We start from the raw sequence: 72,089 nt of genomic DNA on the forward strand, positions 1-72,089 counted from the left end.
ATTCGACTTAGCTTTAAGAAAAGCATTTGTGTTTCGGAGCACCCCGATGTCCTACAGGGATTTTCTTGAGATCTGGTGCCGGTTGGCTCTCCAGGGCCTGGTGTCTCGTAAATGGAACTGGAGATCTTTTGACTCCCTCAATGAAAGAAAAGCAGAGGGGTAGGTGTCTATGACATTCTAAGTAGTTCCCCAGACTTGGATATCTTAGGGTCACATAGGGGACATCAGACTTGCTAGGGTCACATAGGAGACATCTGACTTACTTTGTGATGTCTTCCAATGTGCTCGACTCTCTGTGTGTCAGGCTGATTTGTCCATTGAGTGACCAAATGTAGACTGTGAGGTAACGATGTTATCAGTGGAAACAGCAGTGACGACAGAAGTGGCCCTTATCAGAGTCCCCAACATGTCTTATCTATTGCATTACTTAATCTTCACTGTAAAACTGTGAATGTAAGTACTACTTGTTCCATCCCATGAACACTTAGATGACTTACACATCTTCATCTCTTCATCCAAATGAGACATCTTCACAATGCCCAAGAGATAATCAAGACAAGTTTGGGTCCTGTACATACCTTGTTCAGACAGTTTTGTTTTTAATTGTGTTAATAAGTATTTTCTGGGTGTCTCAGTGGGTATCTCTTATTTTTACTATCTCTAATTGGTAGTTTTCTGTACATAATGCAAGTACAATGTAGACTTTCAAGTCAGAACTTGCTTTGTGCTATATTCCCTACCAGCTAATTCAAAGTCATATATAATGTTTATTCTGTTCAACTATAAGCATGATCAGTATGCTATTAAACCAGAAGAGGAATTTGTGGCTAGTTAGACTGGAAGTCCAATGTGTGAGTCCCAACAGGTTACATAGAAATAGTAACAGAAAGGCCGTTTTTCTGTCTCACAAATGTAAAACAGACAGACCTGTAAGTTCAACATTCCAAAAGGTTGAAGTCATTTTTTTACTGATTTAAATAATGAGGGAAAAAATTTTATACTACTAATAAAAATATTATTTATGACTGCCCATTCATAAAGGCTGCATTGTTGATCACTGGGTCCTGGTAAACATTTTGTGTCCCTTTGGTATTTACAGATGGTCTATTTTAGTAATGGGTTCACAGTATGAGGCTTGTGTTAGGACAGACCGTTTTTGTTCAGGTTTGTACTCACCCCTCTACCTCGAGTAGCCCATTTTTCATACCAGATCCCTCCCAGGGTTTTGAGAGTTTGTGGGTGTCACTAGACAACTGCACAGAAGCTCGACTTCTTGTCTCTTGACAACTATAACTTTGAGTTAGGACTTGTTTTCTGGATGATGAACTCTTTGCACAAGTTTATCGGTCACTTCATTATGCTCATTGTTGGGGAGTCATGTCTTCCTTGATCTCGTCACTAGAAAGATGACAGGAAACTTGAGTTTGGGTAGAACCAGAGGCAGATCTATGGTCTGCCATTTACTAACCTGTCATCCCAGTCAAAATGTTTATACCTCCTCAAATTCCTTAGCTCCACAATAGGGATGACAGTTACCTTCTAGAGAGGCGTGGTAGCACACACCCATAACCCCAGCACTATAGAGGCTGAGGCAGGAGGCTTGCTATAAGTCTGAAGCCAAACTGGGCTACAAAATGAGTTCAAAGCCAGCCTCAGATGCATTGTGAAACTCTGTGTCAGAAAACACAGCAAAGCAAAACAAAACAATGATCTTTCAGTAAAATGATAAGAATTAAAATGAAACAGGCCATTAATTTAACTAACATTAGGTAAGCAAAGTTTCACTCTGCTATGGTAAATATGATAAAATAAAAAGATCACTTGTAATTATTTTTTTCTGACTAAAAAAAAATCCATCTTGTGTCATGGAGATCTCTGTCATGAATCAACTCAAGAAATATTACTCCATGCATGATTCATGTATAGTAAATAATGTAAGTCCCCGTTTTTGTAATTTTTAGCTCATTTTTATTCATTTCCTTATGAAAGACACATGGTTGAGTTTAGGAAGTAGTTTGAGTTGATATCTTTCTTGATACTATAATACTGAAGGACTTTTGCCTTTTCTTTATTAATTAGTTATAAAAATAAGCACAAATGTTAAATGTCTTAGAGACACAGGCAGATATTCGGGTAGGTTCCTTGGGTTGAGAAAAGACGCATTAGTTCACAGCCTCACTTTCAAAAGTGAGACTTGCTACTGTGGTCCGTCGGCGGTGTCCTTGGGCCTCCTACACAGTGCAGAGAGCTGGATCTTGAGAAATGGTTGCACCAGAGTCAGAACAGAGCTGTTCTCCTTTTCACCGAAACAGCCGCCAAAGGTAATCTGCAGAATAGTTCTTCCCGTCATCCCCAAGATGTCGGTAGACTAAATGCAGCCCTTTGGTGTATTCAACATCACCATCTTAATGAATACTCTTGCATGCTGGGGGGCTGTTTGGAAAGTAACTCTAGTAAAACTGATTCCTGTCTGTTTTAGGATGGTCACTCTTTATGTGCATCACTTAGAATGACTCCAGGGGCTAGAAGGAGCCAGAAGAAATGTATTTGCTATCCAGGGCTGTCTTATCAAATCAACCATGGCCATCGTGGTTCCTTGCCAGAGCAGAGCAGAGAATACCTTTATTTAAGCCCCTTCTCTTTCCCTTTCCCTCCCTCCCTGTCTCTCACTCTTTCTCTTCCTCTCTCCTTACCTTCTTCACTTTCTCCCCACCCCTCATTGAGACAGCTGTTTTTAAGAAAAAAGTAAGTTCTCCCATAACTAAGAACACTTTTCAGAGCACAGGGTCTGTTTTGGCTGAGATGTGAGACAGAAGAGCGATGACCTTTGTGGGAAGCAGGTTCTTCTGTCCTGTTTGCCTTTTAAAGTCAAACAGGCTCATCGATTTGGGCTGTCTCACCAGTGACTCAGCTAGCTTTCCTTATTTTGTTTGCCCTGCTATTCATCTCTAGAGTGTTCATGTTTGCATAATTTGAAAACTTCCTTCTGAAGGCTTTGAGACGTGTTTCTGTGCATTGTACATACTCTCTCTCTCTCTCTCTCTCTCTCTCTCTCTCTCTCTCTCACACACACACACACACACACACACACACACACACACTCACACACACACACTTGCACGAGGAAGAGAGACAGACACACAGACACAAGAGGGAGAGAAGAAAAAGGGGGAAGGAGAGGGAGAGGGAGAGAGAGATTAAGCAGGGGAAACCCATAGGTAGATCATTCTGTATTCTGAAGACAGATACAGCTCTTACTAGTCATGACAAGAAGAATCTGAAAAAGATCCACAACTTTTCTCAGTTCCTGCACTTTGGGAGTCTCGGACTCCCAGAGTGGTAGAAACTGGCTGGAAATGAGGATGGAGGATCAGTGAAAATTGCTAGTCCAGGTGGAAGCAGCCCAGCCTCTGCTGGATTAGAGCCATGGGAAGAACGGAAGGAGTGCAGAGGTTCAGGGCCCCCAGGGCCTTGGTTTGGCTCTGCCATTGATTGCTGGAAAGAACTAGAACATCTACTGTCCAGGTCTCAGCATTTTCATTTGTGTAACTAGAGTTGATATAGATCAGCAGTCAGCCAGCTATGGTTTGCGGGTCCAAGAACCACCCACCGCCTGGAAGTTAAGTGACCCGGCATTGGGCAGGTCTGTTCAGGCACTGGCTATGGCTAGTTTTGTAAACAAGAAGATAGAATTTGATGTAGAAACACCATGCCCCACATGGCTTAAAGTCTGGTCTTTTACAGAAAACTGTGTTCAATCCTGGTCCAAGGGGCTTCCTGTCTTCAGGAAGATCTGATGTCTACAATTCCAACGCTATGAACTGATCATCACTCACTCTGGGGAGGCACTTCCTGGCATCTGAGAAACATGATGGTTTCTTACCTGCACCCCTTAAGGCTACAGAAGCCTGCCTAACAATGAGAGGGACTCAGGAAAGAGCTTCTTCAAGGAAAGAACACTAAGAGGGAAGAAAGGGGGACAATGACAGGGAGAAGTGTGAAGTGACAGCCAGGTTTCTCAGCCTGCAGAAGTCTTCAGTGGCAGGACCTGCATCCCAGACGTAATGAAGTCGGTTGTGTAACAGGGAAGCTACCACTCAGCAGTGTTCATGGAATGAGGGTGGACCGGCTTGGTGGCAGAGGGGTATTCCTCTCCGGGAGATGATGCCGTGTGTATGACTCACAAGATGTGCTCTCTGCCGAGGAGTTCTGCAAGAGGTGGAGACTCGGAAAGCAGGGAGAAGAGGGATGTGAGGATGAGAACTAATACTGAGGCTCAGCAAGCATTTGCCATGATCATTGCTGTGCACCAGTGGACAGCATGGGTACAGAAGGGAATAGGGTCTTAGCCCCCTTCAGAAGCTTAGGCTAGATTTCTAGGGCACAGGTTCTACAGAATAAGAAAAAGTACACACATAAGGACACGTCCAGAGACAGAATAGTTTTCAGCAAAATTGTCTGAAAAGTACTCAGGTTTATCATGTCTCCCACCTACTTCTGAATTTTAACACTAGCCCAAAGTGCTGATGGTTAACATTGCCGCTGAAGACAGCCTCTCATCTCTACCTTCTCAGCCTGGGACATGAGCTCCTTTGTGATGTATCACATCACTTTCCTCTCTTTCTGGTCCTTCTCGGTTGTGCAGAACTGATACCACTTCTTTAAATATGGCTGCTACACTTATCCTTACCTCTGACCTTAGCAGGGAAGGTCAACTAGAGCTTCCGCCAGGCTGAGTTTGCCCCACATAGCATGGCCCCATTCCTTTGAGAGCCCAACATACATGTCCAGCTTGTAGGGGAAGAGTCACAACCCACTTCTCCATGGGTGGAGAGTGAAGGTTACAACATAGGAGAAAATGGGATAGAGATGCAGCCAACAGCTTTCTCAAGAAAGTACTGTTTGTCATTTGATGACCTTTAACTCTCTCTCTCTCTCTCTCTCTCTCTCTCTCTCTCTCTCTCTCTCTCTCTCCTCCCTCCCTACCTCCCTCTTGCTTTTAAGATAGAGTCTTATTATGTAGCTGAGGGTGGTTTCCACCCTGCACCAGTTCTGCACGTGAACCTCCCGCAGGAGTACCTCACCACACCTACCTTAGACAGAGTATTTAAAAACTTCCCTTCACCATAATGACACATGGCATCTTTGGATGCCTCTGAGTATCCCCAGGGCTCCTAAGCGCTCAGGGACTTTGCTGGAATGCTAGCGGCAATCTCATCTCTGCCAGAGTATTCAGTGTACCTACCGCACCGCCTCCATTCTGAACCGACTTGCGTTATGTATCGGCTTACTTCCCTCCTGTGGCATATGTCACAGCCTCAATCACAGCGCAGGAAATGTCAGCAGCAGTAGAGACTGCAAGAAAAACAACTGACAAGTCTAAGGTAAGTTTAGAACTCCAGCAGCCAAAAATAGGATGAGCCAAACAACAACAAATTAACCACGAAGAAACTTCTACAGTATTATAGAAGATAAATATTGGTGTTGCTAATTCACTGAGAGTTGTGCAATTGGATTAGAAAAAATGAAGAATCTGATGGGCAAGCCATGGACACCCCAAAGAAGAAATACAAACTACTAAAATAAATAAAAAAAATATTTTTTGTTAAATTACGGTGAAAGTAGCAATGTACAATTTCACATTACACGTCAAAGACAATGAACACCTTTTTAACATTTGCACATTCAGTTGATGAACCCTAAAATTATAAGGCTGGGGATGTAGTTTGGTGGTAGAGAGAATGCCTAGCATGTACACAGCTGTGGGTTTTGACACCCAATGCAGAAAGAAAAGAAGAGAGCATTATGGTGCCCGCATTGTTCAGTGCATAGGCACGTGGTCCCTTACTTAAAGGAAGAAGTGACAGCATCTTCCAGCAGGGCAGCCTGGTAACCTCTAGAGAGAGAAGCTCTTGCAGTCTAGCCAGAAAACACTTAGGGCAAAGGCGGGAGAGATGGCTCAGGAGTTACAAGGGCTCACTGCTATCCCAGAGGAACTAAGTTCAGTTCTTAGCACCTACAGCAAGAGGTTCATAACTGCTTATAACTCAGCTTGTAACCTCTTCTGGTCTACAAGGGTACCTTCATACATATAACAGAAACTCAATACACTCAAACACACATGCGTGCACGCGCACACACACACACACATACACACTTAGAAAAAAACAATATATATACACACATACATATTTATATACAGGAATATTATTATTATTAGATAAATTTGACAAGAGTAGTAGTGGCTGACAATAAAATGTTATGCTTGGCTATCTTCAAATCAAACTTACTGACACCCACATACCATTACAAATTGAATGATGTTCATAATCTTTTATTTCAAAATATATATTTATCTTATTTTATGTGTGCGAGTGTTTTGTCTGAATGTACATATGTGTACCCTGTGCATGCCTGGTGCCTGAGGAAGTTAGAAGAGGATGTAAGATCCCCTGGATTGCTATAAACCATCATGTGGGTGTAGGGATCCGAATTCAGGTCATCTGCAAGAGCAACAAGTACTTAGTTGTTGCTGAGTCATCTCTACATCCCCCATAAGTGTCTTAAATGAAAACAACTATGAGTCAGTTTAAAAATCAGCAAATTTGCATTAATTCTGTGCTTGTATCTAAAAGCATGTCTACATTTATAAGAATATGCATAAATGTATATAAAGGAAACAAAGATGAAATAACATATATCTAAATATAATCAGAGATTACCTCTAAAGGGTGTAAGTATCAGTCTTTGATAATATTTTTTAAATCAATGCATCCTTAGGTTTCTTTGAAATAAATGTCTATACAACTACAAAAATGTATGAGCAAAAATATGACAGTCAGTTAAAATGCATGTAAAATTGTGTAGCAGTATATGTAAACCACTCACAGAATTCATGTGTAATCCTGGCACTTGGGAGAGTTGAATCAGAAGGATCTTGATTTCTAGGTCAGCCTAGCTGTAGCCTCCCTTCCCCCACTGCAAAATGGCATATCTCTTACTTGTGCAAGTTTAACCAATAGAATAAAAAAAAATAATAGATATTAATATAATGTAGATTGTTAGGTTTTTATATAGCCCAGACAATATAAATATAGAATAAAAAGCAAAATCCCTTTACAATAAATGATTTTCGGAAGGAAAAAGAAATCCAGCCACCTTCCTCCTTTCATAAACGCAATCCAATGTGGCTGAATTCCCTTGAATGCACTTAGCATCTGACTTGATCAACAGTCTCCCGAAGTGATTCTCAGCCTTCCTAATGTGCTCCGACACTTTAGTACAGTTCCTCATGTTGTGGTGACCCCCCCAACCATAAAATTATTTTCATTGCTATTTCATAACCATAATTTTGCTATTGTTATGAATTGTAAAGCAAACAGGTGACATTCAGAATATCCGACATGTGACCCCTGTGTTGAGTTGAGAACTACAGGTTGAGAACTGCTGGTCTGTGGTCTTTAAGAATAAGTACTAATCAGAAAACCACAGTCATAGAAGAGACAGTGTTATGGTGTGAACTACCCCAGTGCAGAAGCACCAAGAAGCCCAACTGGTCAGACTCAGAAGCAAATAATTCCTCCCACCCCAACTCATAGCCCTTTACCGAGTGAAGGATGGAGATGTAAACCTGGGATGCTGGAACACCGGGCCCAGCTTGATGTATAGAGGCTGACTGAGGGTCTGAAGGTCAGACCAAGGGTCACTGACAAAGTGGACACTGTAGGAGGGAAAATCCATTCTTCTAGGACAATGGCCATGAGACTCAATAAAATGGCACTTAGATTCCACCTGAGCAGGTTTTTTTTCTTTTTTCTCTTCTTTCACAAAGCCCACAAAACAAAGCAAACAAACAAACAAACAAACAAACAAAAACAACAGAGCTTTCTCCATCAGCAAGTTGTGAAAAACATCTGAAGCAGGCTGAGAAATGTCTGACCACACAGGCAATACCTTGTGTGGAAACCCGACTGTTCTGCCTGCTGATCCCCAAGAGGGGAACTTGTGTCTCATGGAAGAGACGTGAACATCCTGCCCTTGTTGCTGTCCTTTGGTCCCTGAGTGCATGCCCAGGACAGTTTCTCTAGGCTTCAGTCTCCTTGAATGTGAAAGAAGAATAGAAGACCATTCTTGTGTAGCATGAGAGAGGGGAAAAAACCATTCCAGATGTTTCCAGTTCATTATACACAGCCAGATTTCAAAGAACAAGAACATAGAGGAGTTCGCAAGAGTTTTGAATAACACTTTATGTCTGGGGAGGAAAACAAAACCACAGATGATTTCATTGTGTTCTGCTAAAGCAAGAGGACAGGAGGTTTTCACTCATAGCATTGCGACCCTAGAGTTCTTGCTTTTAGCTGACGTCCCCAGTCCTAGCTGTCAAGGCTTGAGTTACTTATAGGAATCAACCAGCTGCATTTTAAGGTAGAGGCATGTAAATTAAATATGACCGTGTGAGAACACTGCCAGACCTGTCCCTGGCTCAGTGTCTGCATAGATCTGACATGCTTAACTCACGTTGCTTCTCTCCCTGGCCTGACCATTACCCACTAATTCTGTGTGTGATGAGGAGAAACATCTTTGAAGTAGGAGCTTCTACAAGTCCTCTGCCTTCTATGTCTATTTTTTTTTCTATCTACAGTATGGGATGAGGTTTTAACACTTATCTCAGAACTGTGGGAGGATGAATAAAATCAAGCATACGATGTTCTCATACTTTGCCAGGCAACAAGGAAATGGATTTTAAGTGTCTAGTTGTGGAATCTGTTTCCCATACTAGAAGACTCCGGGCATCCATCCCTCAGTGGTTTGCAATGCTGCGGCCACTTTGCTTCTTGACATCTTTCTGTCTCTCTGTGAAATATTCCTTTGGTTGAGGCTCATCAGTACCCCCAACACACACACACACACACACACACACACACACACACAAACACACACACACATACACACACATGCACATAGGCATGCATACATGCACACATACACACGTACATGACAATACAATAGGAAAAAGCTAAAGGTGAAGGGTGTGTGTGTGTGTGTGTGTGTGTGTGTGTGTGTACAGGTGTGTCTGTGAATCTGGAAGCCAGAGGTTAACCTCAGGTGTTCTTCACTAGGACATTGACTGACTTGGTTTTTGAAACAGCATCTCTTGCAGAGACTTGAGGTTTGCTGAGTCTGGCTAGCCAGCGAACTGTCCCAGCACTATCACCTGAGTTATCATATGGGTTTTACATTGGTCCTGGGGATCAGTTTGGCTCCTCATGCTTGTACGGCAATTCCTTTAGTAACTGAGCCGTTTCCCCAGTCCTGTGTGTGTGCTATTTTGTGTGCAAGAAATATTGCACCAGACTCCATGTAGGACACGACAGGTAGAATAAATTTTATTTAAGCATCAGAGAGCAGAAATGTTGGTGGGATTAGACCTGAAGTCCACAAAGGGAGAATCTTCCTTCTTAAGTAGTCAGAGTTTCCTTCTGTTGTGTTTGGAAGGCACATTAAGATCCTGTTTCTCCTTAGCGACCCTCTTTGAGCTCAATCCTCTTTGTCTTCACTTCTGCCTACTGAGATTATTCTTGATTATGTTCTGGATCCCAGCAAGACACTGCTGACTTGTCATTTAGCACCCATAAGCTATTTCCAGGCAAAAGGCTAGACACGAGCTTTGTATGTTCTATGCCCCAGTTCTTCACCTTACTAGACTACAGGAGTCTATGCCGGTCCTTGGAAATATTTACCTTGCTTTAGAGCTTGACACTGAGTTAGTGACACATGATGTTTGCCAGTCTCTTGAATTAAAAAAAATAAAAAATAAAAAGACCCAGGGCAGCGCCCTATACTGCCAGCTTGGGCTTAAACTTTCCATCCTGTGTGAAGAACCTGGGTCTCATTGCTTGCTCCGAATTAAAATAGCCTAGTGCTTAAATATTCATGCTTTGCTTATTTCGGGATATTTAATTTATTATGTATCACTTTTCTGGGGATTTATATAAACTTGCCTGAGGACTTCCCCCCACCCCAAGTTTGAATGCTGCCAGAATGTTCCCTTTTCTTTGGCAGAGTGTTGATGAGTTAAAGAAAGTCTGCTTAGCTGGGAAGACGGTTTTCTTTTTGCAGATTGTCCTTGCACCTAAATAAGAATGATAGTGGAGTTATTACCACCAGAATGAATTAGTCTTTAATGACCATTAGTGTGGTGTCCAATGTGAGGTTCCATTAAGACAACTGCTTAGTTCATTCCCAAGGCTGGGAGCTAATCCAGGCTGCAGGGTCTATTGATGATGGCAAGAGTGAGGTAGAGTCAGATTTCTTCCTTTCTGTCCATTTCCCACTGAGAAAGAAACTCTTGCCTCTCCCCTTGTTCATATCTGTTCATATCCCCGCTCACCAGCTCTGCCCTGTGAACTTATGGTGGGGTAGCCCAGAGAGACGACTGTCCCATAGAGCAGGAGATATAAACAACATTTTCTTCTACAGCTTCCTTTTGCCTGACTTAAGCATGTGTGAATTCTGGCTGGGTCTGGGTCTGGTCTGGGATAGGGGGCTGGGGCTGGGGCAGGGCTGGAGCTGAAACAGGGCTGGTGAAGGCTCAAAACTCCAGGGTGGCACAGAGCATTTCTTCCCACACTGAAGATAAAGGAACCATTGATTGGAAGTCAAGAGACTCTTTCTCTGCAAGAGAGAATCTAACGGTGACTCTTGGGCACACATTTTCCTTTTTGGTACAAATCACAAGCCCGTATATAAACACAGATCACTTGATTATCAAGTGTTAATTAAAAATGACATGTGTTGTCCACCCACCCCCCATTCCCATCCCCACACATCATAAACCCACACTCCTCCTTGGCACCACCCACACAGCATCTGCTGGAGCTCACATATGAGTTCCAGTATTAGCCTAGGAAAATCACAAAACAAAGTTAGAAATTTAAATTCGCTGCCATGGAAGGAATCGTGTGTCATTCCTCTACTCAGAAGCATTATATAAGAAGCAGAGAAGAGAAAAAGAAGGGAAAACGGAAAGAGGAATTAAATGGGGGAGGGGAGCAGAAGACAGAGGAAGGAGGAAGAAAGGAAGGAAGGAAGGAAGGAAGGAAGGAAGGAAGGAAGGAAGGAAGCGAAGAGTGGGGAGGGACAAGGGAAGAAGGGAGATGAAGTAGGAGGAAGAAACAGTGCAGCTAAGTGAAAAGGTGGAAGTATGCAAAAAAAGAAAGTTACAAATTACTGTTGGACATACAGTGAAGACTTGAGTAATAGATATCTGCTTTAAAAAATGGGATCAGGTCATAATTTTATGAGACAGTTTCTTTTTTTGCAAATTTATTTTCAAACTTAATATACTTATTCCCAAATCAAAACTTTTAGAGGGTTGGAGAGATGGCTCAGTGGTTAAGAGCACTGTCTGCTCTTCCAGAGGTCCTGAGTTCAAATCCCAGCAACCACATGGTGGCTCACAACCATCTGTAATGAGATCTGATGCTCTCTTCTCGTGTGTCTGAAGACAGCTACAGTGTACTCATATATAATAAATAAATAAATCTTAAAAAATATTTAGAGAATTAAAACAAGTTATTCTAGCTTTTCCATTTTCCAGAGGACTAACTAGTTTCATACATTTTTATATCTATAATGGGATAATCAGTGTTGCTAGATATGAAATGGAAGAGACATGACGTCACAATTCACATAATGCTATTAAGAAGAGACTGGCCGAGACAGAAAAGCCTGAATGTCAGAGGGTAGGAATGACATTCTAGACCGGTGAGGAAAGTGTGTGTTGGCTTGTACATGTGTTGTCTGAGGAACACCCCTTGGTGGGCTGTGATATCTGAGTTGTGTGGCTGCTATAACAAATTACTCTCAATGTGGTGGCTTAATGAAACAGATTTACTGTCACAGAGATCAGGGGCCAGGCTTCAGTGGCCTATTTTCACTCAGTCAGAGTTGGCTGGGCAGAGGTCCCTGCTGAGGATATAGGTAAGATTCGCTTCCTTTCCTCCCTCCCTATTTGTAATGGCCGCCAGTCTCCCTGGGCTTGTGGGAGGTGTCACTCCAGTCACTCAGATCTTGACTCTGTCTTTACATGGCTGTCTCCTCTGTGTGGCAAGAACAGTACCGCTGGTGCTTGTGGCACTCAGTTCACCCAGGATAATCTCCCCATGTCAAGATCTTTAACTTAGTCATAGCTGTCAAGATCTTTCTATGCATACGGTAACATATACAGGTTCCAGGGATTAAGACCTGACATCTTTGAACTAACATCATTTGCCTTACTGCAGTCAGTGTTCAATTAGATGCTTATCTCAGTCATACATCCAATAAAGCCACAGCACCTTAACTATGTAAATAGAAGATGTGAGAGCAAATCGCTCTGTGATCTCAGACTGTCTTTTGAAGAATAAAGGAGAAGATTGATAGTTTTCCTGGGTAGAAATTAAAAGCCTACTTTACATCTTAAATTACTATAAACAAAATTACAAAGAGTCGCCACATTGCAAAAAGAATTTGTAAGAGACAAAAAAACGTTTATATCTTTAATGTTTGAAAAATCTCCACAAATAAGAAAGGGAGAAAAAAAAAACCAAAACTCTAATGAAACAATAGCCCCAGGGCCAGGGACCAGGTTTTTAATAATGTAGAAAATGTAAAAGTTGATGGACATTTAAAAATGTATTTTTGTAGTAGTTAAATGCAAATGTGACATTAATGGTATATTAGCTTTAAACCAACAAACTGACAGAAATTTTAAAAAATTGCAATAGTCAATAATGACAATGATATGAGAAACTGATGATTGCTCTATTTGCATGTTAATGGTATAGGCTTCCTCAGTATACACACACACGCACACACACACACACACACACACACACACACACACATCTATCAATCTATCTACCTATCTATCTTTGGAAGATCTTTATATTCTCTTGGACTCAGAAGTCACAGTTTTAAAAACTACATCAATAAGTGAATGACCTACACACACTGAATGGGACATCATATCTTTTCTAGCTTTGTTAAGACATGCAAAAATTACAAACTGCCTAATACCCACAAGAGAGGTTGGTTAAGAAATTTTAACATGACTATAGACAGGGATACTCTGCAAGCTCTAAGTTCTGCTTAACGAGATGGAAACCATTTATAATATGTAGTTACATGTAAAAAGCTAGGAAACAGACTACACATTTGGCGGGTGAGTTACACATGCGTGTTTGGTTGTGTGTTTGAAATGATGAGAGAAAATTTCAGTGACGGTTATCACTGGACCACAGGATCATGGGGAATCCTCCCCCCTTTAAACATGGGTAATCCCCCATAGAACTGTGGTGTGTGATCCTACTGCCCTAATCTCGAGCATGCTAGACAGAATCTGTCTGAATTTCAGAGAGACATGTGCACTACCACATCTGCTGCAGCTGTATTCACAGCAGGGGGTATATGGAACTGCTTAGATGCCCCCCCAAACAATAAAAGGATAAAGTCAGTGTATATGCACACAGTTCGTGGTTACTCGGCCATACAGAACCCATGTCTTTGTAGGAACATAGGATGACTTAGAGATCATCATGCACAGAGAAATAAGCTAGACCCAAAAGGACAAAAGCCTCATGCCACTCTCGGTAATGCAGAGCCTAGATTTTAAAAGGAAAGCTAGTAGAAAGAAGACTCTGGCGGGCAGGAGGACCACCAGGAAGGAGACAATGGACAAAAAAAGAGGGACACTGGAAGAAATCAATGTCTATCATGCATACATATGAGCAAATTATTTTATTTAAGGGCTGGGGAGATGGCTTAGTCAAAAAAGACCTCACGCAAACATGAGGAGCTGAGTTGGATCCTTAGCCTCTGCCTCCCCCCCCCCCCCGCCCCACTCCCCCCACCCCTTTCCCCCCACCCATTGAAAAAGTCCTGAGCACTGAGTCTCTCACCTGCAACCACAGCTCTCAGGAAACAAAGACGGGAAGAATCCTGGGACGTACTGACTAGTTGGTATAGCCAAGTTGAAGAGCTTGAGGTTTACTGAGTGTGTGGCTAGGAGGAAAATGGTTGTCATAGACACAGAGAGGGGCATTATTGGAGGTGTGGCCTTGATGGAGTGGGTGTGGCCTTGATAGAGTAGGTGTGGCCTTCTTGGAGTAGGTGTGGACTTCTCAGAGGAAGTGTGTCACTGGGGGTAAGCTTTGAGGATTCAGAAGCCCAAGCCAGGCCCAGAGTCTCTCTCTTTCTGCTACCTGCACATCTGGATGTAGAACTCTCAGCTACCTCTCCAGCATCAAGTTGGCCTGCGTGCTGCCACGCTTCCTGCCATGACAGTAATGAACTAAATTTTCTTAACTGGAAGCCAACCCCAATTAAATGTTTTCCTTTACAAGAGTTGCAAAGGGCATGGTGCATCCTCAGAGCAACAGGAACTCCAAGACAGACTACGAGAGACGCTGCTATAAAAATTAAGTGGAGTGCCGGCATGGGTCTACAAAGTGAGCTCCTAGACAGCCAGAACTACACCATAAGACCCTGTCACAAAATCAAAATCACACGCATGCATACATGTGCACACATAAAAACAGAACAACAACAACAAAAGAACAAAAGCAAAAAAGTACCAAACCCACAGTTAGATGGGAGGGAGTGACTGAGGAAGGTAGCTCATATTAACCTCTGCCTTCCACAAGCAAGTACACACACATGTGCCAGCATGCATATTCCAAATCATACGTTTTTAAAAAAAATTTTTATACACATGCATTTCTCTCATAATTTCGGATGAAGAAAAACAAATGCTTTCACCTTAAAATTATCTCCAGAGTGATGTGAAACCTTCTCATTGTGGCACACATAGGCCCTTTGTAGGCTGACTGTTAATACCTTCCCATTTCTGCCTTCCCTGATTGCCTGTCACCTGCCCAAGGTTGCCATAGCAACACTGAATTTCTTGGCCTTCAGTGAACTGGTTTCTGGGCTCTGTAAGTCTATGCATATATTCATGCTGTTCCTTCTGGCCCAAATCCCAGGAGAGCCCCACCAGTCAATCAAACTCAGGCTTCTAGATCAGGCAGAGAGCTTGTAGGGCTCTCTCCCCACCTGAACCCAGCAAGTTTAGCAGAATGAGTCACTCTGTTGACAAGCTTAGTACATTCACTTCACCAAAACATGGCTACATTCCCATTCTGCTGCTACCCTAGGCCTTTGTTTCCTCCCCTGAACCATGGGCTCTTGTAAGCGGGTCAGAATCCCACAGATAAACCAGCACCTAACCTACATATGAAGTGGGAAGGAGTCTGGCCCATATAAAGCCTAAAGAGAAAGAGGCTACCTGGGCCCCCTTCCAGGAAGGGCAACAATGAATGAGAGTCCCAAGATAAGGATCAAACCTGACCTGCTCTGATGAGCTAATTTATAATTGCATGTGATTATGTATTGGTTTGTGTTGATGGAAGTGAAATCGACTCACTTTGAGTTTGGTCTGAGTTGCCTGCTTAAGGACTTTCCCAGCATGAGGAGAGCTGTTTTGGCGATTTGGGGTGTCAGACAGATAATTGGTGTGTTAAGTGGTTCACTCATGTTTCCGGACCTGCTGGTTGTGTTTCAAAACAGTCTCACCTTTTTACAAAATTCCATCCTGGAGTTGCCTGGAATCATTTGTTGTAAGTCTTTGAAGATAATTAGCAACAGTTGGAGAAGCAGGTGCTGTTTCTACACATAGCTTCCCCTAAAAGGCAGAAGAATCAACTAGAGAACCATGTGTGTCTTGGGGAACATGTCTCAGGTGTCCAAACTCTCTGTGATTGGCTTTGTTTTTTAATAAGAGTGGAAGAAAGAACCTTCTGTGAGTTTGAGTGACAGCAGTTCCTGTGTGCCTGATCTTAGACAGGGGAGTGAGATGTCGTCTAGGGGCTGGTGGTGCTGATGGCAAAGCAGAGGACTTAACTGATGAGCAAAGTCACCATGTCATCCATATCTAGACGTGGCTAGAGCAGATCTAAGAAGGGAACTGCCCAAAAGAGTCACAGTTGAGTCTGGTCTGGTCTGGAAGTGACTACCTGTAACACCGGAACTTGGAGGCAGAGATAGGATGATCAGGAGTTCAAAGGTCCTCCTTGGTAACAGGGAGAATTCAAGAGATAAACAGTCCAAAACAAGCATCCTGCTGTGGTCATAGAACAGGGTGCTGATCGGGAGGGGCCTTCTGGCTCTTAGGAGGCATTGTTTCACTTGGCATGGTGAAGTTACTTAGAATCTAGGAGCTGGGGTTTTAGAAACCCCTCCCCATATTTCTAAAGAAAGCCTAAGTAGGGGCTGGAGAGAAGGCTTAAGAGTTAAGTACTCTTGTTCTTATAGAGGAGCTGGTCCTTGGTACCAGAACTCTCATGGTAGTTCAAAGCCATATGTCACTCCCATCTCAGGGGTCCACTGAGTACCTTCTTTGGGACTTCACAGGCACCGCACACCCATGTACTGCACTTATACACATGCAGACTAAACAGTAACATAAAAATAAACAATTTTACAAACAAAATAAAAGGAAGAAAGCTGAATTCACCTGCTCCCACAGATGGAGTACCTAGTTTTCCATGGGAAGCAGAATGTTGAAGAGAGACAAGTAGGTGGACAAGCTGGCCTTGGGCTAAGCAATAGACCTTGAGTAATTCATAAGCTCTAGGTCCAGAATACTGCTTGATAAGATACAGGACTTGGACAAAATCATTGTTTATTATGCACAGGAATCTTTTTTTTTTCCCCGAAAAAAAAAAAATCTTATACTGACTCTTGCCTTGTCCATGCAAGGAGATGCTAAAAGTAACTCTTCCTTCTTGATACAAAGTAGGAAGAATTAGGTTCTTTCTGCTGGCCTTCCCTCATGGTCTTTCCTCCCAACACTCTCACACACTGGTATCAGTGTCCTTGGTCCTCCTTCCACTGGCGTAGGCTCCATCTTCTTCTTTCCTCCTCTATCACTCTGACCCTGCCTTGTTTGCACCCCTCCACTGTACCCCGTAGAGACCTTCCGGCTTCTCATGCTGTCCAGCTTTGTTCCATTTTTGTACCCCAACACCATTAGCTCTGTCATAGTCCCAGGGAGAACAGAGTCATGGGGTTTTGTTTGTTTTGTTGTTTTCTTTTTCATATGTCTGCATATTGATTGAGAGAGGGTGTTGCTATGTAATCAGGCTGGCCTCACACTCACAATCCTCTGGCCTTGGTTTTTCAAGTGCTGAGATTACAGTGCACCATTATGCCCTGCCTAGTGTCTTCTGTTTAGAGTATATGGGAAGGAGAGTTTAAAAGACACTTAGGGGAATGCCCTCATGCCTTCACTCCTCACTAGGGGACCCCATTCCTAAAACCCATTCCCTCACTTTAACTAAAACCATTAAAGACAGGTGGTGCATAATGAAACCAACTAACACCCTTGATTTCTCTGTTGATTTCTTCTTCACTGGCAACCACTGAAGGAAGGGACTCCCTCTCCCTGTCTCTCTCTCTCTCTCTCTCTCTCTCTCTCTCTCTCTCTCTCTCTGCCTTTTGTATATGTACCTGCACATATGCCCTATGTGTGCACATGTGCCTTTTGAGTGTGTGTGTACATGTGTGATAAGCCCATGTTGACATAATTTACTGTTGCCTACAGAACCAGCAGGAACTGTGATCCAGTTCTGCCTCATCCTAGGACAGTGGGATAGTGCACCTGGTGGTAACTGTGGTGTGTGTGTGTGTGTGTGTGTGTGTGTGTGTGTGTATAGGGGTCTTTTCCTTTTTCTAAATCAGGTCATTGGAACCACTTCATGTTCTAACTGTAGATGGTCATGTATAGAAAGTTGGCCAGGTCTTCTTGTGGCTAATAGGACTACTTAATGGGACCTTTCCACATGAGTTGCCCAGTAGGATTCCTTAGTCTTTCTTTGGGTATGGGGCTTCCATGAGTTGGGAGATGGCCCTGAAGCAAGCAGGTCCTAACTGGGGTCTTGAGAACATTATCTGAGTATAGACAGGGCCCAGACGTGAAGTGGTAGACTTTCCAACTGGTCTCCACCCGTATCTATGTCCCTAGGGACTAAAGCTGGCTCTCAAGCATGGCCAGAACAGGGTGAAGTTCTCTTTTGGTTCTACATGAAAGAGCGACATGATCCCTTTTGGGTTTCAGAATGACTGTGTTTTCCTAATCAGCATGCTCAGATTTCTTTTCTTTGATATGTGTAGATTCATTTCCTCATGTGCTGTTGACTCCTCTAGTGTCATAGCCCCTGCTGCCAACACCCATGCCCTACACACACACACACACACACACACACACACACACATAGCACACAACACACACATACAGCACATACACATACACAGAGCACACACACAGCACACACACAGCACACACACAGCACACATACACAGAGCACACACACAGCACACAAACTTACACACACAGCACACATACACAGCACACACACACAGCATACACACACACATACAGCACACACATACACACAGCACACACACAGCACAAGCACACACATAAACACAAAGCACACATACACAGCACACACACACAGCATACACACACACATACAGCACACACACATACACACAGCACATATACAGCACACACGTACAGCACATACACATACACAGAGCACACACACAGCACACATACACAGCACACACACACAGCACACACAGCACACACATGCACCTACACAAGCACACACACAGCACAAGCACACACACAACACACACACAGCACACATACACAGCACACACACAGCATACACACACATACAGCACACACACATACACACAGCACACACACAGCACAAGCACACACATACACACACAGCACACATACACAGCAAACACACACATATGCACACACAGCACACATACACAGCACACACAGCACACACATGCACATACACAAGCACACACACAGAACAAGCACACACACAGCACACACATAGCACACATACACAGCATACACACATACAGCACACACACACACAGAAAACACACACAGCACACACATGCACATACACAAGCACACACACAGCACAAGCACACACACAACACAAGCACACACACAGCACACACACACAGCACACACACAGCACACACAGAGCACACACACAGCACACACATACACACAGCACACATATATAGCACATACACACACAGCATACACACACACACATACACACACAGCATACATACACACATACACACGGCACACACACAGCACAAGCACACACATACACACAGCACACATTCATAGCACACACACAGCAGACACACACACATATAGCACACACACACAACACAACACACATACACACAACACACACATACAGCACACACAAACACACATACAAAGAGCACACACACACACACAAACACACACAGAGCTCTTGACAATTCCACTGTTCTTCAGACAGTGTCCTCTATTCAGTGTTTGCCAACAAACCTGTTTCCTTGGCAGCTATAAACCAACCATCTATTTTTTTCCTTTTTAAATTTGATTTGTCCACATGGCCAAACTTGAATCTTGGATAATAGAGAAAATTCTAAGAAGGGTGTGTGTGTGTGTGTGTGTGTGTGTGTGTGTGTGTGTGTGTATGAGAGAGACAAGACCATGTTGATATAACTCATCACTGTCTATAGAAGCAACAGGAATTATGCAGTGGTTCCATCTACTGCTAGGACAATGCTTCTGATGTAGACTGCACCCCATTAGCTCACTTTCTCTCTCTTCTAAAAATCAGACTTTTCTTTGGCTGAAAGAGACATAAAAGGATGTCAGACTTGGTTAGAAGAAACTTTTGGGAGTGGCACAGAAATTCCATGGTGAGGTGGCGAATGGTTTGGACCTGCAGGTGAGTTCTCATAGCATTGAGTTTTTTTGTGGGTCTGGACAGGTTATTTTATACCTCTTGGTCTCGGTCTCTTCATGAGCCTGGTAAGGATGAAAATTCCAGTTCCTGCCTCATAGGGTCATTTTGAGGGCTGAAATTAGTTCATGTGTGTACTATTCACAGTAAACTCTACTACATAAACATTTGATATTATTATGAGACACGAGACCAGGATTCTATTCTCCCCAGTTACTGCTTTGTTCCATGTCATTACCGACTCTGACCTTGGTCATACACAACTTCTAACTTATCTCCACTTTTGGCCTAACGCTATACCTTATCTGCTCATCTCGGAGGAAAAGAAAAGCCTACAGATGAGGCTTTAAAAGCCCCTCTCCTCTGGCTCCTGTATGCTCTCAGCTTCCTCCTTTTTCTCATTCTGCCTTGCTTCACCAGCTTCATTCCTATTTCTCTGACAGGAAGCCTCTGTATAGAGTTCCAGACTATTCTCTCTTCAACTCTACTTGTATTTCACACTCACTGGACACAAGAGGCCCTTGGGTGTAAGAATAGAAGAATAACCCTTTGGTAATCTCCCAAGGACAGAGCTCAAACTCTGTGCAATGCTTTTAATTCCTAGGACACTTCCATTCTAGGTATCCCACCTCAAAACAACGGCTGCTTGCTCTACAGTACTGAGCCTATCCCATTGCATGCCATGTCTAGGAGGCTGGAGAGGGATCTCCGAGTTTGTCTCCTTCCCAGCACCATGTATGTCATCAAGTCCTGATGTGTCAACTGGGCAATACAAAGACAGGACCATGGGTCCTAGGAGAGGCTTTCTAGGGCTACATGTGTGAAATAGTTGCTTTATATATTACACATGGGATGAAGACTCATTGAGCACCAGGTCTGGGTTTAGGAACAGGAGGAAGTGTTGTGATCCCTGCTTCCCACAATTCTAGATGGGCCTTTTAGCCTTGTGCATGAGAATCACCTAAAGAAGTTTTGAAGTATAAAGCTGTAGGTAAATACTAGACCTAACTATACACCAGATATGGTTGTAGTTTGGATATAGATTATTGTTCATGTACATGGCCATATGGAGTTTTCCTGCTCCCCATCCACACACTGCATAGATCAATTTGGCAGTGTTCTACTCAAATACACATCTACTCAGAGTACCACTGTTATGAGTTGAGGTCACTCTTGTGAGGCTCTGATCCTGACTCATCCTATAGGATTCAATCCACACTAGAATATAACCCATCATAGGAGAGTGGATTCTATAAGAGCAGAAGCAATATGAATGGGAGAAAGGCAGACATATTTTATAAGAATTAAAACTGAATCTAGTTCCATCCATCACGCTCAAGAACCTAGGAAGGTACAGTATTGTGAACATTTGGTTTGATTCTGTGCATATAAAAGTGTCTGATTAGGGTCATTTTGTTGTTATGATAAATACTATGACCAAAAACAATTTTGGATGGAAAGGGTATGTTTAATCTTATGGTTTGGAGTCTACCATCTAGGGAAGTTAAAGAAGGAACTTGGAGGCAGGAACTGAGGCAGAGGGCTTGGAAGAGTGCTGCTTACTTGCTTGCTCTGCATGGCTTGCTTAGCCTGCTTTCTTAGAGCACCCGGGATCACCAGTCCAGAGGCGGCACTGCTCACAGTGAGCTGGGCCCTCCCATTTCAATTACCAATCAAGAAAACTCACCATAGGCTTGCTGACAGGCCAATGTGGTAGGGTCATTTTCTGGATATCGCTCCCTCTTGCAAAATAACTCTCTAACTTGTGTCAAGTTGACATGGAATTAGCCAGCACAATGAATAGCCGTGGATTCTGGAGCCAGGATGCATAAATTAGAATAATTTCCTCTAAGCTGTGATTGCATTTAAGGGGAAAACGTCCTCAGTTGTCTCTGACCTGTGTTTCACTCACCAACACTCTCGCTGGTCTACTCAACTTTAAGTCTTTGTCTGACCGAGACACAATCTCTTCCTGTCAATGGTGGCACTCCAAAATCTCCCCACTCCAGAATGACTCACAGGTTGCTGACCACCAGAATTCACAATTACTCACTGTGTTGGCTCATTCTCTGTCAACTTGACACAAGCTAGGGTCATTTTACAAGAGGGAACCTCAAACCAGAAAGTGACTCCACTGCACTGGCCTGTGGACAACCCTGTGGTACATATTCTTGCTTGACGATCGGTATGGGAGGGCCCATTTTGAATACCATGCGTTGTGTTCGCATTCCCCAGAACACATCTAAATATCTTATGAAACGTGGCACACGTGTTAGGAAAAGGATGAAGAGAGTTGGGGGGATATGGCCCATGGAGGGGCAGCGAGGCCTGGAGGCAAGGGGTATGCCTCTGGGGGGTCCATATTGGGAACAGAATAGAGTTTATTTACATCATGGGGGAGTTAAGAGGGCAGTAGGGGCAGAGAGAGAGAGGAATAGAGGAGTAGACGCTGGCCATGAGCACGTGGAGGGGGGAAGAGGAAGGGTAGTGGGGTGAGACAAGGAAATGAGAGAAGAGGGGGCAAGCTGCCACGTTTATAGTGTCAGGTCACTGGGGCGGAGCATACCTGGCTATTGCCAGGTAACTGAGGGGTGGGCCTGACTGTTACTAGGTAACTGAGGGGTGGGCCTGACTGTTACTAGGTAACTGAGGGGTGGGCCTGACTGTTACTAGGTAACTGAGGGGTGGGCCTGACTGTTACTAGGTAACTGAGGGGTGGGCCTGACTGTTACTAGGTAACTGAGGGGTGGGATTTACAGAATGGAACAATAAGGGAGTAGAAGTCTGCTGTCATGAATTTTTATGCTTGAGAAGGAGCAAGGAGTAAGTCTGTTAGCCCAAGATACCAACCAGCAGGGTACTAAAGTGCCACACAGAAGCTGGTGCTGGAAGGGCCTCAGTTCCCATGTTCAGCTCACCCAGGTACACGCTTCCTGCTTGGCAGCCTCTGTAACCTGAATAAGGAAGAGGGAGGGGCAAGGCTTCAAGAACAGCCTTTGAGTCTAATGCCCAAAGAGAGAAGGCCTGGGGCTCACTTGATCTCTGCGGCTAACAGCTTTGTTTTTTTTTTTTTTTTTTTCTTCCAAATAACAAACAGGTTGGACATTTAGAACTGTACATGTGGGTTTTCATCACAATAGCTTGCCCTGCTTTTAGAGATCTATGAACAATTTGATAGTGGAGATAAAGAGGCAACCCTTTGAAAGGGGACACCCATGAAATACCATCTCTGTCAAATGAGCACGTCCCTCCCCCCCCCCCCATAATCTCTCTGAGAAATAGGATAGTGACTTCAAATGATCATTTCTGCACCTTCGGATAATGAATTTAAAGACGTGTCTGAAAAAGCTCTTGGGCAACGAAGCTTGCCCGGCAGCTGGGCAGTACGCCACCGGCTTGGCTTTGAGCAGAGAAGAGGGGGCGTACGTGTGCAGTAGTGTGGGGGGGAAGCACCCTGAGCCAACACGCTGCCTCTCAGGGGAAAACAAGCTCTTGAGAGGCTGGGTGGGTAGGGAGGAGTCAGAGGCAAACTAGCCGATTTCTAAATAGAAAAGAGAAGCAAGTCCACTCTATTCTCTGGAATGGATGCCCACATTGGAATCAATGCTCTTCTCATTCTCCCCCCGCTCCCCTTAGAGGGGATGGGAGAGCAAGAATGTGAATGGTTTATACCTCAAACAATTCTGACTATGTGACTGGGAAACTTCTCCCAAGAACCACTGTCATCGGTCTGCAAAGTGACCTTAACCCTCAAGTCTTGCTTCTTCAGACTTGGATAATAAGCAGGCCTTCTGCGTCATAGCTGTGCACGGACAGGGAACAGAATGATAAGAGGACAGCATCTCGGGGTAACTGAAGGACAGCCTGAAGGGTTTGGGAACACAGACTGAGTACAAAGCCATTTTGACCTGTATTTTATGCAGCCTGGGTTACTAAAACAGACTGGCTGGGTTCCGATGACGACTCCTTCCTGGCCTCTAGACAACTAGCTGCCTTCTTACGGTGCTCAAATGCAGGGAAGACAGAGAAGGTGGCAGAGAGGATGAGGAGGGACCATATGTCACTTATAAGGACGCCGGTCCCATTGTGGAGCTTCGTATTTTTCACACTGCTGGGATCCTGATGCTGTGTAGGGTTGCCAGAACCGCATCTTTCCTCAGCAATTTAAAGACTAAAAAAGCAAGAAGAGCAACCTTTCGGCTCTCAGCCAAGTTTTGTAGAAAGAAAACACACATGCACGCATCCAAATCTACTTGGTGAATTAGGGTTTTTTTGGTTCGGGAGATGCCTTCCGTTCTGCCTTCTGAACGGGCTAGTTTGAATTGTTGCAGGTGATTGAATAATCCAGACAAAGACAGGGAAGGTGATTGGTTCCTGCCACAAAAAAAAGACCTCTTTTGTGGACAGCTTGAGAATCCAATCACACAGTTTCCTCTGTGTTTGTGTTTGTGTGTGTGTGTGTGTGTGTGTGTGTGTGTGTGTGTGTGTGTGTGTGTTAGCCTTTGTCTTACTGGGATTGTAGGAAAGAACCCAGAAATGGGAGATCTTAGATATCTAATCTTCCCAGAGCCTCTTTTCCCTAATTGCCTAACAGGATTGTCTCTACTTATGGTCGCTTATATTCCCATTACTCTCCCAAAGGCTACACCTCCAAACCAGCACGTGGAGAATTAGGACTTCAGCTACTTTGTAGTGGTGGTGATGGCTGGTGTCTGCCAGTCCAGAACTGTTGGTACTGTCTATCCACTCTCCAAATGGAGAAATTCTGAGCTTGTTTCATAAGCCTGGGTATCCATTCAGGAGGTTTGGAGACTTAGGAAGTGGGTCCCCGGGTGTATTACTTACTTTTCTCATGGAGGTGACTGAACAGCTGACAAGAGGAAGAAGATCATAAAGGAAGAAGGACTTAAGTTGGCTCACACTTTGAAGGGATACAGTCCATGGGAGTAAGGTAGGGGGAGAAAAAAGTGACTCCATGGTGACTCCAGTCCCTGGGATTATGCTATCCAGATACAGAGCATTTCTTCCTGGCTCAGCCACTCTTTTGCAGACACACTGATAGGTGAGCTTTATTAATGTCCTGGGTTTCCTAATCCAATCAGGCTGCCAACTGAAGTTAATTGTGATACCAGGATGAAAAGGAAAAATTCCACCCCATGTGCAGCCACTAAACCCACACACTACTGCTGATGCCAAGTAGTGCTTACTGGCAGGAACATGATATGGATGCCTCCTCAGAGGCTCTGCCAGAGCCATACTGATACAGAGGAGGATGCTTGCAGCTAACCATCAGACTGAACACAGGACCCCAATGAAGGAGCTAGGGAAAGGACCGAAGGAGCTGAAAGGGTTTGCAACTCCATGGGAAGAACAAAATGAGCAACTATCCAAACCCACCACAGCCCCCAGGGATTAGAACACCAACCAATAAGTTCACATGGAGACACCCATGGCCTGAGGTACATCTGCAGCAGATGAAAGCATTTTCTGGTATCAATGGGAAGAGAGGCCATTGGTCCAGTGAAGGCTTGTTTTTCCAATGTAGGGGAATGCCAAAGTGCTGAGGTGGGAGAGGGTGGTTGAGAGAGGGAGCACCTTCATGAAGACAATGGGAGGAGGATGGGGGATGGGATTGGAAAGTGGATAACATCTGAAATGTTAAAAAAAATGTTAAAAAAAGAAAAGAAGGAAGAATTCCCTTTGGTTTGGGAATTCTGACACATATGCACTCCTGAGCTTTTTTCTAACACTTCTGTCTTCATTCAGTCTGGTTGCTGTGGCAGAACACCAGAGACTGGGTGACCTGTTAACAACAGAGATTTGTTAGTGTCTGACAAGGGCCTGCTTCCTCGGCCATGTGCTTCCTGATCTGTCTTCACCCTATAGTAAGGGCAGGGCAGCTCAACGGGACTTTGTGGGATTTTGTTGTTGTTGTTTTCGTTTTTTGTTTGTTTGTTTTTCTCTCATGGTCCCATTGCTTGCCAACAGTCCTACCTCTTCCGATACCTGCACATTAAGGGATAAGATTCCTATACATGAACCGTGGGGGAGAGGATAGATATTCAATGGCAGTGGTCTCCCTATAGGTCAAAGGTATGGGGAGGAGGCCGCAACTGACTGGACGACGTATACAAGAGAGGGCACTGGAGGGACAGCCAGATGTAGAGGTGCTGTGCAGTGCAGAGGGACTGGAAAGGGGAGAAAACATCCCAAAAGAAGATCAGCTTGTTAAAGACAGAAAACATTTGGTGATGCTATTCCTTCTAGAAAGTTCTTTTCAGGGCGCTGAAGGCAGAGGTCCTTCCTGTTCTAAGACTGCCCTGTTCCTGCCTCCCAACCTTGTGAGCTCAGGTTCAGAACCAGTACACAGCTCCAACAACCATGGCAGTGGTTTGGTTCCTCCCTCTCTGAGTGCAAAGCCCACTTCTCTCTCCTGAGGTCTTCTGATCCTCCAGAGTTCCTTGCCTTGTACCCAGAACCACATTCCTTCCACACCGTAAAAAAAAAAAAAAAAAAAAAAAAAAAAAAAAAAGGTCTTGCCTTTAAATTTCTTGGTTTCCATTTCCTTTTGTACATCAGGTGTCCGAGGTTGATAATTACGTTTAATCTTTTTAAAGCTGGCTGAGCTTTGCTTCGCTCTAGCCTGAGGGACTCCATGGCCCATTCTTAACTCCTGCGCATACACCCTGCTCCACGCCCTCAGCTCTAGGCTTTGGCTGATTTCCTTCCCATAGAAGGGAGTAAAACTTACCTGTATTTTAACACCATCTCTCAGCACAGGCCTTTGCTCAAATAGGGACACCAAACATTGCAGCTTTGAAAAAAAAGTGGTGTTTTATTTCACATTTAATAAAATGTTATTTTTTTTGTAAAGAAATGGCTCGCTCTGTCATGATTACTATGATTAGAAAAATACTGGTGGGAAGTGAAACATCAAAATTTGGCAACAAAATCAAGTTATTTAAACTTTGATAAAACAGAAAAATATGAACACTGTGAGTTAAATCATGACTATGGACAATTCGCAAGCAGTTGACCTAATCCTAGAAGTAGGTCAAAAAATGTTCCCTCACAGAAGAAAGTGTCACGTAATATAAATGGGCTAATTATCAGCTAATTACAGGGAAGTCGAAAAATATTAATTTATAGTGCTTTTGAGACCATCTGCACTTGGAGTTGTGAAATTGTAGACTGATGTCTTAGTTTTTCTCTGCAATGGTTAGAAGCTTCTAGCTGAGCTCTCTGTGACTGTGGAGAGGATACAAATCCCTTTTCTCTTTGCCCCCTGTGCTATAGTGCAATGGGCCTTGACAGTGTGAGGGTCAGCCTAGCTCCTAGCCTTGAGGGATGCTTCGGTCATAACTTTGTATCCAGGGAGGCCCCTGGATACAAAGAATCTATCTATACCCTTACAGCTATGTTTGTGGTGGAGGTGTGGTTAGAGGTTGCTGGTTAGGAGGTGGTTAGCTCTCCCTCTCCCTTCCCCCTTTGTGTGTGTGTGTGTGTTTGTGCACATACATGCCCATGAGAACGCAAATACTTTAAGAAAGTAAGAAGACAATTTATGGATCAGTCTCTCCTCTCCTTCCACCACGAGGGTCCTGGGGATCAAACTCAGGTTTAGCAGCAAGGGTCTTTTCTAGGTGAGTCATCTCATCAACCATCTTTCCCTTATTTTTTAAAGACAAATTACTTTATTCAGTCTGGAGCTCACTGATTGAGCTGGCTAATTAGTTCCACCTTCCCCATGATGGGATGACTGGCTTGTACAACCACGCCCAAATCTTTTGTGTTAGTGACCAAATTTCGTTTCTCATGCTTTGTGCAGTAGGCTCTTTGCCATAAGAGGTATCTCCCCATGCAAGAAACTATTTCTTCATCTGTAAAACTGAGAAAAACTTAGGAATGGAGATCGATATGAGGGACACTGGGCGGTTGTAGATGTGTATTGTTATTGGCTGTCTCTCCAGGGTTGTGGTGTCACCCCTGCAGGGGTAGCCTCCATGTCTGGAGTATGGTAGTGCAGAAGAATGGTGTAGCTACATGGAGGAGGAAGGGACCTGGTGTGTTGCCCTAGGACTGAGCTAAGGGTTCTTTCAACACAAATGAATCCATGGAATTCCTTTGTGAGCTTTAAAAAACTCTAACTGCGAAACTGGACTATAAGAGTCAGGGTTGGGGTGCCAGGGGAGAATCTGGAGTTGGGCTCTAATTACTCCAAGTTATCTCCTGACTGTGAAACTCTCCTGTGGATTTTTAACCCTGACAAAGGAAGCCCTGCCTCATCCAGATATTTCACTGTACCCGGAGACTGTGAGTTGGTGAAAGACCATCGGGGCTGAGGTTTAGAAGGGGGTTTGAGGGGTGGGTAGAGGTGGGGCCAGGATGAGAATCAAATGGCTTCCGATTTAGGAACCTTATCAGAATTTCTCATGTTATGCACCATATCTGCTAGTAAAACCCAAGTGACTCAATTCCTCTCTGAAGCTGGAGTCCTGGGGATTTAATGCATAGGATGTACTTTCCACACCTCTCCCTCTCCCCCTTTCCCTTCCCCTCCCCCACCTCTCCCTCTCTCTCCTTCCCTTTCTCCCTCTCTCTCTCCCTCTTCTCCTCCCCTCCCTCCTTCCCTCTCTCTCCCTCTCCCTCTTCCCCTTCCCCCTCTTTTTTTCCTTCTTCCCCCTCTCCTTCCCCCTTTTCCTCTCCTTCTTACCCTTCCTCCCCCTCCCCCCTTTCTTCCCCACCCTCTCCCTCTTCCCCTCAACATTTCCATGTACCCTGAAGTCTTTGTTCCACTCACTTCATCCTTCCTGCATGTAGAGTGTCATGCCTGCGATTCTCTTATGCCCTGAGCATCTGTTCCCAAGCAGTTTCCAGCATCTGCTGTGGATTGCTACCTAAGCTCCTAAAGTCCCCTTTTGCTGCCCACTATAAATGCAGATGGGCTAAATGGCATTTGAAATGAGTCAGAGCTGGCCCAGTGGAATCATGCACGCTGGGCAGACTTGAGCGTGCTTCAGAAGGAGGCTGGAGAAAAAAAGACTAGAAAGCAGTAAGCCTTAGGGTAGAGAGCCACCTACAGAGCGTGTTGCCTTTCTTTGGGCACTGAGCTGGGAGGACACACCAGATATTTTGTGCCTTAAATGTCATAGGCTTTGCTGGGCTTGGGGAGAGCAGGACAAAGAAAACTCAGAGGACACCGATTGAGAAAGTGTATTGCTGTAAGTAGGTGGCTTTGTTTCTTGAAGAGAGGCTCCCACTTTTGATAGGAGAATGGGGTCCAAGGTGTAGCTCAGTGGTAGAATATATGCCTTGCACACACAAAGTCCTGGGTTCAATCCTCACCACTGCCAAAGGAAAAAGTATCACATGCTTAAATGTTCTCTTTAGAGTCAGACACAGTGGCGCACAGTCTCTAAATGTCAGCACTTGCAAGAGTGATACAGGAGTCTTGGGAGTTCTAGGTCAGCCTGGACATCATAGACCCTTCTTAAGGCAAAGAACCAAAAGGAACTGGAGGTAGAATGTACTGATCCAGTGCTTGCCTGGGGTCCACAGGTTCAGTGCCTAGTGTATTAATTATGTGTGTGTCGCACTGGCAGACTAGCTCACAGATTATCTTGTGGTTTAAGGGGACACAGTCTATCACAACTGGGACGGCATTGCAGTGGGGGCTCAATCCTTCTCAGCAAGAGCTTATGGTACGGCTTGCTGCATCTCAGACGATCAAGAAACAGGGAAAGCTCAGGTCAGGAACCGAGTCAAAGGCTACACACACCTCAAGACCACCCTCCACTGACCCATTTTTTCTAACAAGGCATCTCCTAAAGGTTCCGAGGACCTCTAGACCACCACCACCAGCTGAGAATGATTCAAACACATGAGACCGTGAGAAACGTTCTATATCCAAAACTGCAATTAGAAAAGGAAGCAAAGCTAGATGGGGTGGTCCGTGCCTCTAACAGAAAGGAAAAGAGCAGAGCAGGAGCTCCTGGAAGAAATGAGCTTCCAATACAGAGTCTGGAGTTAGAATAGAGTGCAGGGCTGAGCTCCTCGCACCTGAAGTTCCGAGGGGCTGATATCGCTTTAGTGTGAGCTCTCAAAATGTCTCCAACCTAAAGTAGGTTTCTGCTTCCAGAGAAAGGGCATGCCGGGAAATCCATGAGGGAGAAGGGAGATACAGAGGAGCCCCAGGCAGGGAACCTTTGGTTGAGAACTGTGTTCATGTATTACAAACCCCCAGCAGAACTCCTTTAACCACCTTCCAGAAAGTTGAAGTCTTTGGTCTCAGGTCTCAGTTGCTGAGGTCTATTTGAGATATGCACCACCTTGACAGGGCCAGATTCAGGGCAAAGAAATGTCAGTGAAAGCCCAGTCTAAATGGGGGAGGGGAGATTTTCCATTTCCTCGTAGGACATTAATCAGGACCATGCTGTTGCCTGAGGACTGAAGAGCCGGTGCCAATTAGCTGTGTAAGGAAATCTGACGTTTCTAAAGCTGCTGCTGTGTGGACGCCACATACCTCCGGCTGCTGCTGTATATACACAGCACAGCCTGCACCTGTCAGCCCTTCTTGTTTGCCCAAAACATTAGCTGGTCTCGTCTTTGTCCACCCTAATCACCACTAATCCTCTGTATGGCACATATAAAACCCCTCCCTGCCTCCCTTCCCTCTGCACCTATCTGTTATTATCAAATCGTGTTTTCCGTGGAAACATGACACATGGGGACACAGGGATTGCTTCCTGCTTGCTAGGTTACCATGGATGCACCACCCTGACAACGCCAGGTCTGCTCTCAAAATCCTCCTTCTTCACTCACATGAGAACAACCTGGTCAGGTAGTTCTCCATCTGGACAAATCCTTCTTAGCTATTAACGCAGACATTAATAGGCAGCCCCGTGTTGTCCTCAGACTGAGGGACCGGCTAGTTTTATGAGGAGTGTGTGACTGCCAAACAATAGTGCCTGGAAAAGGGCCATGTTGTTTTCTGCCCAGGGCCAGAGAGAGCAGGAAGTTGGCTCAGTGAAGTCAGTGTGCGTTCCATTAGATAATACAGGACAGAGGCAGCTCGTAGGTGGATTCTTCCTTGGCAAGTCTTGAAGAATGCCTACACTCTACCCACCATGACGGCAATGTGCGCCTCAGAGTGAGAAGTACACTTCTCTGTTCCAGCCTCAGCTCAGTAACACTTATCTAAAGTTTCTGGTGGAAGGCCAAGGCTATTTTATGAATGTGTTGGGATGTTGTTTATGGGAGATCTTTGGAGATGAGCTGGTCCAGATTCTGAGGTGTCAGTATGAGCTCAGTTCCTCATCTCTCCCAAAGTCTCTTCATGTTGACTGCTGGCTCTGTAAGACTTCATCTCAACCTCTCTGTGGCATCAGCTGGCCCATCTCTGTTCTGATAGCTACTGGCTGTCACTAAAAGATGGCTTTGAGAAGTGGTCCAGGGCTTCTTGTCACTCTTCCTTGGATACCTTGTGATGATCTTGTGTTGGGTTTACAAAAAACAGACAAGAGAATAGGAAGGGGCCTCCTGCACATTCTCCAAGTGTGATATAGTCATAGCTTCTGCTTCCTGGGAACTTATAGTTGTGTGTGAAGTCAGTAGGGACAATGGTTCAATAAAAAAGATGGGCTCAGGAGCCCTGGCAGCATCTGAAGCAAATTTGTGTTAGTGTTCACATAGTATGACTTTATTATATGGAAGATTTGCTAGGAAACAGGAATATTGTGTGCTTCAGCCCTAAGTTGACTTTTACAAACTGTTAAAAAAACAAAACAAAAAAAAAAAAAAAAAAAAAAAAAAAAAAAAAACAAAGCATAGAGCCACACACTGTCCACCTGGATTTTTTTTTCTCATTACAACAAATTTATATTGGAGTCCAGTGTCACTGAATAAAGACTTGTAATCCTCAGTGTGCTACTCCATGGGCCTCATAACTTTCTTTTGTGTCTGGCATCCATTCATTGATATTGACACCAGCAATAGGCTTGACTGCCCATCCTGTTTGCTAACCCATGCTTACTCCTAACCTTTGTCTACTCTGTTGCTCATTCACAGGACTCTTGCTGTCTTAGAACTCTACTCACTGCTTTCTATAGTCCCTTTACATATCTCTCATCTACTATCAACTCTTAAGCACTTTCGTACCCCATGCGTATGTGTTTGTCTGTCTAGTGAGAACAAAATCTCATTAGCTACTCTTCATCTCGCTCTGATGTAGCTTCTGAATGGTCAATGAGTTTGAGGGTTTTTTTTTTTTTTCAGGTACTTCATCCTGTGTTAATGATCATTGGTCAACATATATGGTTCATTTCAGCATGATTTTGCCTAAGTACCTCCTTAGAAGAGTGAAAAGCATGCCAAACTTTCTGAACTTCGGTCAGATCAATACACTGTTATATCCTTCATTGGCTATAGTGGTTTGAATACAAATGGCCCCCAACAACTCATGTGTTTGAATGCTTGGTCCATAGAGAGAGGCACCATTAGAAGGTGTGATCTTGGAAAAGTAGGTATGGCCTTGCTAGAGGAAGTATGTCACTCTGAGACAGGCTTTGAGGTCTCCTATGCTCAAACTTTGCCCAGTGTGGCATACAGTCTCCTTCTGCTGCCCTCAGATCAAGATGTAGAACTCTCAACTCCTTCTCCAGCACCACATCTGCCTGTGTACTTCCATGTTTCCAGTCATAATGATGACTGACTAAACCTCTGAAATTATAAGCCAGTCCCAATGAAATGTTTCCCATTATAAGAATTTCTGCGGATACGGTGTCTCTTCACCTCAATAGAAATCCAAACTAAGATGCAGGCTGACTTGATCAATGTGACTTCAGCATGTGTCCATTTCCTGGAAATAGATACAACAAAACTACACTTTCATCATGGATGGTTGCGTGTCACTGTTTAAACCAAGATGGTGTTCTAGGATTTCAACAAAAGGATGCAACAGAAAATGTGAACCTCAGGAAAGCAGAGAGCAGGTGGTTAAATCACATGTGTGGCCCATATTTTAATTATCTACTGCTCTGTCTCAAATCAGGCAAAAGCAGTGACCACACAAATTCTGTGGGACAGAATTGTAGATAGGACACATTGGACATGGCTTGCATTTGCCATGAGGTGGGTGGACATAGAACAGCTGGATATAGGAATCACCCAGGGGATCCTCTTGAATAACTGGCTCCTAGGCTGGGTTGGCATCAAGGGTCCAGTAAAGGACCTCTGTTCTATGTCTCTGAGTAAATATGAGTCCCTGAACCCTTCCAGTGAGAAAGACTATGGTTGTATGGTCCTGTGTAGCCTGACCTTGGAAGTCATGTAACATTAGTCCCACTATATTGAATTAATCAAAGAAGACCCAGCATCATCCCAGAGACATAAGAAGGATACATGAAAAAAAAAAAGAAGGATACATGAGTCTTACTTTGTAGTGGGAGAATTGTTGAGTGAATCATTGACCAGTGACTTTATTGTCAGAAGGTCCCACCAAAAATACAAATTCTTTTCCTTAAGGGTCACCTGTATTTATTATCCTAAGAAAAAGTATGCCAGTCCAATTCAGCTCCTAGCTGTTCAAAGACTAGTCCACTACAGCTCCCGGAAGTTTCTCCTTCTTTGCTCTATAGAAGGCCACCACCACCCTTGCTGGTGACAGTAGTTGACAATAATGGACTATTCTTTTTAGGCTTTAGTTTGATGCCTCCTCTCACCTCAGAATCTCCACAGAGAGGACAGACAGGCTCCATTTCTTACTCCACTTGTCAAAGGCAGATCTATATTTATGTGGATTCATCAGATTTTCTGAGGCTCTGGGGAGACCAAGGGAATATAGCAGCATGTAAAGAAAGGAATTTCAACCACATCAGGGCATGACTGCCAAAATTACAAATGAAACCTCCCTGGGGTAGAGCTTTTGTATCTTATGTCTGTCCCAAATTTTTTATAGAATCCCCCTTTTGTAATATGTGCTGATCTTCAGTTTGGGGGAAATTTCAGTGTCATCTAAGACTATATTTGCCTTCAAGTCTTTAAAATCTCATTCTCTCCTCTTTCTTCTGTCTGTCTTTCTGTCTCTGTGTCTATGTGTTTATTTTTTTCTTTCCTTCACTCCCTCCCCCAGCCTCTCCCCCCCCCCCTTCTCTCTCTCTGTGGTGCTAGGAATCAGTCTCAGGACCTCATATGTATATATTAAGCAAGTAGTACTCTACCCCCAGGCACACCTCAATGCTATATCTCTCTAGTTTGAGGAATTTAGCACACAGTGATCCCCAAGTGAACTTGGACAGTCCAAATTCCTCAGGTCTTTCCAGAAGAAAGGTTGGTGCTCTCAAGTCTTGTAGAATTGTTAAAAATCATCTCCTCAATCTACATGGAGTTCTCAATTAGTGTGGCTTTGGTAATAAATTATATTTCTCCTACTGTGTAATTGGTATTGTTCAAACAGGTGCAGACGAACCTTTAGGAGCACAGAGGTTCAGACACAGAAGACAGTGGAGAGGATTTCTAATTGCCTTGAATACATGAGCTCTTCTGAGATTTGATGTCCTATCTTTCTTCACTGCCTCTTCTCTTAAGTGCCTCTGGAAAGCCTGCTAGGTTAGGAGTCGATCTATTGTTGCTGAAGTAGGCATGGCACTATGACTTGAAGACTTGACTGTGGTTTTAATGTTATGTTCTTAGAGACAATTAAAGTTTTATAAAGTGGGCAATCTCACCTGGCTTCTCCTAAGTGTAGGAAAAGGGTCCAAGGAGAGTAGGGATGCTTCTTGTGCAAACATAAGGACCTGAGTTTGAATCCCCAGCACCATACAGAACTGGACATGGGCAGGTATGGTAGCACATGCTTTTGATTTCAGTACTTGGGAGGCAGAGGCAGGATTATCTCTGTGAGTTCAGTGCCACACTGGTCTATATAGTGAGTTCCAAGGTTGCATAGTGAGTCTTTGACTCAAAATCAAAAATCCCAAAACAATAAAAACAAGCAAAAAGTTGGGCATGATTGTGTGTGCCTGTACCAGCATCATGTGCATGTGCCATAGATCACGCACACACACACACACACACACACACACACACACACACACACACACGCGGCTTGCGACCCTGCTCTCCCCCACGTTATGCTGGCAGACTGTGTCTTAAACCCTCAGGGCTTTAACCCTCTAACCCTTTTCCTTAGACTCAGTCTTAGCAAGTCCCCAAATGTCCTGTACAGTCTAAGACTGATTATGATTGTCATTTAACCTACTGCAGGGACTGTGGCCATCGTTGTTCACCGGAGTCCTCAATGACCACAGAGCTTAATGGTTTAATGTAGATGACTGAGCTGATATTTAAATGCACATGGCATTACATAAGAGATGATTATGAGAGGTCAGATCTCATTGAAAACACACATCTGATTTGTTACAATATAACAAACATTACTCGGTTTACCTTATATCCAGATATATCCAACTTACTTAAGTGTTCATTTGTAACTATCACACTGAGTCTTCATCTTAACACATGAGAGTTTTTAGTATCCTGGATTGGTAATGAACCCTCTCGTTGGCCTTTAAGAAAGAGTTCAATTTCTGTCCACAGGGGCACACATCTCTACCATCCAGGAAGAAGGTAACATCAGGTTTCAAATACCTTTATTGTCCAGATGAGACATGGCCTCTGTTCTATTGAAGTTGCCAGCACATCTGATCATGCTATGTTGTGGCCAATCCTCATCTGACTCCTTACACTTCTCAGGTGTCCCTGATGCCTGTTCCTAACAGCGTTTCCTCCAACTCATCTCTACTCTAAAGAAGGGAGGAATTAATACTTACTCTCTCTGTTTCCCTCAGTCATGCTTTGCCAAAAGGGGGAGTGGATGTTAATAAGATACAAACTTAAGGTCTGCTGTGTTGTTAGCATTCTTAATCAAAGGCCGGGCACTGGGTATGAACAGAAGAGTTGGGAAAACACAGCCACCCAACAGCCTCAGAGAGGAGCTGATGCTCTAAGGCTGTGGAACCAGATGAAAGCACTTGGCTTCATGATAACACAGTGACCAACTGCACAGCTCTGCCTGTTAGAATAGCAGCCCCTATAGCAACCCCTTCTATGGGGTTGTCTTTAAGGCTGCATTGGCTACCCTGGTATTCATTACAGCCTAGGGCATTCCTTGCTGATCAAACTAGCTAGGCAGATTGGTTATTATATCTATGTCTGAGTATACCTTAAACTTGAATCTAATCTTAATCTAACAGGATGAAATTAACCTTAATCTGAACCTTACTACAACATAATAGGAACCTAATCCTAATTAAATAAACTACTTCAAAAGAGCTCCAAACTGAAAAACAGGTAAGAGCCTTTCCTTTATTTATTGAGTTACAGACCGTTAAGACCACAGATAGCAACTCATAATGAAGCACACCCAATTATTATAAATCTATGTGTGATTTGACTCTTCCATTTTACTCTATTGAAAACTAACCAACCTCAAACCCCACACGCTTTTTACTTTTTTGATTTTTATCACAGACAAAAAAAATTTCCATTAGTGTGACTTATTGTTAAGACAAAGAAAAATATTCTTTTCTCAACTTCTACCATCACTATCCTCAATTAAACGTCAAAACAAGTTTGGAGTTAACTAACTAATAGCATAACACACCATCAAGCAATGCTTTATTTCCCGACCTCCATACCACAATTCTATATCTATAGCAATGAGATGAATAGAACAATAAGCCTTTGGCTCCTTGGCCAATTTTAAATGAAAAAAAAATTGAGACAATAGTGATTCGATGCTAAATGAAAATGCAGAGACACTTCCAAATTCACATTATGCAAAGACTCCAAAATGGTTAGCTCTTTTTATCTCAGAGAATTAGAAGAGCCTGAGGCTTTGACTAAAACCACAAAGTGAGCCCTCCCACCCCTGCGTCTCCTTCTTTCTCTTGGCCTTTTCCCGTGGAGCCCAAAGTTAATAGGTTGCACATGCTGTTAAACAAGCCTCCATTTCCCCAAGGAGTCAACCCCGCCAAGAGGCTCTCACTTGAAGCAGCGTGTCTCACCAGTTTCTGGCTTTGGTTTCATGGGATCTGAAGCGCTCTCACATGAAGCCAGGGAGATCTGCAGTGCAGCGGTGTGGAAAATGTGAAGCATCAGGCACACAGTGTAGCTAGCAAAGCTGGACGCCGTAAACAAAATTTGGCTTTGCCTGTTGTCTGCTTGATAAGGATGGATGAGGGATGAAGACTGCTGGCTTCCCAGCCGAATTGGAGTGTTGGTCTTAAAGTGACACACTACAGAGGCAATTCAAGTGGACAGTGTCTGTTCACAGTCATTGGTAGCTGCTCCTCAGGATGATGACCTGCTAGGGCATTCAGATGGGCTGGAGAGACAGGAAGGTTGGAGGTGCTGAGTGGCTAGACCTCAGGCTCCAAATAGGGTTAGCAAGACCTTGGAGAGAACACTAATACCGCATTCTATCAGTGGCTGAAAAATGAGTCTGCCTGTGGTGGCTGCCTCCTGAGAGAGGAAGGGGGTGTTCTAGTTGAAAAATGACCTCATCTGTCTTGAGCTGGCCTACTGGTTTTAGGCACTCACAGTTGGGCTGTTTAAAAAAAACAAATAAAAAAAATAGATAAATAAAATTTGACCTTTCAAGATGGGCAGGATTGTATAGTATAGTATTCATTAGTTTGTGGTGTGTCTGCTTTGCCTCTGAAGAGGCAGCATGCCATGTCTGTCAGGTCTGTTCAGGGTTTTCCAGTCTCTTCTGGATTATTCTTTACACACTCATGAAGGACCTGAGTAAGAAGTGTGAACTGAAGCATGTATACATGCCAGGTAGCCTGTGTGTTGAGGTTTCCTTTTTTTCCTGACATTCCTTGACATAGGACAGCTGGCTGTGTTCCCCAAATTCAATTTTGTAGTTTACTCCTATTTGGTGATATTATGAAAATCACTGATTTAAATTCTGACCCATAAAAAGAAATACAGTTTATGCTACCACCTAGTATATCAGCTAACGAAGCCCTTTTATATGCAGTATTTGCCAGTAGCTTTGGCTTCATTTTCTCTTATTAAAATAATGGTGGTCATGAGCACCAAATTTATTTGACTCAACAAGGAGCTACAAGTTTCCCCATTAGAAGTACTGGAATAGGCAACTAGTTTCAAAGTCTAGGTGGCATTTTTCAATTAAAAATGCATTTACCCTGATTCTAAATTTATTTGTCGTAGATTTGTAGAAATTTTTTTGATTTAACATTTTCTTTGACTGATGTATCAGCGTCTTCTATTGTATCTTCTCCTTCTGATCTCTCTTCCATTTCATGTATTCTGATGGTTTTGTCTATTGTTTCTGTTCTCTTTCCTAGATTTTCCATCTCCAGGATTGCCCTAGTTTGTGTTTCCTTTATTGTTTCTATTTCCAGTCCCAGTTCCTTCACCTGTTTGTTTTTTCTTGGCTTTCCTTAAGGAATTTGTTCATTTCCTCCAATTGCTTGTGTTTTCCTAGATTTCTTTTAAAGGGTTTATTCATTTCCTCTTAAAAGTCCTCTATCATTTTCCTGAAGTTTGTTTTAAGGTTGTTTTCTTCTTCTTCACCTGGGTTGGAATATCCCCTGGTTGCTGTAATAGGGTAGCCGGCCTCTGGTGCTGCTCTGTTACCATATTGCGCTCTTACAGTGATGTCTAGACATCTGTGTTTGCGATGGATATGGGGCTAGGTATCTACGTCTGAGTTTGTCTTTGATGGATGTGTGTTTTGTTCCTTGGTTTCTGTTTCCTTTGTCATTTCTGGTCTTTGAGGTCTGTATTATACAGGTCTGTGTGACCTCTGGTCAAGAGGGGAGTCTCCATCAGAGTTGGAAACTGGGTTTCTGGCATCTAGAGTGGCCTTTGGTCCAGCATGGGGTCTCTGGTCTTCTGATTAGCATGGCCTGCACATGAGCATCCGTGAAGGGGTAGGAGCAGCAAGGGGTGTCATCAGCTCTGAGTCCTTCAGCTCTGAACCAAGGATATGGGAAGTTTCCAAGGGCAGGTAGACCTGTTCAGGCTGGTCTGGTCTGCACCTGAGCAGTCTCAAGTTGCAATTGTAAGAAAATATAAATTCAAGCCAACCACTAGGAGAAAATATTTTTAAAAGCACAACTAATAAAGGGCTATTCTCTAAAATACACAAATTTTTTCTTAAAGTCAACTACTGGAAAATGAACAGATATTTATAATTTTAATTTTTTAAGAGAAAATATTTATAAATGAGCAGATCTCTCACTAGCACACACACACACACACACACACACACACACACACACACACACACAGTAGATAACCATATGAGAAGATATTCAGCTTCTCATACTGTGAACACATTAGAGGGGGTTTCACATTAAAGCAGCAATGAGGCATCACTACAGACCTGCTAAGATGTCTAAAATTAAAAATGCTGTTGGTACCAATAATAGTCGATACCGATGAGGCTGTCAATCTATTGAAACACTCATTAAATGCAAAATAGTGTACTTTGGGAGACAGTTTGGCAGTTTCTGGGGAAACTAAACATGCTGATACCATACGATCCAGCAGCAACACTCCTTGGTATTTTCCCAAAAGAACTGGGTGTTTAAATTACACAAAACTTGCACATAATATTTACAGTAATTTTATTCATAAGTGTCTAAAAATGTAAGAACTCAAGATGTCCTTCAGGAAGTAAAAGAGCAAACAATCTATGGTACATCTAGACAATGAGATATTAGTTAATACTAAGAAAAGAAACAAACTATCAAGCCATGTAAAGACACAGAGAAAACTTAAATATACATTAAATATCACATATACATCAAGTTTTAAAAAGGCAAACTGAAAATCTGTATACTACATAATTTCAACTATCTGATACTCTGAAAAACAATGAAACTATTGGTATAATTAAAATATTAGTGATTGTCAAGGGTAAGAGAGGTAAGAACATAGGCAGAACAGAAAGGATTTCTATGGTATGGTGCCTACTGTGCATGATGCTGTGAGGATAAACACATATTATATTTCATTCACCCAACTCACAGAATGAGTGTGTCTTAATATAAATTATACATTCTGGAAGATATTAATGTATCAATCCAAGTTCCTTATTGATGGCATAGATTCCCTGACTAAGTAGGTGGTGTTGATGGTAGGGAAGGTTAAGCCTATAAGGGCAGGTATATGAGCTCTCTTGTGCCTGTCTCTTATATAACATTGCTTTGTGCCTAAAACTTAAAAAAAATAAATTTATTAATTAAAGTATTTCTCATGTTGTTTGTGATAAGCCAACTTCTAGATAGCCTTCCTGAGATGCCGCCCTTGTCTGGTCCTTGACTCTGTGTATCATTTGATCCAGCCCACTTGCTTCTGGTTAATAGGATACAGTAACAGTGGTGGGATGCTATACTTTGTTAGTGCTTCATTAGAGACTGTGATGGCCATCCCAGTGACATTTTCTTCCTTGCTAGCTCCTTTTCTGAGTCTTCACAATTCTACAATAAGTGAAGCTACAGAGGTTTATGTGCCAAGGCAACTGAAGGTATCCTCTAAGCAACTGCAGATTATTTCTAAGCTGAAGTCTTCAGATGAGAACCTAATCTCCCTCTGCTAGCACCTTAATTGCAGCCTTGTGTGAGACCCGGGGCACAGAAGCCAGCCCAACCATGACTGAATTTTTTTGGCTTAAGAGCTACAAGATCAATACTTATTTCAAGAAACTGAGTTTGGGGGAATAACTTATTTTGCAGTGACAGTTGCTGTTAATAATGTTTAACGACACACAAGGATGAATTGTGGGTTTTGTTTTTTTTTTTTTTTGGTTTTTTTTTTTTTGGTTGTTTCTTTTTATTTTTTTATTATTATTTTTTTTTTTTTGGCTTTGGGACAGTACCCGCTTGACTTACTGTCCATATGAAAGGGCTTCTGGATACATCTTTTCTTGCATGTACAGTGCTTGTCTAGTCTAGCCGCTGACAAACTTTTGAAAATTTTTTTCTGAATGTCAGTGACTAAGGATTCCTTAGCACAAAGATAGAAGACTTTAAGTCATCTGAAGTTTTAGCCTTAAGGTCTTTCTTATGGTCTGAGTAACTCCAGTCGAGAAAAATTAGAGAAAGACAATCAATGCCAAGTTACATGATTCAGCAAAATGAAGTGTTTTGAACTAATCAGGAGTAAGATATTTCCGAATAACACAATTATCTGGAGCTATGCCAGGTTGGATTTCCAAACCCCAGAGTGCTGCATGCTTGCTTTCCGTCTCTGGATGCCTTCTATTCTCCACCCACATTCACTACCTGCGTGATATCAGCCGGTCTGGTGGTTTAACATTATTCACATGCTGATAGAGCCTAAAATATGTCTCAAGCCTACACTTTTCCCTTGAATTCCAGACTTTTCTCTACATCTGCCTACTCAACATCTGCATGAGGATGTTTAGTGTAAGTATATTAAACTTAATATAACAATATTCAAGCCTTTGCTTCCCTTCTATTCTTCTGACTTAAAAAAAAAATGACTTAAGTAAAAAAAAAAAAAAATTGGTGCTGTTCTTGACTCATCCTGTTCTTTCTCAATTTATATTTAGGCCATTAGCAAGTCCCTTTAAAGTTCTTCCTTTGAAATATCCCAGGCCCTGGCCACTTCTCACAACTTTTGCATCCTTCCTAGGCAGTGTTGCTATAGCAATTGTCAGATACTTTCATTTCCACTCACAATACTACATGGCCCTTTCCTATTCAGACCAGAAGCTCAAGGTCTTAGAAACGGTGTGCTCCTTAGGTGCCCTTTCCTCCTCTCTGCCCTTCACTCTGGCTATTCCTTCCTCCCTTGCTCCAGTCATACTGGTCTCTTCCTTGCATGCAGCTGGAGTAGGGGCCCTCTTGTGCTGAGTTTCCATGACTATTGGTGGTGCTTTTTGTTCAGGTGTTACACAACTAGTCATTCGGTTTTTTAGATCTTTGCTCAGCTATTGGAGGAGCATCACCTTGCTTTTAAGACCCTCTAGTCCCCTTTCCTGTTTTAGAGACAAAAGCTCATGATACAGCTGAGCCTGGCCTTGAGTTTGTGTTCCTCCTGCCTATGTCAGCCATGGTCTTCCATTATAGGCACACACCACAATTCCCAGTCCCATTTTGTATCCATCTACACTATTTTTCTTCTCCCCATGACCCACCATACATTTTACATGGGAATACAACGCAATAGTGTGAACTCCATGTGGGCAAGCATTTTGTGTCCTAGAAAAGCCCTCGGACCCGGCTAGATGTTGATCATTGGTTGGGAGTGAAGGAAGGACGTTTTTAACCTACCAGCCTCCATTTGGTTTTCTGTTCTCATTACAGGTGTAACTATGTAGTTGTTTCCTGAGAACCCAAACTCAAGGGAATCCACAGAAGGACAGCTGTGGGTAGTAAAGACCTACTGTGTAAGAAGGGCAAGGAACAAACTTTGGATTCTCAGCACCTGAGTAAACACAGGGTCGGTGTGGAGAGGCCCTCCTATAATCTTACTCCTGGGAAGGTGAGAACTGGAGATTCCAGAGCAAGCTGACTAGCTAGATTAACAGAATTGGTAAGCTATGGTGCAGGTGAGACCTTGAATCAATACATAAGGTGGAGAATGATTAAGGAAGACATCTGATGACAATCTTGTCCTCTAAACACCAGCGTACGCATTTGCACATGCACCTTATGTACACATGCATCCACACACATGTGGACATGCAAACATACATACATATTCCACATGCATATCCATCCCGAAGTTAAAAAAAAAACAACTAAACAAACAAACACCCCCAAAACCTGCTTCTAAGGAAAAGGTACTTTTTTTTCTCAACTCTAAGTCACAATCGTGTAAAGTCTGAGCTTAATATACTGATGTTAATTTCAGCATAGCAGGAAAATGTTTGCGAGGCTTTGTAGTCTGAAATAATTAGAATATCAAATCCCACAGGGGTCTACTCCATAATTAATAAGGGCAAGGTTTCTACATGCATAGACATGTTTTAAGTGAGTTAAAGGAACAATAAACTTGAGAGCAAGGTTTTAGCACATTCTCTCAGATCTTGCTCCTCTGTAGAAATAGAAAACCACATTGTACCTTGTCATTAGCAAGCGGACCTCTCTTCAGATGTGGAAGTGACTCTTCCTAGACAAGGACGTTTATAATAACATGAGAATTGATTATCAAAAGACCTGCCCAAACATTGGAAAGAGGTGCTTGAACAAAGAGGAGCCCAGATCCATGAATGTCCTGGCTCACATTCTTTTCTGATGACATGCTCGAGGGGAGGAGCCAAGGCTAACTTGCTGAACCAGGGCTGGTTGGCAAGGAGAACTCAGAATGCTTTGGCATTTGCTAGTTTAAAGCTTAACCTTCTGAATAGTTGAGTGTAATTACATGTGGTTTCTTAAAAGAGGCTCGAACAAAGCAAATCATTTCAGGAATGTCCTAAAAGACATATTTAGAGGAGCTATGCTTTGGTCCCTGTAGACCTGACTATACCTGTAAACAGACTTCTTCCTCTTGAACTGATGGAATGCTCAAAAGCACAAAAGACAGTAATCTTTTCAACTCGAATTCCTCCTGACTCATGGTATCCAACCCACCTAAAATGTTCCTTGCCTGTAATTTTTCAACATACGCAACCTGATCTTATGTACTGAGCCAGGTAAACGAGCAAGGGCAGGTTAGCTCCGGCAGGGCCAGTGGAACAGAACTTGGGGAAGATGTTTTAATAAAAGAAGATAGAGAACTTCCCAGTGTTTCATTTCTGTATTCACCCAGCAAAAGGCCAGTCTGGGTGTTTAGAAATCTACAGCTTCTGTTCCTTTGAAGCCCTATCTACTCTGTATTAATTTTGGGGTGTTAGGAAAAATGCATTACAAATCCTGCAGCAATCTCCGTGTGATAAGTACAACCATCATACCTGTTTTGTGTGGGGATACTTGAGAAGAGGAAGGCTGAGGATGCTCTGATGTACTCCGTCCATTACGAGCTTGGTCCATATGCTGGTCTTTTGACCAGAGTCTCTACTTCCAAACACACAGTCACTTGAGTCTCAACAAACCCCACTCAGCACACCACACCCCATAGTCATCCCAGTAATTACATTGAGTGACTAATGGCATTCTCTGCAGTCTCCTCTCTCCCAGGAGGATCAGGATGGAGCTGATTTTGCAAGGTCCCTCTGCCTTAAAATAGACTGTGGTCAACCTCCAAGTATATTTGTTTTCTGATTCCTTAAGCAGCCTCATGGCACAAAATGCACAGCATGGCCATTGTCCTCTTTAAGGCCAGTACAAGGCTTTACTTGGTGGGACTGGAGCCAACACTTGTCAGAGGCTGAAATGGCTTGGGCGAAGTGCTTCTAAGGATAAGATTAGATCTTTAAGGATTTGTTCTATTATTTTATGTTCCCAAGGCACATCTCTGTGGTTTCCTGCATCTTGTCACTTCTAAAGACATCCCTTATTCTACCGTACTGTGATCCCACAGGGTTATTAAGTGGCTCTAAGGGAGAAGTGTTGCCAGGAAAGGTGAGAGCTGGTTGGTTTCCTTCAGGATACTGGTAAAGCTCTGATAATGACCCATTCTTATTCAGAGGGGAGACAGAATAATATAGATACATCTATGTATAGGTGTGGGCGGGGTACCAAATAGGAGAAAGGGCATGAGCACACATGTGTGCATGCAAGAGGGGAGAAGGGAGGAGGAGGGGAGGGGGGAGGGGGAGGGAAAGGGGGAAGGGACAAAGCTGTCAAACTTACATTTTGTTATTTCTTAAAAATGTTTTGTTATTTATTAAAAATGTTACTTTCATTCAAGAGTATACATTTGCACAAAGAAACTCGTATAAACTGAATTAGTTAAGAATCGAGTGCCTGCTGGATGCCTCAGACTAAGAAAGCAAGTAATATTGAAGCAGTTCTTGGCTTCCTGGGTTCCCATACAGTGAGGGACTTCACCAACGACCAGAGAGGGCAGCACAGGCGCTAACAGTTGAGGGGTCTTGGATGGGTTTGTTTCCTCTGCCAGTAAAATAATTAAATAGCAGGACAATTCTCAAGTAGCGGTAGAGAAAGCTCAAAGGCTGCAAACAGGAATAGTGCCATCAGGTGAAGAAAGCCATTTATCGAGGGTGAGGAACACACGCCCACACAGGCATACAGAGGAAAAGTCCCTTTGCAACTCGGAGGGAGTAGGGGGCTCAGAAAGATGGAAACTACAGGCTCTTCTTGAGGGATGAGTTTGTTGATTGTGGTGGTGGTAGTGGTGGTATTTTTTTCCCTCCCCTAGTTTAGGGTTGGTCAGTTTGAAGGAAGATATGATATTGCTTAACCCGCAACTATTATGTCGTGTGTGTGTGTGTGTGTGTGTGTGTGTGTGTGTGTGTGTGTGTGTGTGTGTTTTAATCTCAAGTCAGAACGGTAAGGAAGAAGCTGACCCTTTGGAAATTCGCCATTTTTATTACCTAGCCATGGTTCGTTTCTCTATCTATCTAGTTCCTAGTCTCTCAGTATAAGGACACTGGGTTTGTCCTGATAAAGGAGGAGAGGTGAACTAGATGGAGGGACTGGGCATCTTTCCAGTCAGGTTTCATGGTCTGCCAGGGCCATCTGGCTATATGGCACGTAGCATGAATCTCTTCACTCACAAAAAGTGGCTGTTGGGGAATCCAGTAAGAGCCATTGGAGGCTTTCTCAGTCCACTCCCTCTTCAGGGCTGTCCAGAGTTGCGGCTACTGTGAGTGGTGGATAAGGACATCCAAGAGGCAAACAACAACTGGGCCAAATCTATTCAACTTCTTCAGAGAATTAGCTACCACAAGTCTCAAACCCATTCCACACATTCTTTCTTCCTTAGTTTGTTTTCCTCTGAACCAGCTGTCGCAAACACCTTGGGAAGTCTGCAGTGCGGCACAAAGGGACTGTCATGGCAGAGGCAGCAGAGAGTCCCCACTGTTCATCATCACATGCTCCTTCTAGTCCACTGCCCGTGTCAGACAGGACAGAGGCCTAAGGATGCTTGCAGGTGAACGAGAGGGCCCTGGAGTAACGGTCAGCACTCCAGCCTCATAACAGAGGAACGGGAGACACAGTTCTCTGCAAGAGCATCTCTCACTCCAAGCAAGTTTTAATCCCCACCCCACTCCCAAATAAAAGAAATAATCTCTACCCTTAAAAGGGAAACAGGGGACCAAATGCAGTTCCTTTTCCTCACTTGCCCCGGGTGATTGACAGCTGCCCTCCATGCCTCAGCTGCTGTCTAGTCCCAGCCACAGGGTTGGAGGGGCACAGATTAAAGGCCTGGCGGCTGACAAAGGCCATGGGATTAGGTAGTTCCTCAGAAATCCTTCTTTGAGCACTTAAAAGCCAATCTCGGTTTATTTCCCAATAACAAGGCTTAACTGCAATTCAGAGGTAAAGGTGGCAACCCGCAGACTTCCGCCGAGAGCTCCCTTCACATCTGGGGCTAGTGGCTGCTGTGCACATGGAGAAGCCCACATCAGGAGGGAGGATGCCTAGGAAGCAAGGCACAGATGCTTCACAGCGTGACAGACTCAGCTCTGCATAGATAATTTTGGTATGTTTTCCCTCCCAGCTGATGTGACCACTCTTCAAGCAGAGCCCACCCTGACAGCAATCAGGGTAGACCCCAGACGATGGTTGGAATGGGAAAAGACACCCCCTCCAGCATGCTGAAGAGAAACCTAAGAGGCCACTTGCAACTGATATCGTCACTGAAACATCTGTAAAATCCTTTAGCGTAAAGGGTGGCATTTGTTAGGAGCTTGTATCTGAACCGCCTTAGGTGGCTAGCACTTTGAGTACTCATGCTCTGGCTGGTGGCACTGGCTTGGGAGATTGTGTGACCTCTAGCTAGTAGAAACAGTTCATTCACTGAGGGTAGTGGGAAGGGAGGTATAGGGGAAGATAGATTAATCAGTAGAATGCTTGCTATAAAAGCATGTGGACCTAAGGTCATATCCTGAGAACGCACATAACAACCTAGGTGTACGTACTTATAATTCTGTCTCTGGAGAGAGACAGGAGGATCTCTAAATCTGACCGGCCAGTCTGTTCACCTGAATCTGCAAAACCCAGAACACAGAACCCTGTCTTTAAAAATGAAGTGGACGGTTCCTTAGAAATGACTGCTGGCCTATACAATATGTCACAGCATCTGTAGTCCAGAGCTCAACTCAGACTCTGGGACACTTCCCTGGCATCCCCAGGCCGCTAGTGACTCAGTTGGTCTGGATCATCTGTTTCTGGAAGCTTCTCTAAGTCTATGAGGACAGCAGGTTGGAATTCCACCCAGGAATAGAAAAAAAAATCATCTTTCTGGGTTCCTTTTCTCACCAATGGAGGCAGGGATCTACACAGTTGCTTTTTCAGTTTGGGTTGATTCCTTCTGGGAGTTTCTGAACGCCCTTGCTGAGCCTGGCCTGGTCTTTTCAGATGGAAAGCTTCAGTGGTACAGTTTGGAAGATAGTTTCAGTGTTCCACAGGTGATTCTCATATGCAGCTTGAGCCGAGAAACAGTGATTTACACCCCCTTAGCCCACACCCTCTGCTCTAAATCTGTTAGGGTGCAGGGTTGGATCTTCCTGTTCATCTGCTCCCTGGCTTCAGAGAATAAAATAAGCCATAAATTTATGGTATGGATCTCTGCCAGGAGGGACAGAAAAGTGGGAGAAGTAAGAAAGAGAAAGAGGGAGCCGGGTTCCCGCAGGCTTTACCCACCTCTAGAAAAACTCACTGAGCAGGGAGCTGCTTCTCCTATAGGGAATTCTTTTCATCTTGGGAACATCCAGGGTTCTTTGAGAGGCCCTGTAATCTCGTGAATTAATTTTTTTACTTGAAAACCCTTTGAAAATCAATGTCCTTGAAGATGGAGAAAAGCCAGCCTTTGACTCAGGTGGCCAGGAGCTTGTCAGTTCAGGAATCTGGCGTGGGCTGTGGATTACAGGCATTATTCCTCCAGTCTCTGGCACATGTAACACGTCACTCACACGCTACATAAAACTGTTAGTCTCAGCCTCAAGAACGGGTGGGCCACAGCTCATAAGGGGGGGGGGGTCTTGCCCTGACTGAAGTTACTAAGTCCACAGGAAGTTCTCAAGACTAGCTGGAGCAGGAGAGAAAGAGAGACAGAGAGAGAGAGAGAGAGAGAGAGACAGAGAGAGAGAGAGAGAGAGAGAGACAGAGACAGAGAGAGAGAGACAGAGAGAGAGAGAGAGAGAGAGAGAGAGAGAGAGAGAGAGAGAGAGAGAGAGATCCTGACTTAAATGAAAGAAGATGCTTAGTGAGAAGCATTCCCGCTTAAGTAATGGAATAAATCAAACTAGTTATAACTCACACCACAGTTCATTAAAGCTGCATGAATCCTTAGGCAAATGCCACCAACACTCAGAGATGTGTTGCTTTCTTTCCTCTTGAATACCCTCTCCCACCCTAATATACACCTCTGCCTCTTCTCACAATACAATCATACTGAACACTGGATAGAGAAATTGGGCTCTGGTTGATTGATTTTCAAAAGCCCTCCTTCCAAATATCTTGAAAGAACCACATTTATTTGGCCCTATTTTTTTTTTCCCAGGGAAAGCTCATGGGAAAGCTCATCTGGGGTGTCTGGGGTTCTGTAAGCTGCTCATTATGTCCAACGTGGAACCCTGCCTCAGAGGATGCACAGGAGTGCCATCTAACAAGGCTGGCTACAGGTCACAGCGATTATGGGTAAATGACAGTGTCCATGTCTGCCACTGCTGCTTAAATTGTACATGGTCTAAAATAATTGTAAGGAGCTGCTTTTGTCCCTTGGGTGGGGACCCACATGAGGAGGGCACAGGTTGGGTTGCTACTCAGAAGGCAGCGCTGCCCTAACATCAGATGTGTCTAATGTCTGAAATTCTGAAGGACAATGAAGTTGCTTTGGGCTGGTGCTTTGTGTGGGCATTAGCACAGGAAACTTTCTGGGAAAGAATGGGGCATTAGAGTAAGCATTCGCTGCATAGGACAATGATGGTGACACAAAGTTACAATTCCTAAACTTTGGGTTGGGGGCGCTAAGGCAGGACAATTATAAATTGAAGTCTAGCCTGGGTGATAGCAAGATTTTGTCTGAAAACAAAACAGTTAAAAGAAGGTAGCGTATTTGTGTGCTGAATGTCCTAACTGTCACAACTGCGTGGTATACACAACAGAAACCTACTGTCTTGAGTTCTGGAAGTCCAAGATCAAGATATCGGTGCCGCCAGAGCTGTTAGAACCTAAGCCTGGGTTATGGTCGGCTTTACCAGCTAAGCTTGGTCACCCGCTCTCAATACATCAACTTAGCAAACAACTCTGAAGAGCAGAGAAAAGAGATTTATTCAATGCAGCTACACTTGGAAGAAGAACAAATAAAGGGGTCTAGTGAGCTCCAAGTTCATCTTCTGGATTCTAACACGAGGTTTAGATTTAAATAGAGGGCAAGAAATATGCAGAACTGAGCAGTCCTGGCCAAGGTGTGGTCCTGCTCAGCACCAGTCACCAGTGCCTCTAGATTCTCCTGCAAGGTGTTCTGACAAAGTCGTCAGAACTTCATGACATCTCTTTCTAGGAGAAAGGTTCTCTCTCTAGCACCAGGTTTTAACCTTTTCCTTCTCCCAGCATGGTACCCCTCGGGGGAGGGAGGTTAAATTTCTTGGAGACCATTGCCACAATAGTCTGATAGCCAAAGGGTGGGGGCACAAGTCTGTCTCCTTAGAGGAGCTTAATTCTTGCTAAGATATTTACACAAGCAGGCTTGCTTCCTGTGAGGGAAGGTTCTGTTCCTGGATTTCCCTCCCTGGCTCCCTCCTCCTCAGTTTTCTTGCTCCCCTTCACACCGTCTTTCCGGTAAAGGGATCTGTCCCCATGTCCATACTCCCTTTTTAAAAATAATGTCACCATGTAAAGGTCCAGCATAATAATTATGCTTGTGATGTCCCTGTCCGCATGTGGCAGCACATGACGGTGCTGAATGAGAGCCGGAAGATGCGTCTTTCTGACGAGGTTCAATTCAACCCATGGCAGATTACATCTAAAGTAAATCTCATAAAAACGAAGTTTTAGGTTAACCTCTAGTGTGAACTTGACATCGTTCTGTGCCTTCCCATCCTTAGGCTAGTTGATTCTTCCAAATCCTCTGAAATCACTTCATTCAGTGTTCAGTGGCAAAGGTCACAAGGTCAAGGAGCAGAGCCCGCTCAGAATGTAAGAGCACATGGTTGAATTCTAGAGACCTTACCAGCAATATTCTACATATCCTCTGCTCTGGAAGGCTCAGTCAGAGATGGTTTGAGGTTTGTGGCAGCTACCAGACCTTCTGCTCTTGGGGGGTCTTAACTACAGAGGGCCGGAGTTCCTAAGCTGTGAAACCTGTCACATGATTTCATCAAGGACGAGCTTCTTGAGGCTGTCACTGCCTGAGCAAAATGGAGCTAGCCTGGGAAATGGGAGACTTCTGGGAGGGCTAAGTTTTGCCCTGAGGACTCCAAGACAGCCTTCAAAACCTTCCCTCCAATGAACGGCAGTCCAGGGTGAGTTTCTTATCTCCTCTTCTCTTCCTCTTTCTCCGGTAGTCTCCTAGGATCAGACCTCCCCAGAGCTCCAATAAATCCTGTCTAACTGTGAGTCTACTTGTCTATATCTCACCTTGACCCCGGCCTTTCCCTTTCTGTGCTTCCTGTAAATGTTAGCTTTTTGAATCCAAGGACCAGTCTGCTTTGTGTGTGTCAAATCTCCACAACAAATAGGTTTCATTTTCAAGGTGCTGACCCCACCACACCCCGAGTCAAGAAAAAAAAAAAAAAAAAAAAACCAAGGCCAATGGGTGTCTTTGCAGTTCAAGAGGCCACCTCAGGTTTGTTTAAAGATGGCACAAAGCTGATGGAAGCTGGCTCCCTGACCAGCGAACACATATGTGGGCTGCTTTGATGTGACGGATGGGATTGTGTTTGCTGATAGGGCCTGCTAATAATCCAACTAGGTGATGTCATTCTTGGCAGGGCCCAGAAAGAAAAACAGAGGCCAGCCAGCAGCTCCCCTTGGCTACCCTGGCCCCCTTAAGGGATCTTTAACTTTGCTTTTGCCAAGCAGATGAAATTGAAAAGCTCTGTGAACCCAGCTGAGTTTGCTTGCCTCCCGGGGATGAGAATTTTTGTCGAAAACCTTGGGCCACTAGGCTGGTTTCCATAAACCCCTTGGAAACTTTATGCTATCTTTGGAAATACTCCTGGGAGTGAAGACTTCTCCAAGAGCTAGGCGATCACTAATTTCTGAAGACCCAGTCTTTTATTCTAGAATAGGTTTGCCCTACAGGGAAAAGATTGAATCTCCTGACCCAGAGGAGCTTAAACGGTCAGGGACAGGGTAGGAGCACACACTGGGAGGAGAGGAGGGATCCAGCTCGGTTGGTAAAGTACTTGCTTAGCATGTCCTAGGTCCTTCATAAAATTGGGCATAGTGATGTAGGCTCACAAGCCTAGCCCTTTGAAGGAGAGAGAAGCAAGAGATTCCAAATTTCAAGGCTAGCCTGGGCTAAGCAAGACCTTGTTTATAAATGAGCAAGCAAACAACCAGGCAAGCAAACAAATGATAAGTCCTTCATCTCTAATAAAATGCTTTCCTCTTTCTTTTAATTTCCTCCATTTTCTTAGTCCAAGGACAAAGGGAATCCTCCAGGAAGGGAGGTGGATTGCAACGCCATCCAACACAACTGCACTCTCCTCCTGGAAGTATACTTTGGCCAGCTTCCTGCCCAGAGTTGAACCTCTACCTCCTCTGTGCCCACACCATGGCTTCTCTGGTCCTGTAGGCAGATATGGTTCTTGTTATGAGACCCACACAGATCCCTATCTGTGTGTTTGTTAGGGAAGTCTGTGAAATATTCACTGCCTCGAGGAAAAGCATTCACCATAAAATCAAAGGCCCCTGTCTACACAGGACTCTGGAGGCCAAGGTTTCTGATCTGCATCACCCAAGTTGTAAAACTCTCTTCAACAGGGTGGTCATTTTTACATTGGCTTACAAAGATGTACTTTCGGCCAAATTGCCTTCGTATAATGGGAAGAGCACATTCTTTTTTAGAATCAATGAGAAGCAGAGACTTTTTATAGGACTGGGGAGATGTGAGTGGTTATTCAGGAGAAATTCTACAAACAAATATATTTGGTGATTTATAGAATAGATCCCGCCTAGCAGGCTTGGGAGGGTAGCAACTGTTGGTAAAGCAAATGATATTTTTTTCCAGTTGGCTTTTATGATAACCAGGGCTCAGTTGCCATGGAAAATATCCATCAGTATGCTGAGTTGAAAACGCTTAAGGGGAAGGCTGATGGAGATTTCCAGTCCTACAGCAGAGGGCTACATCCATCCATTCCTAGAACACTCATCTACTGTTACTATGTGCCTCAATGCATTCTGGGAGCGAGGGGCTGTAGTGCTGGCTGGGCAGAACTAGCTCTGGGCGTCAGAAGCAGGCATGAGCTAACAGTCGTTAAAGCTACGGTCTGTCGAACAGTGATAAATCCTCTAGAAGATGCACAGCATGCAATGAATACAGGTCAGGCCTCGCTGAAAAGGCCACATTCAGGTAAGGACCTGTAGGAAGGAAGGGAGACTATCACTAGGACATAAGAAGCAGCAGTAAAGGCAAAGACCACGATGACTGTGAATGACAATAATGCTGGGGAGATGTCAGAGGAAGCTGGACAGCATGTTGGATAGACCTGAAGGGTCAGCCACCGTCTCTTCCCAGACCTCCTTGTTCCTGGCACACATTTCCCAGCATTCCACTGTGTGCACTCAGCTCCTAGCTGTTGTTGGCCTCCCTGGCTATTGCCCTTTCAAAGCCCCTTTCTGGTGCCTTCTATGAGTTCTGGAAGTGTGGTGAGGGGAACGTTTATGAACCAGCATGACTGGGCAAAGGACACCCAGGTCATAAGGAAAATATTTCCTGATGTCCCCAAGACATTCCTGGAAGAAATCAGCATTTGAGTCACAGACTAAATAAAGTTGATTCACTGTTACTAGGGTAAACATACACCCCTGAATCAACTAAGGGCTTGGAAAGGGTAAACATATTCACTTCCAACCCTGCAACAGAGGTTGTAAGCTTTGGGGCTTTGGACTCCAGTGTAAGGGGTTGAGATTCACCAAAGAATGATGCCCTGGACTCAAATAGTATGCAAAAGCAGAGATTATTTTATTCTGTAGAAGTCTAGCAAATGTTGGGGTCTATCATCAACCAAGATGGAGGCCCCCAGTGAGCCCAAAGACCAGATTTAAAGCAAATTAGGGGAATTCCGGGGAGGGGTAGGTGGCCTCTATCTTAATCTGTTGGCTCTGTCTCTAGAGCCATTCCAGAATCATTGCTGGTGGGGGGAGGGCTGGAAACTATAGCTGAGGAAGTCTGAAAAACTGTTGCTGACCCATTGCTCTTGCTTCAGGCCAGGTGGTGGGGTGACTTCTGAAGACAGGGCAGTTTCTGAGTGGCTGCCCAGGATTGGGATTTTTTGTCTGGACTTACTTGAACTTGCTCAGTTCTTAGAAACAGAGAATTAGGCCTAGTCTCCTGAACTGCCAATGTGAAGCCTGTCATGGAATCAGCCTGGACTGTCTCACTAGGATTTTGGACACTGAGGGCTTTCTCGGTCCTTCTGCTTGTAGAGATCACATCATGAAACATCTCAGCTGAGATCAACCTTGTGCTATGTAGAGTCACCTCTTTCTACTTCTCTTAACTTCTCATCAAGATCTTCACTCTTGGGGAAGCCAGATGTGGCCTTTTCCTTCATGTCAGGCACTGGAGCCTGCTCATCACATAGGAAACCCAACTCTGCCGGAGAGCTATGAGATCTGTCTGCTCGTTCTTTTGTCTAAGTCTGACGAGAGGCACGGGATGGTTTAATCTTGTCCATTAATCAATATTCTTTCGAGTACAATGATTTCATTCTGGAAATATTCAATCCCAAATCCAAGGATTATAGAATTTCAAAGTGTGCTATGTTTACCTTCTCTTGTTAATCTGTAGTGGGAAAATAATGCACCTTTGAAAATACTTCTCAGTTTTATCTTTGATTCGAATACAAACAGCTTTGGTTTGAAACCTTTCAAACCGTAGAGAACTAAGTCTGAAATCCTTAGGTTTGGATGTCTCAGTTCATTGGGTGACACCTCCAAAAGGGACACGATGCCAGACAGTGGGAACCTAGAAGTGCATGGTCTTTATCTCAGCCTTTTATTTAGGCTTCTCCATTGTCTGCAGATGGAAAGGACCCAGCAAATGCTAGAGTGACAATGTTGTCATCAGCCTGTTCCACAAGCAGAAAGCTGTAAATCCCACGCATCATTTGCAGGGTACCTTGGTGGCAGGTTTGGGGCGCACACGGGGGAGGGGGGAGGACTTGCAATCAGCATTCCCTAATTTGTCCTTAGCCATCAGGACTGAGGAATGTGTAAATAGTGTCAGTCTTTCTTTTGCACTTTGTCAATCTGTCTGTCCCACGGACTCTGGAAAGATAAATGAGCCTTTGGGTTCCCATATGGTGGAGGCAGATGGTAGGAGGTACCTTAATACAGGTGACATTCAGCAATTAGCAAGATAAAGGATCCTGACTCAGAGCAGATGCCTGAGGAGCTGAGACATCACCTAGGAGCTGGGGCTATTTTTGACTGTGGTAGAAAACTTGCCACATGCTGGTTCTCCAAGTCTTGTAGTCTAAAGGTATATGAAAATGGCTTGGGGGTAGGGGAACAATGTCTGTACACAGATTCAACATTCTGACAGAAGCACAAATGATTTTTAGCCTGTAGTCACTGAGGTATGGGCACAGACACCGTCCACCAAGGAGAGATGGAATTCTGGGAAATGATCTAGGGGTTCCTGTCATGGAGCGGAGCACACCAAGAATAAAGGGCAGTCATAAAGTGAAGGCGGCGGGAGACTGTCTTCTCTGGGAGCTTTGGGCTTCCACCTCTCCAGGATAAAAAGAACAGGAGGTTTCATGTCACACTAGTGGGTTCATCTCTCACTCCCAGCTCCATGGACAGCACCTTCTGTCCTTGTCCTCCCATGACCAACCGATCCTCTCTGGCCAGCTGAGACTCAGGCCTTACCCTGATGTTCTTTCTGTGGGTTCTTCCAGCTACCTGCTACCCTTCCCCTGTATCCATACATTCAGGCTGCGCATCAGCCAGGCCCCTGGGACTCTGAGATACTCATCTCTGAGATTTACAAACATCGGCCCACTAAAGATGGAAGACTAGAAAGGCCTGAGTAGTTCAGGGAAAAGCTAAGAGGGATGAGAAAGATGATATTGTATCTTTGTGCATCTTCGTGTGTGTTTCCTGGGGTGTGGGGTGGTCTTCTTTAGCTTTGGTAAAGAAATTATAAAAGAGATCCTGGTTCTTTTGGGAACTGATCCAGGTGCTATGCAGTTACATGTGCCCCTAGCTTATACAGGCTGCTCAGTCTTTCCTAGAATGTCACCCCATTTTAAGGATGGGCAGTCTACATGTGCAGACAGCTGACATGACTTCACCCACACTTAGCAATAGCACCCACTGACTTACTCAGAGACCACAACCAAACAAAAGTGATCCAGACGGACCCAAAGGCAAACAGACTCAGAAAAACTAATGGCACCTTCTTTAAATAGACCTTTTTTTTTTTTGAAACCTCTTCACTTTATAAATAGTGTCTAATTTAACCTCATAAAAATAAATTGGCCAGATCATTTGTGTCGTCTTGCGGGAAGATGAATTGTATAATGGGTCTAGCCAAATACTGTAGCCTAAATATTGACCCTATTAGAACAGTTGGGCTGAATTTTTGAGAACAGGATTCATCACATTCCTCCCTCCTGCCTCTCTCCCTGCAGGCAGCCTGCTTTTGTTTCTGTTTCTCCAGCCCCAGGTGGGAACCCCAGAACCACCTAGCCCTCTATGGTGTAGCTCTTTTCTGATTTATGAGCGGCATGAAAGATCACTGTACTTGATCTGGATGGGGGAGTCTCCATTTAAACCTCATGAAAACCACACACACACACACACACACACACACACACACACACACACACACAAAAGCATTGGTAGGCTGTGCCCGGGGTGGGGGGTGGGGTGGGGGGGTTGGCCTTTGAAAGAGCAACATAGGACATAGGCAGCATCCAGTGCGCCCCTTGAACTCTGCCCAGCTGGTTTTTCATTCATTAGGGAGATTGTCTGGGATCTGTGTAGAGGTTCTTTCAGTAAACCTTGGTTTAGTTAGCTTACTCTCTGTGTGGTAAACAGTGCCAAGCTACTTAGAGTAAGCCTTAGGGACACAAACAGAAAAAGCTCACAGGACAAGGCAGCGAAGTGACTGTCACAAGCTCCAGCCAGGTGAATGTGACATCCCGGTTCAGTTGGAGTTGCCTCAGCTCATTAAGAAGTATTTCTCATGAGAGTCTAGGCTTACGGAGCATGGCTAGAGTTGTGACAAGGAGTGCTTCAGAAGAAGTCCAGAGGGTGAGCACACTTCTTTGGTGCTTCTCTTAGGACCATACGGTTTATCTTCAGTGGTGAGATTTACTCTGTGGAGAGTTTGGGAGAGAGGGAATTTCCTTCAAGAATGTCCCCTTGCTATCTTGCTCTCTCCCTGCTGAGACAAGAGTACAGAGAAGGTGAGAGAGAAGCTGGTGCTGAGAACTCTTATGGGAAAAAGCACTCACATTTCACACCATCTAGAGCCTAACAAGGCTTCCTGGTGACAGGCAAGGAATACCCCTGGGCATATCCAAGTGACAGCCTACATGAGTGAGCTGAGCTTCCAGGACACATGCCAAGTAGGATGGCGAGAATTGCTTACAGAGAAGGGTTGGAGGGCCAAGCTGGTGCACAGCATAACTTTTGCTACCCGTTTGACTCTTTTTTTCTTGAACTCTTTCTTCTGCATTGGAATTCTCTTCCTTGCCTAGTTGGAACTTATAGTACACATTTGCCTTGTATAGTAGCATTTAGGAGAAGGTGAGAAAAAGTTGTGCTTGGAGTTTGAAAAGGTGGTAATAAGCTCGCTACAGAAGCTAAGACATAGGCCCACTTAGCCACCAGATAGCAGACAGGGCCATGGATGGAGCCGTACCAGCCTTAAAACTGAAATGTTTTATCTGAACATCAAGGAGTGCCACCAGAAGACTTGGAAGACATTCAGAAAACAAAGACTTTAGTTGCAGCATTAGTGTAGGGCTTGGAGATGAACGATGTTACTTTTCTGTCTTTCCAGGTGCTTGGCAAAGTGATTGGAAACTTTCTTGAATATCTTAGTGCCTCATGAGGTTCATGTAGCCTTGGGGAAGTCCTCAGGAACAGTCGGATCAACCTAAGTCCACTGGAAGCTATTTCTCACCACCTGTTTTTTACACCATCCAAACCCTCAGCACCGTCATCTCTCTCCCTCAAACCACTATGGTCAAATATGGCTCCAGCACATGCTCCAGAAGATGCTAAGAGGAGCTCCTCCAGAGCTGCCATCAGCAGCATACAATGCATCCCAGAGAATGGCTGTTTTCATACCCTGGTCCAGCTCTCATGATTGTTCTGTGGCATCCTGAGGCTTCAACTCATTCTTGTTCTGGGTCTGCACATCTAAGACAAAGCACACAAATGACCAAGGACAGAGGCTTGCAGTCATGGTCCTAAGCATTCTGAGGAAACTCTTGACACTACAGTACATCCTGTGTTCTTCTGTTCCCTTCTCTCTAACAGACAGAAAAGTCTAGCTCTTGGGATACTTCTCATTGTTCACTGATACACACACTGGGCATTGCAGAGACCCAGTTGCAAAAGGGGATGGGCAGCCTGGTTGAAGTGGGTAGACTATTCTTCTTTCCTCCGATCTGTTAACTCTTCTTGGTTTGATTCAGTTAGCTAAGGCGCACTTCAAACTTTTTCTGTTATCTTCCTGAGAGTCATCTTAGCCACTCCTCTGCTGTGCTATCTCCTTTCTGAATGTTTTAATATTGAGACTAAGAAACAGGTCCTAATAGCCGAGGTCTAAAACTTCCTCCTTTCTTTCTTCCCCCCTCCCTCCCTTTCTTCCTTCTTCCTCCCTCTCTCTTCCTCCCTTTCTTCCTTCTTTTTTGCTTTTGTTTCCTTCTTTTCTCCCTCCCTCCCTGCACTCTTTCTTCCTCCTCCTCTTCTTCTCCTCCTCCTACTCTTCCTCTTTCTCTTCTTCTTCTTCTTTTTCTTTTTTTGAAGATTTATCTTATATCTGTGAGTATATTGTCACTGTTTTTAGGCACACCAGAAGAAGGCATTGGACTATTAGTCTAATAATATGAAAACTAAGTCTCTATTTTATTACAGATGTCTCTGAATGTTTTAAATATGCAGTCATCTGTTGCATATCAAATGGTCTTTCTTGGGGTGGATCAACAAACAGTCCAAGTATTGTATAATTTTTGAGGACAGTAAGTGAGGACGGTAACAGAGATCTGTTTTGTACCCTGGTAAGAGCATGACTCAGTGGGTGAATTGTTAAATTGAAACCCCAGGAGGCCACTGTGCTGACTAAAGTCCTGGACTAGGCCTCAAGAAACTAGGCTAAAGGTAAGTGCCACTGCTTTTACTGTAGTCAGTTCTCATCAAGCTGAAACCCAACCACTCACATGATCATCTAGAAACCAAGATGAGAGAGGGACAGCTAAAGCTCTCAAGCGGGCTTCGATGCCCCAAGAGTCCCTCCAGCCACATACTGCACTTTTAGCTTTTCCTGTTTGTTTGTTTTTTAAAAATCTTTTTAAAAAATATCTTTATTAAACCAACTTCCTCTGCTTGATTTATTAGAACACTATTATATTTTATGGAAGGAAGGGCTGTCTGATTCTAGAATTGAAAATGAAACCAATTAAGATGTGTGAGAGAGGGACTGGAGAGATGACTCAGTGGTTAAGAGCACTGGCTGTTCTTCCAGAGGTCTTAAGTTCAATTCCTAGCAACCACAGGGTGGCTCACAACCATCTGTAATGGGATCTGATGTCATCTTCTGATGTATGTGAAGATAGTGACAATATACTCACAGACATAAGATAAATCTTTAAAAAAAAAAAAAAGAAGAGGAGGAGCAGAAAGAAGGGGAGGAGGAGGAAGAAGAGGAGGAGGATGAAGAAAAAGTACATTGAGGAAGGAAAGAAAGAAGGACCAAAGCAAGGAAGAAGGAAGAAAGAGGAAGGAAGAAAGGGAGGGAAGAAGGAAGGGAGGAAGAAAAGAAGGAAGGAAGGAAAGAAGAAAGGAAGAAAGGAGGAAGTTTTATACCATGTCCATCATCTAGAGAGGTGCACTGAGTATTGTCAGCTGCTGTCTAGAGAGGCATCTGTTCCAGTCTTCATGGTCACAGAAGGTCAGACGTGCCTCTGAGGAGCACTGAGCTCTTGGCTAGAGTAGTTTTTGCCAAACCTGCCAGGTAAAAGCGCCCCTAAAGTAGAGAAAAACACTGCCTGCCTTCAGCCCTTTCTCCAGTTCCATGGAGCTCCATTCTTCAGAGAAACAGGAGTTTTCTCCACAGTGGTTATTTCACTTGATGGGCACCCAGATTGATGCTTATTGTAAATTTGCTTTCTCTGACTTTTTTTGTGGCGGTCACTTGAGGTGGCCTCGTTCCTTTAAAAATGGCTCCAGGTCACAACGCAAGAGATCATCAAATCATAGGGACCTCAGACCTAACAGATACATCTGCACCACAGCTCCTGCATCTGTGGCTTAGGAAACATATTGGAAGAGGCGGCGGGAAGACGGTAAGAGCCAGAACACCAGGAAGTGTACTGTGAAAGAGTTTCTCCTAAAATGGCTGCATAAACAAGATGAGAAGAATGGGCATGTTAACATGGAAAGGGGCAAGACTTGCAGGGTCCCACTCCTAGACAAGAAACACAGGCAGCTAATGCCTGCTGAAGAAGAAGAGGACTTACCCTCTGGCAGTGAGGAGTCCAATGCCAAGTGCTCTCCCCACAAAGAACATAAAGGTGCTCAGCAGATTGTATTTCTATGCATCTGCACACACACATAGGTAACAGGCCTTAACTACCCCTAAGTCCTCAGCACAACTGACTCCATAATAAAAGTGCCATTAAGGTTGTAAAATAGCAAGTAGACTACACCTGTCAAAACTGTAACATAGGCTGAATCCATCGAAGGCCATTGTCTGAACACTCAGTCTTAGAGTTTAAATTGCTGTGAAGATACACCAAGAACTCTTACAAGGGACATTTAATTGGGGATGGCTCACAGGTTCAGAGGTTCAGTCTATTATCATCATGGCAGGATGCATGGTGGCATCCAGGCAGCATCCTTCATGGCCTCTGCATCAACTCCTGCTTCCTGACCTGCTTGGGTTCCTGTCCTGACTTCCTTTGGTGATGAACAGCAGTGTGGAAGTGTAAGCTGAATAAACCCTTTCCTCCCCAACTTGCTTCTCGGTCATGATGTTTTGTGCAGAGATAGAAACCCTGACTAAGACAACCGTGAAGGAACGTGATGTTTAGTCTTCTCTTATCTTCACATCACTGAGCACAGCAAAACTTCTGGGCTCTCTAGGGTCCCTTCTGCTGATTCGAGGGAGGTTGAGGTCTGGCTGCCTCCTTAGGTAATGCCACTGCTACTGCCGATTCCTGGTTGCCATCTTGACTACCGAGCTGCGGTCCTGGAGTATTTGTGAAGTGTCTGTGAGTGGATCGAGCAGCCGCTGCTGACCTGTGAACTGAGCTTCTGACTTCCAGACAACACAGACCGGAGTTGCTCCAAAGAGCCTTTCTGAACAGGTCCACTTCCCCTGTATCCTTTCTTTTCCACTACTTCAGGTGGGTGGTGGCCCACAAGGGAGGTTAAAGCATTTAAGAACCATCATTAAAAACAGGTTTTTGAAAAGAAAAATCAAGTTACACCCCTGCCACATAAAGACTTGTCTCAAAATAAAACACCACATAATGGAAACTTAGAAGGACCAAGTCTCTTAGGAAAGTTCCAGAACAACTGGATCAGATGTAGCTCAGAGCCCTCCTGTCTATCATGCCCTGTTAGTCACCCTCTCCTGTATTGACATGGGGCACACAAAAGACTGTATTAAATGAGTTGGTTGTCAGTTGTCTTTGACAGGTAATGTTGTCTCAGCCACATTTGCAGTTACAACACAAACCCTTCCACCCCAGACGTGAAGTGACCTTAAGCTTTTCTTTTCTTATCTTGACATCTTTGCCAATAAATTCTGCATCTTCCTGCTCTGTTTAGCCACGATCACTGCCTTTGTTAAGACTGAAGAAGCCTTCCTACCTATTGCCATGTCTTTAGTCACTGAACAGTGGTTCTCAAACTGTGGGTCACAACCCCCTTGGGGTCAGGTTTTGTCTGAGTCTGAGACCATCAGAAAACACAGGTATTTAGATTACAATTCATAACAGTAGCAAGATTACAGTTATGAAGTAGCAATGAAAATAGATTTTTTTATATTAAGGGATCAGGTCAAGAACCACTGCTCTAGCAGGAACCAGAACAAACTGGAATCAATATAAGCCAGACAATGCTAGATTCACGCCTCTGATAATGTTCAGCTGTGAGTAGGATGCAGCTGAAATTTATAGCCTGCTCTCTGGCTGCTTCTCCTAAGGACCACTGATCTTTTCTTTGTCATCTTCTGCTTTCCTGCTTCTTTTTCTTGGTACAGGAGATTGAACAAAGGATGCTCTTGCTCTGCTCTAGTCTCTTTCTTGCTTGTCCTCGAGAAAAGAGTATAAAAGAAATCAGCACCCCAGGGCCTTTGCACTTGCCTCTTAGTAGAAATCCCATTCCCATATCTTGAGCTCTCTTCTACATAGTCCCTGATAACATGCCATCCTGTCATCAGAACCACTGATGACCTCCATTACTCTCTGCCCGCCCACTCTGCTTAGTTTTTTAGGCACTGTTGTTCATCGTCACCTGACAAGTTGCATAGATTCTTGATCCTTCGAGTACTGTCAGCCTCTCTGTGTGTGCAGAAACTCTTCATCCATTATAGTGTATCAGTGTCTGAAATAAGTCCTGGCCCAGATCTAGCACTCATTAAATATTTATCGAATGGATAAATGAATTCCTTATTCCTAATGTGCTGTAGCCCCAGCTGGCTGGAACACACAGCCAGGCTGCAGGTGATCAGAGTGGGGGCGGGGTGCGAATGGGAAGAGGCTATTGAGATGGTCCGGAGTTCTTGGGGGAGTAAACAAATATGGAAGAAATACGATTCAAGAGTGAAAGAAGAAAATAATCAGAAGGACCATGAAAGGTTCTGGCTAGCACCCATGTTGGTGCTGAACCAAGGCCAGGCCTAACTTGCTCTCTTCGGCTGTTGAAGTCTGGTTCTTGTCATACAGCAACCCCGACATCTATTTTGATATTCATATTATATGTCTCTTGGCATTCAGAGGACTCCTATCAGCAGATTTATAGAAATTAGGGAAAGTGGTGTAAAATGCCTCTTGCCTTATGGGAAAGGCAGAGAAACGGCTGACATTTGGCTTCTTGCCAATTTCACTCAAGTCTCCAGTTTCCCACTTCTGCCCTGTCATGGGTGGAGTTGCCCTCTCATCAAATATCTATTCTTTGAGTAGCCATAAAGACACATCCAGGCCTCTGGTGGAGTTTTACTGTTCAAAGACTCATATTGTAAATGTGCATAAAACTCAGCAGTTTAGTCCAGCTGTTGTAAGAACTGAGAAGGTTTTCTTTGTCCTAAGCATGGTCTGTTTCCCCTGCTTCCGCTTTATTTAGCCATTCTGGGCTGAGGCTGACCTATATGGGATGAGGCCTGTGCCACACCCAGCTCTGCCTTAGGCATCAGTGGCACAGCAGTCTGGGTTGCCACCACTCACATGTCATGTGACCTTGGGCAGCAGACTGCTTGCTCATTATAAGTATGGCCCACTGGGTCTTTTATTGATAATTGAAAGATCCTTCCCTCTGGCTCGACTTCTGTCCTGAATTCTATTTTTGAGTCATTTTGGCTTGGGAAATTAGTCATCCCGAACTGCATATTATGCACAGTTTAAGTTGGTGCCTGGCAGAAATTTTTGTGGCAGTATAACTCAGCGCCATATAATCACCCTGGAGGACACGATGCAGCTTTTGGTATCACTGAAGCTAAAAATGGCTTCATTTCCAAATTATGTTATAAATGATGCTGTGAGGTCAGCTTGACAGAAATAGTCAAATCTCCTTCCATCTAGATATAGCTCACCCTCAGCCCCCGAGCAACAGCTTACATATTCGCTCAAGACAGTGTTCTTAGTTCTCAGGAAATTTATACTTAAAAAGGAGATGATGCTGATGATGGTGATGATGATGATGCTGTGTGTGTGTGTGTGTGTGTGTGTGTATGAGAGTGCGTGCAGGTGTACATATATGGGTGCCTGGAGGGTGCATATACATGCCATGTAGGACATTGGAGTAAGAGGACAACCTCAGGTACCATTCCTCCCCCTACCTCATCTTTATTTGTATGGAGCATTTTGGTTATTCTTGTTTGGCACTCTGTAAGCCAGGCTAGTTAGCCCACAGACCTCTGGAGATTCTCCTGTCTTCCCATCTCCCATCTGGGATTACAGATGTGTGCTACCTCTCCCAGCTTTACAAATTCTGGGGACTCCAACTCCGGTCTTCATGCTTGTGCAACCAGCACTTGATCCACCAAGTCATCTCTGGAACCCAAGAGAAACCCCTCTAATAGTGCACTGAGCACACAGAATGCACAAAGCATGCAGAGTTTGGCTTCATGTTGTGAACATCCATGTGAATACAGAGTCCCATGAAAACTCCGGTGAACTACCAATCAGCTCTGCCGATGGTAACCACACACAGGTTTCTCATTCCTTTGTTTATTTTTTCTCCTGTGGTGTTTATGTTTGTTTACTATCTGGTGGATGCTTCCACGGATCTTCTGTTTGCGGCCTTAACTGTGTACAGAGGGAAAATGTCCTTGTTAACATATAACACCAGCCTGCAATTTTTCCAGAAAAGAATTTTGTTAATGTTCAGCTGAGTGTTACAGCTAATTAGGAACATACGTTCATCAGTAAAGGAAATTGACTGGGGTGTGCAGTAGGTAATTGCTTATGAAGTGTAATGAAGTCTTGCTTTCCCAGTATAGATAATATCAGTAGATGATAAGAGCTTTCTATGTATAGTAAATTATGCTCCGACTTCAGCTATGAAATATTCATCTTCACCACGTTGGATAGAAGTGTCCCTACTGGTGTACTTCATATTCCTTGTCATTCTCACTCTAGAGACAGAACTATTTCAACTTCCACGGTGACTCAGCCACTGCTGTAAGCGTGGATAATTCTCCTCCGCGTGGGATACAGGATGACATCAGAGCTTGCTGAGTTATGAGCTGTTCTTGGAAAATCCCTAGGTAAATGGTCTCAGGGTCTTAGATTTACTGAGCTTTTGTGAGTCTTCTGATTCTTCACCAATTGTCATGTTTCTATTCCTGCCTTCTCTGCACCTTTCGCTGTGTTGGGATTTCTTCCCTGTACAGAGAACACACGTCTATCGGAGACACAATTTTTAAGCCTTCCTTGTATGGGGTGCTTCTAGAACTAGAAGAAGAAAAGAGTAATGAGGCCCAGTTAAATAAGACAACTTTGCCCTGCTCTGAGACAGTGCTCAGCATGCTTATGAAGGCTGTGTGTCAGAGAAAGGAATACCCAAGAACAGTCTGTGTTAAGTCAATGTAAACATTGCTGTTTACTTGTGGCCCAGAACGAGGAGGCGGGGGGGGGCAGGGGGCGAGCATCTTGGCTCGATGGCTGTCTGTGTTCCTGTTCAGTACAGAATTTAACCATGAAAACGGCTCATTACAAACTCAAAGACAATATGGCTTTGAAGCAGTCAGTGATGCGAAACTCCCATTTCTGATCCTTCCAGCTGCCTTCTGAATGACTCCATGATTCACCCCACCTTCCTGCACTTAGCAAGCAGCACTAGAGGTTTACCCCAAGTCGAGACACTGTTCTAAGTCCTTCTTTTCAGATCTCAGCCTCCATCCTCCCTCACATTCAGTGCCTCAAGGAAGTATATGCATGTTTTCAAAAACACGTGCCTACGACTATCCAACTGGGGACTTTTCTGCTTGAAATTCACAAGGTGCCTTGATTTGCTCTTGAATAAAGATTCTACTATGGAGGAATTATGTTGATGATATTGATTGATTGATTGATTGATTGATTGATTGATTGTTCATGTGATGGTGACTATGCCATGGTACGTGTATGGAATTTGGAGGACAACTTTTAGAAATAAATTCTCTCTTTTTACCTGGAGATCAAACTCAGGTCGTCAGATGTGACGGCAAGCACCTTAGCCTACTAAGCTATCTCGCTGGCCCCCTTCCTGGAGACCTTGCAGTAAAATCCTGGCCTGAGCTCTCTCAGCATGCTTGGCTCAGCCACCCACCCATCACACACCAGTTAAAGACACAATAACAGTGAAATGATCAGAGGAAAGGAGATTCGGTCAATGAGGCTATACAGGAAAGACGAACAAATAAAAGGGTTCTATTTAGTGACCCCCAAGTCCATCAGAAGGGTACTGACATGAGGTTTAGTTTAGAGGGAAAGACTACAACCCCAGTTAAGGTATGATCCTGCCTAGTAACCTACCATGGTCTGGTCTATAGACCAAGATGACCTAAGGTGTATGAAATCTGTTCCTAAGAGACAAATTCTTTCTCTGCTTGGCATCCAGTTTGGGCCTTTCCCTTTCCCTTCACCCCAAGTATGGGATTACTAGAAATTTTAAAATTCACTAGGCTATGTTGTTTGAACAGATAGCACAAGGTCTTTAAGGTTCTTTTTCTTGTGCCTGGATCCTCCTAACAGTGAGTGTTGTGTTTTTAAAAAAAAACAAGAAACAGAAGCCAGGGAAATGCTTGGTGGAGGCACAGTATGGTGTGGGGGAAGGTGGTATCTTTGCAGGCCCATTCTGAGGCATCCCTTCCCCCTGAGGTACCAGTTTATTCAGAACATGGGGAGGGGAGTTGACAGGGTAGAAGGGAGGGGGATTTGGGGGGTAGAGGCCAGCTGTGAGCACATGGAGAGATGGGGAGAGGAATGGGGAGAGAAGGTACAGAGGAGAAAAAGAAGAGAGGAAAAAAAGAGAAGAGAGGAGAGAAGAGAAGAGAGCAAGAGAGAGAGAGAGAGAGAGAGAGGATGGGGCAAGCAGTCCCTTTTATAGTGAGTCAGGCACACCTGGTTGTTACCAGGTAACTGCAGGGCAAAGCCTAGAAGAAATGCCAACAGTGGGTCCAGGGATTGGTGTGACTAGCCCTCTGTTTAAAGGCTTCATTTCTTCTCTTTCCATGCCCCTTCCTGATCCAGCCTGCTGCCCAGTGCTTTCTGTTTTCCTGGACCAATGGTACTCATCATCACAGCATCATCTGTGGCCACTGTTCTGTCCTTTACTGGCCAGGTGACAGTCTCCTTCCAGGTACTAATGAGGAACTGGCTTCTCAAACATCCCTTTACTCATACTGGCTTGGGTGTATAGACAACTCTTAGCCTGACTTAGGTGGTAAGGGTTGGCTGAGAGTCCACCATCTTACCAACTTCCAGAAAAGACCTGCACGGCTTTTGCCTATAGTACATCTCAGTGGGCAGCTAAAAAATATTTGTTCGACACTGTTGCTTTTGTCACCACCTCCGGGAGTATAAAGGAGACCACTGCCTACCTCTGTGTGACAGCAATCTGTCTAGAACAAGCCATTTCTGAGTGACATATTAAGATTTAAAGAAGCATAGTCCTCCAAAATGCCCAAAGAATGATAATGTAGTTCACTTGGGAAGGCTGATGACTAAATTAGTTATGGTCTTCAAGTGGGATTTTGCTTGTTTTCTGAGTTTCCCTGATTGAAAGTTTACATCATTCCTGAAACAAAACTTTCCAAAGGAAACGGGATACAATCGAAGGGAACAATGCATTCCGAGCCAAAGCCTTATTTACTGTAGATCTTTTTCCTATAAATACAGTAACATCAGACTGTGAAAAGGGGGAGGAGAAGATGTCATACGGTATATCTGAGATCATCCTCTGGTTTTATGTTTTGTAAATTTACACTTCAAAATAACCACACACCATAGCTGGCAATACCTTTCTTTACAAACAGAGCAAGGGCCACATAGTCATTTTATGATGTGTGCTTGCAGTATAATACCCAACAATTGATGCTTCCTGTGTTCTAGCCTACTGAAGGATATTCTGTGTGCATATGTCAGTGCATGGCTGCTGACTTTGAGGTTACTTATGAAGTGAATAAAAGACACAGATAGCCCCTTCGAAGTAAACTACCAATTCTGCAATAAGGAAATAGTAGAATAGTTCATTTTGACCCAATGTGAGGGACTGTGACTTAGAAATACAGATACAGGTTGCCCTATGGCTAGTTCTATCTTATGAGGATTATATAAATGTTGGGTCATGAATGAGTGTTTTGAAAAAAAATGTATGGGTGGGTAGATGAGCTCTAATAAAAAATCTACACATATGTTGTCTGTGTAACGTTCTTAGCATTAGGAATGGTGATGTTTGTTGAGATGATTAGGGTAGAGACATGTTCCAAGAACTGTAATGGAAAATCGAGAGAATGTTAGCTCAGATACAAAAGTTGGTAGCGAGTGGTAAAAGTGATAACCTATTGGCTCTTGACCTGTAACAGACACCATGTTACACTTACTTAGCCAAAATCATATCTACAAGATCTTTCACACAGATGTAGCCTTTTCAGAGAATCTTAGTTCACACCACAGAAAGATGAGCATGTGAAGTAATTTGGATGAAATTAAGTACCTCTTTGAAGGCTCGGGTCCAAAGCATTTGAACCAGAGGAGCATTCTGAGAGAACATACCCAATTTTGTGTCAAACACTGAATTAATGATACAGACTCATGTGTCTCGTGTTGCAAGGTGCAAAGAATGTCTGTGTTCAAATGAAGTTTTCAGATGCTACAGGTCTAGATGGAGATTGGGAATTCAATTACCACAGGTTCTCAGGAAAGGCAAGGCTGGGGCAGTGTCCTCACACTAGGAGAATAATAAAACATGCTCTAAGAGAATAATCAAATAGTGTTACTCAAAACGTGATCACTAAATCCTCAGGCCTTGCCCCAATAATCCTACTGAGTCTGAATTTCCGGGAGTTAAAAGTATATATGATTATTTAACAGATGCAGTTCTTACACTCTCTGAAGACTGAGAAGCCCTCGTACAGACATCAAGTCTCACAGAGGCCAGATGTACTGCATTCAGGACACGTGTCCTTTTCCACAGCAATTTCAGGTCCCAGGCACTATCAGGCCTTTGTCATTTTCAGGGACTGTCAACTCAATATCAAGGGGCCTAATTCAACTTTTCCAACATAAACAGCCAGATAACTAACCAGGTGCTCCAGTGAAAGGCTGACACTCCCCCAACATGCTATTAGGAGCAGGCTGAGTGAGGCCAGAGAGAAAATAATGACTAGAAAAGAGCGGTGCTGATTTGAACCAGATTGATGGCTAGCTAGTCATATTGTAATATTCATGATGAGCTGAGTCTTTGTAATGGATTTAGCAGATGTGGACATCCCCCTGCCAGACTCCCTCTGTCTAAATGGAAACTCCAATCACCCAATATGTTTCCTCATCCTCTGGCCTGAGATTGAGTTGTCACCCTCTCCCAGACACTCCTCCAGGCGCCCCAGATGGTACCGGCTGACACACTCCAAGGATGTCATTACGGACACGTGTAAACCACATGAGGAGGACGACCTTCTGGAGACTAGCTACATGGCACTACCCTCACCCCCGAGGGTCTTCAGATTCTACTGGGAGGAGCAGAGGAACTGGGTCTCAGGTGTTGGGAGGTCTTGGAAAATCAAGGATCCACTGGAAACTCTTAAGCAGAGGATGTTAAGGCAGGCATTGGGAAAGTCTCTAATGAGTTACGGTGACAGCAATATACGTTAGAGCGTGGTGTCTTCTATCTCCTCTGTGTCCAGTGTTGTTCAGCTGCCTAATTGAAGGAGAATCTTTTTGGAAACCGGGCAATGTCACTATGTATCTATCATTTCCTCAGAAAATGTAAATGATTTATTGTTATTTATTTTGCAAACAGTATGATAGCTCTGGCCAGTTATAATACAAAGGCACACAGTGACACGGAATTGACCGGGTGGTTGGATAATTAATGGTCTATGACGTAACTGACTTCACAAACTAAAGAACCTCATTAATCAGAACTCGTCGTCTGATTTTTGGGAGTTAGGACCACCAGAATTCAGATGTATAAGATCACCTATCAGCACAGGGGCCTTGGTCCAGCTTTCTAAATGACTCTTGGTTAAGACAAGTGCTTTTCACTATTTGCAGTGAAATTGTGAAACCGAACGTTCACACGAGTGTTACCTCTGCTGTGCCATTTGGAGAGCTAGTAGTTCCCGTTCTCCTTGTGATGGTTAATTTTATTATCAACCTAACTGGTTTTAGAACCACCATGGCAGTACATATCTGAAGATATATGTACATATATCTGAACATATCAGTACAGTACTCTGAACATATCGGAGGGTTTCCCAGAAAGGTTTAAGTGAGAATGTTAAGAGGTGAGGAGACCTGCACTGACTGTAAACGTACCATTGCGGTGGGCTGGAGTCCCAGACTGAATACAAAGGAAAAGGTGGACTGGGTATCAGCACTAGTCCCTCCCTGATTCCAGACCATAGAAGCAACACGACCCTTGGCCACGCCTTCACTGTCATAATGGACTCCTCAAACTGAACAGGAAAACAAACTCTTCCTCCATCAATTTGCTTCTTGTCTGGTTGTTCACAGCAGTAAGAAAAACAATCAACCGACTCTTCAATTTCCTGGCTGGCCATGTCATGAATCTCCTGTTGGACCTTCAGCTTAACTCTGAATTCCAGAAAGGTGTTGAGGACCCAAAAATGAGTGAGGTTTTGCCAGTGGAGAACATTTTAAAGCTAATCAAGGAGAGATCACAAACCCCAGGGGGGCTTGTATGGTACCATTTGAGAAGAACTGGGGACAGAAACCTAGCAGCTAGACTGTTTCAAGGAAGCTGCACACCACCGTGCAGTGACACCTCATCGGAAGCATTTCTCCATCGTGCAGATCAGAATGATACTTGGCATACATTTAAGTCCTCCCTCCCAAGACCAGAGAACAAACAACTGCCAGGATTCTTGAAGGGCTCAAAGTCCTCAGTAAATCTGAGGTAGACTTTTAAGGTGATTTTTCCCGTCTTATACAAGGTAGATGTGACCTTTAGAAGATGCAGGTAGTAGCTGACAGGATTCTGGAAGGAAAGGAGTTGTCTACAAACACTGCTCACTTCTTTGGAAGTTGTATCTCTGAAGATATGAGACACAGTAAGGGGCCCAGCCAGACCACAGGCCAGAAACCTGAGACCCTGAGTAGGTTGGCAGTGATGCACGCCTAAGACAAACAAAAGAGTCTAGCTCTCTTTCTAGAATATTACCTATTATTTTTTAGAATAAACAGTCTTTCGAACTGTTTACTGAATTATTTTCACGTATCAGAATCAGAGATCCCTGAAAAATTACAAAGACTAGAAGGGCTAATGTGTTAACCGTTGGTCTCTAGAATCTGCAAAGATGGATTTACTAGACTTTAATCTCTCCAATCAGAAAGCACAGATGACCCTGACAACGGGAGGACCAGAGGTGAGTAAATACTCTCAGAAGCATGATTAACCAAGAAATGTTTCCACCTTCAAGGACAGCTTAGGTTCAACCCTGCTCCTTGATTTAGACTAGAAGTTAAGGTAAGTGGGCAGGTTGGTTAGTGGTTTTAGATACTGCAAAATTAGCCTTTTTCTTAAGGAAAGATGGCCTGAAAGACACCACCCAGGCTAACAGAAGAAGAGAAGACAATGCTACAATATCTTCCTCTCACTTCTTTGGATGGGAAAATCAGATGTGATGTTTATAAACACTTCCGTATCACCAAAAGACATCAGGTGTGAGAACTCTTTGCATATTCATACATACAAGTTCGGCTGCTGCTGTCTAACCTGAATGCTGTAGCCACGTGATAATCCTCATTGATAAATCATAACCTTGTCCTAGTTATTGGAAGGCCATGCTACTGACAGGACCATTAGTGAGTGCAGGCGTGCTCACGGGCCTTGAAATGAAGAAGGATGAGGAGTCTTTCCACACTGGATGTGTGAAGACTGCACTTCAGTTGACCTCAGCAGCTGTTATCAGTCAGTACAGAAGCTGGAATAAAAAGACTGTTGGGAGTAGCTAAGCTCTGGGGAATCACTTGCCCTTCATGAGAGGACCTGGGGACGATCCAAAGGGAGGACACATGAAGAAGCTGCTTGTATCTGTGGCTCTCAATAATGGAAAGGCTAACTGGAATGTAGACTGGGGATGAGATCCTAGACCAAAAGAAAAGGGAAGTTCATAGGAACACTGGTTTGGTTTCATTTCTGTTGATGTGTTAAAATAACCTGACCCTCTAAAAACTTTTAGGGAAAAATAGAGCTTATTTGACTTATACTATAAGAGATTATAGTCTCCTATAATAAGAAAGTTACAGTCGCAGCAGCTAATAACATCCGCAGGGAATAGCATGGAGAAATGCATGTACACCACACGCATGCACACATGCTTAATGCATGCTTACTCTGTTCCTACACAATCCAGGTTCTACCTGTCATCCCTGGAGAGAAATAAATGAGTGCATGCATGGTTATTTGCTTGCTTATGCTTGGATTAATTTTTTTCCTACTTTTATGAAGTTTAGGACCTCCAGCCTAGGGAATAGCACCACCCACAGTGGTTTGGGTCTTCCCACATCTAACTTAATTGAGACAATTCCCCACAGTCTTGCCCACAGGTCCACCCACTGCACACATTCTCTCCTTGAGACCCTCTTCCAAGGTAAGTTTGGATTGTTACAAGTCAACAATTAAAGCTAACCACCACAAATGGTGAAACCCGCATAAAGCCTGTAGTTTAATTACTACCAGCCCACTGATGTTTATTGCTCAGTTTGTGTTAACATTAGGGAAGCCGAGTGTACAGCATATGGTAAATCTCTGAGCATCTTTTGCAATA

Source organism: Micromys minutus, assembly GCF_963924665.1.
Source record: "Micromys minutus genome assembly, chromosome: 11".
NCBI lineage: Eukaryota > Metazoa > Chordata > Mammalia > Rodentia > Muridae > Micromys > Micromys minutus.